Raw genomic sequence first — 72,089 nt, 5'->3', positions numbered from 1 at the left:
TTAGTGATCAAAACAAGTCTTGATTTCTACTCTACTTATAGTGATGTCTCGGATTAGGATAGATTGTGTAGTTGAGCATTAGACTTCACGGTGTTCATCAATTGAAGATGAAGAACTACAAAGGAGAGCTTGTGGAACTTCATCAACAAAAGGTATGTGGAGATTGAAACTCATCTATCACTTGGAAAGTCTATTTCTGTTTCATCTCCTATATTGAGACAAAAGTCGTATTACTATATAGTATTTGATTATACACATTTGAGATTTCGAGCCGAGTTTAACTCGCTTACATATTTCTCGAAATATGTGTTGATAAGCTTTCGCTTCAACCATGTTCATCTTATATTCTTGACGAAAGTCAAAAGATGATCATGTGAAAATTGTCGAGTAACATGTTACATGGTTTGTGTGATACAATCATTTGGTGTAGACTTGGAATGTTTCGTTATAATTATTTCAATATCTTGAAAATTTCTTTGATGTTAATAGTGTGTGAAAACGGCTATTGTCATCCTCTAAGAAAGTTTCAATGATTGAAATAGAGTTTAGAACAATTGGATTTGAACATAGTATGCACACTTTCATATATGTAATCCATGTCCGGGAACCATAATATACATACCCGTACGCGTACCTGTTGGTTTGTGAAAGTCCGGGTACCTAAGTACACATACCGGTACGCATACTAGCGTAAGATATAGGTCCAGAAATTTTTGTTGGAATTTGGAAGTGATTAAGGTATGCGTACCCGTTCGCATACTGAAGAACCCAAACTCAGTCCGGTCACTATGGTATGCGTACCCGTTTGCATATCTAAGTGGATCTTGTTCTAAAATCGGTTTGTTTATGACTAATACATTTATATAATAAGGAATAAAATCTTTGCAAACCGTGGCTATAATGTTCATGAATTGATTCAAGTGAATCAAACCAATTTTGCTTCAATTGTATTCTTTTATACTTCTATGAGAATATAGCAATTGAACAACTCTATAAATAGTTTCATTTAAGTCATTTGAACTAGTTGTGGTTAAGATGAATACGGTTGATATGAAAGTTTTCATATAGCTAACTTTGGTTAACTACTGTTGAGCCAACCTTGTGTACACGTTTAGGTACAGTTACTCAAATCTAAATGAAGGTACATTTCATCTGTGTATAACAAGCTAAGTTCGATCTAACGGTTGAAAGATATTAGTTTGGGTTGAATCATGATTTCATCTAACGGTGAATATTGAATGCTTGGTTACCAAGGTAACTTAGATTGCAAACCCTGATTTGAAAACTAGCAACTGGGAAACCTAATCCCCACACCTCCTGTGTAATACTAGTTGCGACTGAAGTCGATTCTCTTTTAACCTTAGATTTTTCACGAAACCCTGTAGGTTAACGACTTGAGGACTTCATTGGGATTGTAAAGCCAGACCCAACTTTTTTTTTTTTTGTAGTTGTGTGTTCTGATCTTGCCCTATTCTATCGTGATTGAGTACTATCTTCTCTAATATTTGCTCGAGAGTGATCTCCGATGAGCAAGATAAAAAGTAGTCGCAAACATCTTCGTCTCATCGTTTGTGATTCCACAATATCTTGTTTCATTTCCGTACGATTAAGATTATTGTGAGGTGATTGATAATACTAGGTTGTTCTTCGGAAATATAAGTTCGGGTTATCAATTGGTTCTTGTGCACCTTGATTTATCAAAATACGGAACAAAAACTCTTGGGTATTTCTTTCGGAGACGGATTTATTCATTTTATATACTTTTCTGTGTGAGACAGATTTGTTTATCAAGTCTTCGACTTTGGGGGGCAAGCTAACTCTTAGTTGCGGGTGAGATCAGCTAAGGAAATCAAGTGCGTAATATCCTGCTGGGATCAGAGACGTAAGGAGCGCAACTATACCTTGAATCAGTGTGAGATTGATTAGGATTCAACTACAGTCCAGTCCGAAGTTCATTGGTAGTAGGCTAGTGTCTGTAGCGGCTTAATACAATGTGGTGTTCAAAACTGGACTTGGTCCCGGAATTTTTTTGCATATGCGGTTTCCTCGTTAACAAAACTTCTAGTATGTGTATTATTTCTTTTCCGCATTATAATTTGTTTTATATAATTGAAATATCACAGGTCTTGCGTTGAATCGATCAATTAGTAAATCCAACCTTTGGTTGTTAATTGAAATTTATTGATCCTTGAACATTGGTCTTTGATACCGTTTAAGTGATTTCTCGTATATTCAATCTGGCTCACTATTCTTTGGAATAATAAGCAAAATTTAGGCTTTAAAATTTTAGTAGTGAGAAAAACTTGGTATTGGGCGAAGAAAATCTAGGTGGATGAAAAAAAAGCACAGGCCCAAACTTAACAGTGTGGCTAGGGTTTAAAAAACCCTATTATCCTCAAAACCCTATAAAAACACTACTCGGTATTCTCTCTTGCTAACATCATCTGAGACGGCGCTTCATATTCACCGTCTGTATCTTTTCATCTTCAGATTTAATTTTCTTTAAATCAAATTTCTTGATATTGTTGAATATGATTTTGTTTCTGAAATCGAATTAGAAAATTAGATTTGTTTAGAGGAGGCTATGATGATATATAAGTCATGCACCACTCAGAGTGATTTGATTTTCATCAAATCAGTTGCTGATAAACGACTCACCATAACTATTCTGAGCCTTGAAAATCAACTTTATATTCATTAATTTGTTGTTCTTAGTTCAGATCTATTGTTTTTGAAGATTTATTTTTATCTTTTTTAGTTTTCATTTAGGATTTTTGATTGAGGGAAATAAGAAAGATCCAAATGATGGGTCCTTTGCGGCCAACCATGATGCGGACCGTACAGTAATAACATTGCTGTTGGGGATAAAAATTTGGTCTCTGATGGTTCTTTCTTTTTTCCATTCTAACATGTATGTTGCTTCCAATCTGTTTACCTCGGGATTCATTATCCTGTTCTGGTTGTAATTAATCCATTGACTTCCAACGGGAGATAAGTGGTGCAATTGGTTGAGATTGTTAATGAACACACGGTGAAGTATGATTCTCTCAATGAAAATGTTGTTAATATTGATGATGCTCTAGGAATTGTGAATTGGAACTTAAATTTTTTATTTTTCTGATATTTTTCAAGTTCTGTTTCACAATTTCCAGTACATTAATCAAGCTGCACTGTGTTTGATTACAACAGTAAATCACCTCAAATAATCTTTTGTACAGCATCACAATCTTTTCAGTATATCATTTCTTGTTTTTTTTGTACTGATCAGCATTAGCCCTCTCTAGTTATGACCTTTGTGTTATAGATGCTAGCATTTTCCCTAGCAATACTTGGTGAAATTATATGCTTATCTTAGAAAGAGATTGAAACTTTCAATTTTTTTTATTTTGATTGTAAAGTTATATCTACGTATAAGAAAAAGGGATTGAGCATTGAGGGAGTAAAGACTCTCTATCTTGCATACTACAATGTTATTGCACTGCCAAAAAGGGCAAAATATCTCTTCTGCGGGGCTAACCTCTCGAACCCACAGCTACAAATCTTGGGTCGATGCTTGGTAAACCTTTTCACTTTAAAGAATAGCGGATTCAATTCTATTGCATTTTCGATGTGCTAATTGTAGCTCAGAAACTCCAAAGCTCAATTCTTGCCGGACCATAAAAAATTTCTTCCTTCATGACCAGAAAATCCTGATTTCAGGATCCAAAGCATCTTCATAATTATCCCATTTTTGATTAATTTCTAACCAATTTTTTGGTATATTTCATCCATGACCAGGAACAGAAATCGAACAAGACACACAGCCGGATCACCGATCTTAAATCCACCATTTATATAATATACACAAACGAGTAGTACAACCAGTTCAGCTCGTTCCTGAAAATGCTCAGCAGCAAATTCTTGCAAATGCTTTGGTCATGTAATTGGATTTATGCAACAAATTTTTTTTTGGGCATTTTGGGGATGCAGCTGCGCTGATTGACAAAATGTTCCTTGGAGTATTTACAGTTGCAAATGAAGAAGAATAATTTGGGTTTGATGCATAGGGGTGAACATGGAACGTGGTTGTGATGGTGTGTTTATGAGAGTAAAGCTCGGAAAGTCGATAGCATAAGCAAAAAGGTCAGTAGCTATCTCCATTCACTAGTTTGCATAAGTGCCAGACTTTTCTCTCCGTATCTTCATATCCCTTTGAAATTGATGATCGTAGTACTGTACATGAGAAACTGTTAATTTTTAGGGACTTTCCAATACAGTAGTGGAAAGCCAATACATATACAGTGTTTTGTAATTCATCTTTTATTGGTGATGGAAACATTTTCCTGTTCGGTAAAAGACATTTCTGCTAACATGGGTAAGATTATGCTGCATAGTCCAGGAAAGCCAAGAATCCAAGAATAGAAAGTAGCCAAAGAAACAGGTCAGTGTAGTCCTTGTTTATGTCATTTCCCCTTCTATGTCTTGTTGCATTGTTGGATTCGTCGAAGATGCCTTAGAATTAAAAAGAAACATGAAAACTGAACTACATTGTGAGTTTCGATTATTGGTGGTTTAAACTATGTGGAAGCTAAAATCTGGTCAAGTTGCAGTAAGAGAATAAGTAGATGAGTTTGGAATTAGATACGAAGTATGGTCTTATATAGTTAATATGTACCCAGAAGGTATGACAGTTAGATGATGATAATAAAAAAACTAGGGGTTCTAAAGGAGTTTTCAGGTTCCAATTGGGTTGAAAATAGATGGTAAGGTCAGAGAGTTTGTTAGTTCTGATAAATCTCATTCTTAATTTGCTTTGCTGGATGTGCAGTTGATGTTAGCCTTTTGCAAGAATGACTACCATAACTTAGAACTGCGGACTATCACAATTTACAATCTACAACCCAACAATTGAACCGCTTGATTCATTCTAGAATATAGAGTATATGTAGTTTCCATTGGAGTCAGATATATGAAATTTATCAGAATTCAAAAGTTTTCTCAAAAATGGATTGTATTAGATTGGTATAAATGACGATGAAGAGAACCTAATTATATATCCAAGTCACCCTTGCATTTTATGAGGTACAGAAACTACACCATAGACAGAAACACAGACGAAACTCAGACAGCTACACAATTTTTCTAGCTAAATGGATGTACAGAGGATATTAAAGAAAAAAGTAGGAAACCGAACACCATTTTGCCTTTGGTACATTTATTCTTACTTCCCGGGAGCGAAGTTGGTAGCGTATGACCAAGCATTGTTGTTCACTGGGTCGGCAAGGTGGTCTGCCAGGTTCTCTAGAGGACCTTTTCCTGTCACAATAGCCTGAACAAAGAACCCGAACATGGAGAACATAGCGAGGCGCCCGTTCTTTAGTTCCTTTACCTTTAGCTCGGCAAATGCCTCTGGGTCCTCTGCAAGGCCTAATGGATCGAAGCTGCCACCTGGGTAAAGTGGATCGACGACCTCTCCTAGCGGACCACCAGCAACTCTGTAGCCTTCGACGGCGCCCATAAGGATGACCTGTGTGGCCCAGATAGCTAAGATGCTCTGAGCATGAACCAAGCTGGAACTGCCCAAATAGTCTAGTCCTCCTTCACTGAAGATTTGAGATCCGGCTTTGAACCAAACTGCTTCCCCGAATTTGACTCCATTTCTGGAAAGGAGTTCCGGGAAGACACATCCCAAAGCGCCAAGCATCGCCCACCTTGAGTGGATCACCTCGAGTTCGCGGTTCTTGGCAAAGGTCTCAGGGTCAGCTGATAGTCCAGCAGTGTCCCAACCATAGTCACCAGCGAATTCACCAGTAAGGTAAGAAGGAGACTCACCAGAAAAGGGTCCGAGGTACTTGACACGGTCTGGACCGTACCATGGACTTCCAGAAGAAGCGGCAGGCTTCTTTGCCGCTGTCTTCCTCATCGAGATCTTGCTGTTCCCGCTGGATCTAACATTGGTTGGGAAATCTGATTGTGGGTTTAGAGTCACAGCTTTCCCTGCAAATGATGGAGAAGAGAGAGCCATGGTGGCCATTAATATGTATCTGTTGTAGTTAGATTGAAAATGAAAGATTATTGAAGATTGATTTGGTGAGTTAAGACTGATGCCGTTCAAGTTCTTTATATATGCTAGTATTGGATCAGATATATGTATCCATGAATATCTTCTACTAGGTTCTCATTGGCTGTAGAGTTTGCACCACAAATTCAAGATTCTGTGATTTTTTTTCTCAGCCATGCAATATATGTCTGACATGGATTGTCATAGACATAATGAACTTAATAGGGACAGTGGTTGACACAAAGCTAGACATTGTAAAACTGAAGTAAAATTTGAAGCCAGATTACTGAATGTGTAGGATTAGTCTTATTCCATTGATGTTTTGAGAAATTGGAGTTTCCATGTTTTAATTTGATCTAATAGATTGTAAATTCGAAGACTTTGCTGATCCTCATGAATCTCATTTTTTGCCTGATTTTGTGTGGAATTGTTTTGATCTTACCGGATGGGCTAGTGTATGCTAGCATTTATTTCATTTTTCATTTAAGCTTTATTAGTGTCGAACATTTTATTACGGTGTTATTTTTTCTATTTTTGATCATTTTGCATAGTTGGATACTGAATTTTTGCCCAACATATTTTGTTCCTTTCATTTCTATCTTCTCATTCTTGGCTTGCTTCCCTTGGAGTTATCTAATTTCGACATCCCACCAAAACCCTTTCTAAACCAACATAGTTTGCCTTGTACTGTTTGTCTGGTGTGTCGACCCATGAAAATCTTCTACTGTGTTGTTATTGGTTGTGGGGTTTGCACCACGAATTCAAGAATCGTTGTGGTTTTTTCTCAGCCACCCAATACATGTCATGGATTTTTCTAGAAAAAGATAGGGACAGAGACTGATACAAATCTACACACAGTAAGACGAATGATATACATTAAGTGAAAATTGAAGCAAGATTAGGGAATGTATATTCCAGTCTTAAGAGTAACTGTAGAAGAACTGCAGAACTGAAATCCATCTTGTTGGCAAACCATTTGTCCCCTGACCCAAAAATCTAACTGCAGCATGACTGAAATCTTTGAAGTACCTTCTCCTCTTTGAGGTCAAAGTTCAATTTCTTGCGCCTGCCCTGCATTCTTTTTTTTTTGTTATAAGGCAAACTGAAGGAGGAAAAAAAAAAAAAAAGCTGAGCTACGAGCTACCCTTTTAGCTTTGATGTTGATGGCGTTGTTGCTACACTTTCAAACTTAAGACTAGTCAGTACACATCCAGACTTAGTAATCTAGTTAATGAAAATACGACGGTTTCTTTCTTGACAACCCTTTCTCACTCAGTAATGCGCAAACCTGTTGACAGTGGCAGGTCAGAATTGAAGGTTGAAATTATGTCGTGGATGGAAATTAAATCGACTCTTGGCTCTTTTCTAGCTATTGACATTTGCTCTTTGGTTCTTTACCCTTTCATATGGTTGGTTGGCTGGCTGGCAGGCCATGACCGAGTACTTCTAACTAGATAAGATATTGACAAAGTAAGTAATCCATATTACTATTCCAAGCAAGCCAAATGACAAGAATAAGACAACAACATTCAGCTGCTTTCCTTGAGAATTTTCAATCTCATTGGCCGTTGCAGGCTCTAAATAACTCTCCAAGTCTAAACCAGGTATATTAATATTATCTTTAGTAGCTTGTTTACCCCTAAGAGTGCGACCTGGCCTAACCAGCTGACATATGAACAAAATAAATAAATAAGCAGATACGTGGATACTAGTATTTTTCCTTAAAAAGATGCATTGAATCTAGACATATTATTCTATCAACCCTATGCCTATAAAAAAAGACCCCAAGGCACTGCCATAATTGGTAAGGAGAATCCAAACAAACATACATACATATCTAAAAATCCAAATCTTTCTTTCATTTCTGTATCAAAACTCCAGGTTTATCAGAATCCATGGCTCAAAATATTGCAGAAGATGAGGTATTGAGGCTAAGAAATGAGGAGTTGGCAAAAGAATTGAACAAGAGTTTGATGAGGGAAGAAAAAATGAAAAGAGAACTCGAAAAAACTACACTCAGACTCTATGTAGTTGAAGAAGCAGAGGAGAGGCTGTGTTCTCAGCTTGGCGATTTAGAAGCTGAAGCTTTAGAGTATGTGCGGTCGTATCAAGCTCAGATACAGTCTTTGAATGAACAGCTTTCTAAGGCTCAATCCCTTCTTCAATCTATTAATTCTTCTTCACCCAATCGTTTTTATAATGTCAGTTATTAATTAGATAGATCCCAAAGAAAAAAAAAAAAAAAATAACCCAAAAAAATCAGAGTGAATTGTAAATATTTGTTTGGGCTTGTTTCATGTTTGAGCGTGTGAATTTTTGTAAATCTAATCTGGTTGTGGGAAATTGTTGTTGGTTCTAAAATTTTTGAGATAATTAGTGTATGATCTGATCATGTAAATTCAAATCTAGTTATCTTTTTTTAATCAATATATATTGTTTACTTTTCTTCTTTGTGAAAATGTATTCGTTTTTAATTTTTATGCACATAATTTGCCATTCTCAACTGAAATTCATACTTCTGGATGTTCATAACTTCATACAGTTTCAGACTTCAAATAATTGAATTATTGCATGATCCCCCAAGGCCCGGTAGACCGATCTATCCAAGTAAAATCCCATGAAAGAAGGGAAAGGTGGCACTTCAGTAGAATGGCCTTCCAAGCCACCTCCTCGAATGGGAATTTGCGTGGTCAGTCTGGACTCTGCTGGAATCACCCTTACATGATCACGCACTAGTGGAATTCATCGTTGTTTATATATATATATATATATATATATATATATATATATTAATTTTTTGGATCAGTCGCTGTCTTTATCTAATTCATCATTTATTTAATGATAAATCCATGTCAACTTATATTGCGTGGCTGAGAAAAAAAAAAAAAGAAAAAAAAAAAACTCTTGAATTTGTGGTTCCAGCTCCACAGCCAATAACAGCACACTAAATGATTTCCATGGATAGACACATCTAGCTAGTATTCAAATGAACGAGAATAAATGTCTGTTAAATCTGAAGTGATCATTGTTGCATAGTTCAGATGAGATCATCTCTGATTAATTTTAGAAAAAAAAATGTCTGTTAAATGTTCCTACATTTGTATCAGTCAATGTTGAACCAGTACAAAGCTTAAACCTTACAACAACAACAACATGGCCCCTACAGGGCCATCTTTGCCACTGGAATAGGTTAGGACCTTCCACCATCGATAGCCTCAGTGTTTTACTTATAGGTGCCTAGCGAACCACTTGTACATCCTAAGTTACAGATTCTTATATGGCCGATGCTTGAGTTCCTGTGTCGCGGCATATGACAATCAAGAGTTATAGCATTAATTTCCCCTCTTTGAGGTCAGATTTCAGAGGTTCAATTCATAGTTTATATAGTCTCTGACGCTCATCCCTCGTTCAGTGAGTTTGGGTTGTAACATAACTGTTGCATTGCTTGTGTCAACACACACAAAAATTCCTTGTGGAAAATCTGTCTCCAAGCGCGCAGAAGCTTCAACTGAAACTGAAAAAACCAAGCCTTCATTCATTTTTTAAGTCGACCATTGAGCCCTAAGCTTCATGTACGCTTAGGAATTAGGTTTACGTTAGAAACAAGTTATGGAAACCAAAAAATACCTTCATGTACGCGTGATAAAGCTACGGACGGAAATTAAATTGACTCTTGGCTTTTCTTTTTTTTGTAGCTATCGCCAATTTTCTGCTCTTTGGTTCTTTACCCCTTCATTCAATATTTTGGTTGGTTGGCTGGCTGGCCATGACCGAGTACTGGATCGATATCAACAAAGCAATCCCTACATTAAAAATTTTACTTGGCATCACATACATTGAGTTAGAGATACTGAGACCTTTGACGTGGATAGTACTACTATTTTCCCTCCACAGATGCATTGAATCTAGACCCTTTTTTTCATAATCTTTTTTTATTATATTTCTTTTTTGAGTGGTTGGACTGACCAAATTAAACCACTGAAAACCGTCAATACGGGTTTGGATGGGGACGACCCTTCGGAAAAACAAGGCGAAAAGACGAGGGTACCAAATCCATTGCAATCTTTAATTTATTCACCTATAAATTCTCTTATCGAAAGTGACTGTCAATGGATAAAGTCGAAACAATATTACAAATTGGTATTCGCATTTTGCGTGATTGTCTATGTATACGAGATCGAGACAATACGATTACCAAAATGTGATTACTTGGTAATAGGTTCAGACTTAACCAAACACTATAGGATCACTATCAAGTAAAGCGGGGTTAACGTTTGTATATTTTACTTTTAATTATAATAAACAATTATAATTGCGGAAATATAAAAGTAAAAGACACGGCAAGATTTTGTTAACGAGGAAACCGCAAATACAGAAAAGCCTCGAGACCTAGTTCAGAATTGAATACTCTCAGAATTAAGCCAATATACACAATCCAAACCAACCTCGTGTAGTTGAGACCAAGCAACTACCCCTAGTTCACTTAGTTTTCTTAGTATCCCTGCGCTTCCGACTTCGATGAGTGCACACACTGGAACAATTCTTTTGGATCGTACTCTAGACAGAAAGGAACAATAAATTCTTTTGGTAACAACTCTATTGATTCTTTGAGATAAAGATATCTCAAGTCATATGCAAAGACTCTTCTGTTTAATCTAATAAACTCACTTTCCTGGTTAGATCAATCTATCCAATAACTAAAAAAGTAGTCAAGTTTAGATTCACACTCAATCCAAATAAATCTCAAAGAGATATATTGTGAATGTCGATCTCACACAACTAATCAATCGAATAAATCCGATTCTAGTTGGATCCCAACCGATCAAGGTTTGTGCAACACAAAGATATGAGAAACCAGTAAGAAATATTCTTCGTCTTCTTTAATCTTCAATTAAAACCTGCACAACACCACTTGAATCTCTTGTGATCAATCACGCACAGAACAAAGTCTGTTAACAATGGATTATCACAAGATATTTTTAGATCTACAAACAGTTCTAAAGATCCCGTCGATACTTCGATTTAGTTTGAGTGGATCTTATATCAGAAGAGAAGATTCTCAAGAATAAACAAACTAGGTGCAATCAACGTTTCAACAACTGTTAGTCAATCAAGTCAATCGAAAATTAATAACACTGCAACTACCTAGTTTCCCACCAATGGTACTCGTAGAGCTTTCTTGATCCCACTCAAGTCTTTAAACGGGCGGTCGTAAGAGATTTCGTTTAATTAAGGTACTTTCCTCTCCGAATAGACGGATCCACCGGAAACAACAAAAAGATGAAGTTTGTCTGGTTCTTAGGGTAATTTGCTAGAAATGAAAACTTAGGTATTTATAGACCAATAAAGTTTGGACACCAAGGAATTTCAAAAACCAAAAATATTCTCAAGATATGCAATGAATGTCAAGATTCGGTTTTCATAATTCCAGTAAATGCTTGTCCAATATTTTCCGAAATCTCTCAATAGAAAATCTCGGATTAGTAAATACACATTACTAATTTTTATTCTCTATAAATATGCATTTAATTACTGGTAATTAAAAGCATATATAACTAAAAACCTTAATTAAAATATTCTCAATTAATTTCGGTACAAGATCTCCTTGAGTACTAAGGAATATCTTTGAACAATAAATAATAAGAGTTACAGTCCGTGTTGAAAGTATGTTGACATCTTTTATCTGTAAATCATCTTTCGTATTTACATTTTAGGAATCAGTTTTATCACACTTCAAAACAAGTTTAGAATTGATTCACCTGTATTCCAAGGCTACTGTGTGATTGATCACATCCATGGGTTCAATCGGTTCTACCAATCACAAGGATCGGTTATATCCTAATATGGAAACATTACTTCTGATCGGTCACACAAGTTACCAGGACTGGTTTCATCAATTACCAGAATCGGTTACATCAATTACCAGGATCGGTTACTATATACTCATGGTATTGCTTGTGATCGTCCACACCAGTCACTAGGATCGGTTACACTAATTACCAGGATCGGTTACACCAATTACTAGGACCGGTTACACCAATTACAAGGATCAATTACAATTCTCTGTGATCGGTCACACCAATTACAAATATTGATCATACTATCTCAGGTGATTACTTAGGATCGGGTACACTAATTAATCAAAACCAGTCATACAAATCATAAGTCAGGCATTGTGATTGGTTGTACCTAGAGCTGTCAAACGGGCAAGCTAGGGTCAACCCGGCCCTAGCTTGCCAACCCGTACTAAGGTTAGGGTCAACCCTAGCCCTAGTACTATTCACGACCAAGCTCAAAACCCTAGCCCTAGACGGGTCAACCCTGACGGGTTGGCGGGTTGGCTTGTTAATGTTATCAATTTAAAAATTAAATTTAAAATTTAGGATTGTTTAGGATTATTCATTTAGTAAAGGTCGAACCTAGGTCAATTTGGTGTTTAACTAGAAGCCCCACCACTGAGTTGTAAAGTGGACGTTTTTATTGCCACTTAATCAACGATATAGCCGGTTACGGCGCTTTAGTTTTCTTAGGCAGAGAACCCTAACATCAACTAAGCATTTTACTTTTTTTTTATCATTTTATAAGTTTAAATTAATGTGAGTAAGACTAACTCACTGTTTAAATTATGCTAGTCCTTTTATCAATTTAGGACATCCCGAATAAATATGTGATTGATGAATCTAAGTTGTAATTTAATTTATTGATTGATTATTTAAAATCTAAAAATTGTTATATTTGTTTGGGTAGATCCAAAATTAGCTTTATTTATTGATTTAAAATTAACTAATTCTAATTTATGTTTGCAAATCATGGATTTTAAAGAGTTGGTGGGATTGAGGGATATATTTATTAATTTGACGGGTTGACGGGTAACCCATGGGTTGGCCCTAGCCCGGCTTGTTTTCTAGTAGGGTTGTATATGCCAACCCTAACCCGGCCCGTTTAGACAACAAGCCAAGCCGGGCCGGGTTGAAACAAGCCGGGTTAGGATCAACCCGCAAGCCGGGTTATAAATTGACAGCTCTATTTGTACCAATATACATAACAAAGTTACGATTGGTTCTACCATCTCACACATATTTGTAATCCAAAGATTTGCAATGAATAGCCGTACCAATAAGCCTAGTGATTCCCTTTCGATTCATAAAACAAGTTCATGAATGTACTTCCTTTAAGCATATGTAAAACATTGTTTCCTAGGATAAAATCTTCACCATTACCCATTCACATAATCATAACAACATTCATAAGATTATGTCGGTGTCATATTTACGAAGTTCAAAAGATAAGTATTATACTTCGTAGTCTAATTCCCTAATACTATGATCATGTCTCACTACTATATCCAATACACTGCTTTCCAGTTATGTTTTCAATATAGCACGACTTGAAAGATACGTTAGGAATGAAACAATTCAAGTCAATATTACTAACCTCAAGAGGAAGGATGATATCGTCGTTGTAGCTCGTTACTTCTTCACGTTCTTCAGGTCTTCGAGTAATACTTGTATGTCTCAATATTCCTAGACTTTCTAGTCTAACCTAAATGAAGTCGTCTCTAGTACATAATAAAGCGACTCTTAGATGAGTTTTGACACACTAAAATATGACAACCAAACTTGACATACTAACGCTTGGTGGGTTCAACCGAGCTATGCTCTAACACAAGGGGTCCTATTTTCAGTTGATAGTGTGAGTGAACGGTTTTTAATGAGTTCAAAAACATGGTTAAAGAAAAATCATTTTTGGCATAGGCTTGATAGAACATATTATTCTATAAAGCACAGGCTTCATAGCCCTATGTCGTTCCTCAAATCTGTCTACTTGGTCAATTTCATGAAGAGGATGGAGCTTAGGAGTATATATATATCTGTATCAAGCTTAGATACAGTATCTAAATGAATAACTTTCTTCAGTTCAATTCCTTCTTTAATCCATTAATTCTTCTTCACCCAAACGTTTTTACAATGTCACTAACTAAATCCAAATTTTGAAGAAAAACAAATTCAAGAAAAATAATCAGAGTAATTTATAAATATTAATTAATTCTTGTTTGGTTATTAGATGCAAAAGGTGAGTGAGTTTGTGTAAAATCCCATTGTGAGAAATTTTTGTTGGTTCCGAGTTGAGATAACTAGTGTTTGATCATGTAAATTCGAATCCAGATATCTTTTCTTATCAATTTGTTTGCTTTTCTTCTCTTCTTTGTTAAAATTCTTTTATTTTTGACGCACTTAACTTTTCTCTTTGTATGTATTGCTTTCATTCAGGATGTGCAATTCCGACCCATTCCAGTAGTCGAGTAAGTTTCCAATACCCGGATCCAGAAATACTAAAATTTGATGACACTAAAAAAATTACTTTTTGACTCCTGAAAGCAAAAGAGTCTGAAATTAGTTTGGATATCCAATTCTAGATTGATTTCTGGAAGTAAAAATGTTAACTTTTTATGAAGCAAATACATTTTACTTCCGACTTCTATATCTGAACCTCTACCTCTAATATCCAAACGTGTTATAAGAAAATGATTCCTGAATTATTTTTTTCGGATCAGTCACTATCCCTCTGGACGCTTGTCTAATCCATTGTGGGTAGGAAAATCCATGAATATATATATATATTGCTTTTTTTCGATAGGCATTTTAAAAACGGAAAATGGGTCATTTGTCAAAATATTTTTAAAACATAGTTCAAATGGACGAATAAAAATTAGTATGGGTGAAATGGACACCAAGAAAAATAGCAAGAATAAAACTGGATTCATTCTGGCTTAAACTTAAAAAAGAGGGAGGATGAAACTAGATGCATCCTGATGTAAATTAAAAATAAGAAAAAGTATTTTCTTGTCCATTTAAACATTATCAAATTTTACATGTCCTTTTCACCTAGGAATTGTTAATTTTGGTTTTTTTAACGAATTTTGTGTTTTAAAATTTTTGATACGGAGTCAATATATTGTGTGGCTGAGAAAGAAAGTAACAAAATTCTTGAACTTGTGGTGCCAACTCCACAACCAATGACATCACAGTGGAAGATTTTCACGGTCCATCATGGATGGTTACATCTAACCCTACCCACACTAGCCCCCTTTAGATAATAATCCTTGGAGTTGGAAGCACACAAAAGGAGAGAAAGAGGCAGGGGAGTGGGAATAGAGTATTTCATTTACATTAACCAAAAAAATGAACTAAAAATCATGCGACATTGCCATGCTGTTTCCATTTCAACTCCGGCAACAACAGAACCATTTCAACTCCGGCCAGCCACTTTGGCAATAGAGCCGAGCTATTTCAACTCCCGCAACAACATATGGACTCTGGCAACGGCAACTTAACATTCGAGCAACTCCGGTAGGAACTCCGATAACCGGCAAATGACAAACTCCGGCACACATACAGACCCACCATGGAGAAAGTAAAAATCAAACAAAAGTAAAAGCGTGGGGATAAAGCTGTGGATAGAAAGTAAATCGACTGTTGGCTCTTTATCTTTTGTAGATATTGACTATTTGGTCCCTGGTTCTTTACCCCTTGGTTAATATTTAGTATATTTTTGGTTGGTTGACTGGGCATGACCGAGTACTTACTCGATTCGTATTGACAAAGTAATCCATTCCATACATTGAATTAGAAATACTATGACAGAGGCCCGTACTTGTATTTTCTTTCGACAGATACATTGAATCTAGACATACTACTATGCAATGCCTATAAAAAAGACTCCATGGCTCGTTCTTCCTTCCTTCACTAGTTCTCTTTTCTCCAGTTTTATCAGAAAGAATAATCTAGTACTAATGGCTTCTCAGATCATTGAAGATGATCAGATATTGAGGCAACGAAACGAAGAGTTGGAAACAGAACTGAACAAGAGTTTGATGAGAGAAGAGAAAATGAAACGACAACTTGAGAAAGCTACACAGAAACTCTATGTAGTTGAAGTAGCAGAGGAAAGACTGTGTTCAGAGCTTGGTGATTTAGAAGCTGAAGCTTTGGAGTATGTACGTTCGTATGAAGCTCAGATACAGTCTTTGAATGAACAACTTTCTAAAGCTCAATCTCTTCTTCAAATGCCATGATAATATTACACGACCAAGCAATAATATTGTTTTCCGGATCTGTATGGACCCTACGTTAATCCATGTCCACATGCTCTATATTTTGTGGCGGAGAAAAAACAAAAGAAAAAGAATTCTTGGAATTGTGGTACAAGGCAAATGATGTTTGTTGGTTTTGGATGTGGAATTAGAGACACGGAAAGATTTAGAGGAGAAATTAAGGGGTTTTGGTTTTGGGAGTATGTCTCTAATTTGCATTTCTTAAAAACCAAAAATCTTAAGCTAATACACTTGCTCAGTAATATAAGACTAATACAGTTCCTCAGTACGGTCCAGACCGTGTCAAGTATCTCGGCCCCTTCTCTGGTGAGTCTCCATCTTACTTAACTGGTGAAATTCGCTGGTGACTATGGCTGGGACACTGCTGGACTATCAGCTGATCCAGAGACCTTTGCAAAGAACCGCGAACTGGAGGTGATCCATTCAAGGTGGGCAATGCTTGGCGCTTTGGGATGTGTCTTCCCAGAACTCCTCTCTTGAAATGGAGTCAAATTCGGGGAAGCAGTTTGGTTCAAAGCCGGATCTCAGATCTTCAGTGAAGGAGGACTTGATTATTTGGGAAATTCCAGCTTGGTTCATGCACAGAGCATCCTAGCTATTCGGGCCCCACTCAAGTCATTCTTATGGGCGCTGTTGAGGGCTACAGAGTTGCTGGTGGTCCACTAGGTGAGGTCGTCGATCCACTTTACCCAGGTGGCAGCTTCGATCCTTTAGGCCTTGCAGAGGACCCAGAAGCATTTGCAGAGCTGAAGGTAAAGGAACTTAAGAACGGTCGCCTTGCTATGTTCTCCATGTTTGGGTTCTTCGTTCAAGCTATTGTTACTGGAAAAGGTCCTTTAGAGAACCTCGCGGACCACCTTTCAGACCCAGTGAACAACAATGCTTGGTCATATGCTACCAACTTCGCTCCTGGGAAGTGAGAATAAGCCTCACAGTTACACTCCCATGAACCAACGCAAAATGGCGTTTGATTTTGTACTGTTCTTCATAAATTTCCTCTGTATATTCATTTAGCTTGTATAATTGCATAGTGTGTCTGTATTGGAGCTAATTCACTCCTCTTCATGATCCTTTGTATCTGATTGATCCATTTTTGAGATAATTCTGTCATATTCACCTTTTGTTTTTTTCTTTTTCTATCTCAAGTAAGTACCTTCTTTAGCTTCAAATTTTAGCTCCAGTAGGTCTGCAACCACTAGCTCCCCTGTTTCCTCACACCTATCAGAAATTTGAATCTACTCGAATCGTCTTTTCTCCTGCCAGTACATAAATAAACAAACATATCAATGAAAAACAACTAATTCTATATACTGTCTAAGATATTATACTGAACAGTACATTTATCCTAACCAATAACGTTTGCAGAAAATGAAATGCAGGGGCACTGTCTAGAAAGAAAAAGGCATTTTGAGGCTATACCTCATGGCAGCCGAGAATGGTGGTAGCTTTGCCTCTATCATCTGTCAGATTAATTTGGTATGCAGTTCTACTATAGCAGATTTTGGGTTATCAAGATCTAAAACTTTAAACTTCTAATGAAACTTGAACTAGGTCCATGGTCTTTGGTTCCATAAAACTTTCATAAAAGTTGCCAAGAGTTCAACCCTAACCGGCCAGATAGTACTGGTAAACTTCACCATCTTGGACCTGTCTTTGGTAATACTTCTGTTACTGAGTTTTGCTGCTATAGAACCTTCAAACATAATTGTTACCTTGCTTCCTGTCATACGATGTACCAAGAAGGGCTCAAGATCAAATGATGAGAAGCAAACAGTTATATAATACTACAGTAAGAGTGGCACATACTGTCAAGTAAGTAGCTTCTTAAGCTTCAAATTTAAATCTTTAGTAGGCCCGCAACATCTACCTCTTTGCCCTGTTTCCTCACACCTATCAGTAATTTCAAACTATTCAAATCGTCTTTTCTCCTACAACTACATAAACAAACAAGCGTATGAATGAAAAACAACAACAACATAATCTAAATCTAAATCTCTTACCTACTATTTAAGGTATTATACTGAACAAATACAATTATTCTAACCAATAACGTTAGCAGAATATAAAATGCAGGGCCACTGCCTAGAAAGAAAAAAACATTTTGAGGCTATATCTCATGGCAGCTAAGGATGCTGGTAGCCTTTCCCCTATCATCAGTCAGATTAAAGGCTTATTTTCTTGTCATCAACCCAACAATATTTTGGTACGCAGTTCTACTTAGCAGATTTGGGACGTCTAGATCTAAAACTTTAAACTTCTAATGACACTTAGAAGTAAGTCCACGGTATTGCTTTTATGTCTACTAAGACGGGCATTATTAGTGCCAGCGACGGAGCAGGATTGAAAGTCCACGTGAGCTAAAATAACACTATAGGCTAAACGTTAAATTCCTAGGGGGGCTATTTATTCTTTTCCCAAAAAAGATACATGGAAAATTGGTTTTTGGGTGAGTTTTTGAGATTTGGGGGTGGCTGGAGTACCCCTAAGCCACCCCACAGTACCGTAGTGCTATTAATATTAGATAAAATAAGACGGAAAGATTTCCAAAAAGAGATGCCTAAAAGATTACAATATTCAGAAGTCAAAACTACCATAAAAAAGATGCAAAAAAAGATAACACTATTGCATAACAGGTTGCATGCAAAATCTACAAAAGAAAGATGCAAGAAAATGCAACATATACATATCGAGTTCTTCCTGAGACCCAACACATAAAACAGTGCACCAGCAACCTGAGTGAAAAGACTACAGGTGGCCGCATCACAAACTCATGGGATACCCCCTTTAGTCTCTGATAAAATACTTTAAACTACGCGGATGACCACCAAAAATAAAATGTAGGTGATAGGCCTATATGTGTACCTTATTAAGCTTCTCTTGCCGACATGATGCCACCTGAAAGAAATCTGCATTCTCTTCCAGCTACATTTCTAACCACTCAGCAGCTTGGAATACATTAGAGTAATTTCTGAACACATTGCAAGCATTAGTTACCGTATTGAATCAACCATACATTCAGCCAAATATTTTAATAACTGATTCAGATAATCCATGCTACCTCAACAATTGTGTGGTTTCACATGAAAAAAACACTACAAATTTTTTAGCTCATTTGTTAACAAAGAAACAACAGAATCACACGGTACAAATTCTTTTTCACGCATTTTGACAAGATAATGCAGTGCCTTGTCAGTCTCTTTTGCTATAAAAAACCCCTTAATGATGGTATCATATGTTCTAGCGTCTGGTAAGCAACCCTTCTCTTCCATTTCGATGATTAATTTGTTAGCTGCAGATAACATCTTCCTTCGAAGGAAGCCATCGATCATTGTGGTATACGTTACTACATCAGGCGCTAATCCTTTACTTGAAATTTCATTAAACAGTTTTCTTGCATCTTCCAACTTGCCGGCCTTACAATAACCGCAAATAAGAATACTATACATGCCAATATTAGCTGAGATACCTCTACCCTCCATGGATTCAAACAGTTCTATCGCTTCGCCAATTTTTCTATTCTTGCAGAGTCCATCCAACATTGTACTGTATGTAACTTCATCAGGAGATATACCAAAAGTTTTCATCTTGTTAACCAAATTATTTGCTGTTCTAACTCTTCCATCTCCGTATAGCCCCCTTAAAAGAGTATTGTAAGTAACTATTGTGGGTTCTAATCCATTTTGTTTCATCTTATTGAATAGCTGCACAGGTCCAACTTGCATCCCTTGCAATACCCATTCATTAATATATTGCAACTGATAACATCCGGTTTAAGGCCTCTATCCATCATGGAGTCGAACAGTTTCACCGCCTCTGGCAGTCGACCTGTCAAACATAGACCGTCGATCATTGAGTCGTAAGTAATCCGATCAGGTTTTATATTTAACTTGTCCATCAGTTTAAATAATCCCCAAGCATCTTCCGTCATCCCATCTTTACAATGTGAATCTATCAATATATTAAAGGTTATTGTATCTGGTGAAACCCCCCGATCCAGCATCGCATCAAAATATCTTCTTGCTTCTTCCCATTGACCATGCTGGCAATGACCATCAATTATACAATTATATGTGATTAAATCCGCAGAGATTCCTCTACTAACCATCTCGTCAAAGACTCTCTTTGCCTCGTTCAACCGGCCTGAACTGCAAAGTCCATTGACCAAAGAATTGTAAGCGATTACAGTGGGTACAACATTTGAATCTCTAAGCATTTCGGAGAAGAGAACCAAAGCTTGATCAACTAACCTCCTTTACAGAGAGTATCTTAAACAGCATCAGATCTGCAATTCCATATGGACATCTTGTTTTTCAGCTGAAGAGCGCGACCCACTTCACCAGTTCTACAGAGCCCAGATATTACATGTATATGCATCAGGTTGAATACCCGTTTGAGTCATTCTGTCGAACATTATGACTGCAAAATCAATCTTTTCTTGAAGACACAACCCCTTAATGAGTGTAGTGAAAGTGATAACATCCGGCTGATAACCTCTCTTTAACATCTCTCCAAGCAAACAAAACCCGTACTTCACTTGTTCTAATTGATACCAACAATTAATCAAAATGTTAAACGTATATAAATCAGGTTTTACTCCAACCAAATTCATCTTCTTATACAACAAAACGACATCTAAATTAGCATTTAATCTTCGACAATGATCCCAATACATGATTAAATGTACCATTAGATGGCAACGCCCTTTCGAGAATCAGTTGATCAAAGTATTTCCATCCATCCTCAAGTTTCTGAATCTTTCCAGACTTACACTCCTCCCTCACAAACCTCTCCAGTTTCGTTATGTAATAACCTGAACCATAATTTCTCACAAACATTCCATAATTTTTATGTTGCAGAAATGAGTGAGTTAAACCATAATTATAATTTGAGATAACTCGCTGCAGTAATCTTTTACCCAAATTCATTTTCTCTGAGAGAGACAGGAAGAACGAATGCAGCGACTTTGAGAGAAGATTAGTTTTGAAGCTCCTGAAGCTGAGGCCTCTATTTTCTGCACACACACCCTTACTGGGCTGTTGCGGCATTTCTAACTATGGCATGTGACCCTGACAAACTGGATTCCTCCCACTAGATTTAATTTGCGCAGGGAGCTACTGACAAGCATCAACAGCTTATTAAGGTTCTGAGTTACGCACAAAGTCTTAATAAAGAAGAGATCAAGAACTCGTCCGAAGGTAATGATTTCATTTACTAATTGCAAGTTTTATACATTTGAATGAATCCCATGTTTGTTTTCAAAAAAAGAAAGCTAATGAAATTAAAATCGCCTTTGTAACAGAGAACCCAGATTTTGTTGCGAAAGAACATTGAAAAAAACTGTTCTGCACTTGCGCTGGAGGTCTATGCTGTTGATGGGAACCGACTGTGAAAGTTTATGTTGTATTCGGCAACAAAGAAATTGATGCCACTGATGGCTCCGTCCATCGATGATGGTGTGAATGCTGTAGCCTTTCTTCTCAAACATCATTGATTTGCTAGTTCTCGGTAACCTCCATAACAAACAAGCCCCCAATTTCAGAGCCTCATTGCCATCATTCAATCATAATCCACCGCCTTACCAACTCTAAGGTCGTTAACTGGGGTTCATTCTCTACCCGCAAATATAAGGCTAGACGATAAGAGTACAGCTTGAGCAACTGGGCAGTGCACAAACAGGTGGTCAATGGTTTCCAGTTCTTGATGTCACAAGTGGTAGAGATGATTCGACATCCACGAGTCGACTAATGTTGCTAAGGATCCAAATGCCCTTGTGTAGAATTTTCCAAAGGAAAATATGCACTCTAAGAGGGAGGATCTTAATTATCCAGAACCTTTTTTTTTTTTTTGTTCTGATCAGAATTATCCAGAACTTACCCCAGGGGAATCACTGTTGTGAGAGTGTGACGATGAGGATCTTTGTTGCTGCAGAGACTTCTGGTAGGATTTGACACTAAAAAGGCCATCTGGATGCAGCAGCCACAACAATTTGTCAGTCACGTCTTCCGTGGAGATGTACATGCTGGAGATGATAGAGATCTTATTACTAAATCTTGACCTCGTGTATAGCAAACACCAAGCGCCATTCTGTCTCTTACAGTGATCACTGCCTTCCGAGTACTAGAGCATCTTGCAGGTGCAGGAGTGGTCCAGAAGAGTTACTTCTAAGATATTTGGCCTTGATAAGGTCTACCACAAAGAATTTCCTTCGTATAAGAATCTCCACACTAATTTAGCCACAAAAGCATGATTCAAGTCCTCCAAGGACGAAAAAAGATGCCGAAGTAACACAGCTGATAATAAGGTCATGATTGGGTCCAGTAATGCCATAGCTGAGAAGGATGTGCTTGAGAAAAGATCAGTCTATCTTGTCATACGCCTAGCTGATATCGATTTTGAGAGCAAACGAACCCAACACTGATGTGGAGTTGTCATAGAGTAACTGCCGAGCTCCAAACTGCATAAGCCCTGATGTAGGAGCCTTACAGTTCCAAATTTCACCAGGACAAGCAGCATAGGAAAAGAGCATAGTTTGCAGAATCCCTGAAAACAGCAACAATCAGCACTAAGAAGAGATTGATGGCCAAATGTTCATCAGAACATCCAGAGAAATTCCTAAATTGACAAAACCTATTTGAATGAATTGTTTAAACAAAAACAACGAAATGAACTTAAAAGGTAATTTTAACATGACAAAAACCAACAAAGAAAATGTCAGCAGCAAGCAGAGATTGATGGCCCAAGTGTTCATCAGAACATCCAGAGAAATTTCCAACTTAGTAATGATACCCCGAGGTGATACGAGTTACCCAAAACCTATTTGAATGAATTGCTTGAACAAAAACAATGAAATGAACTTAAAAGGTGGTTTGAAAATGACAAAAACCCAACAACAAAAAAAAAGGTTTGGATTTGAAAGATATGGAAAACATTAGAAAATATACAGCTTGCGTCGATGAGATCATGCTACAAATACAGAACACAACATGACTACCATATATCATGACAAAGAACTTGAATAAAAGTAGAAACCAGCATACCTGATACCAACTCTTTGCTGCCATATTCGAAGTCTTTATGCTACCAACAGTTCAACCAACACTGACGAGAGCTCAATGTGACATACTTTCATGATTGTTCAGGCAACTTCACGTATGTCTTGACTCTTGATGTCTGTCAACTTACAGCTTCTTGCTCGGCCTTTTGCTGAACCAATCTCCAAGCTTCTTAGGTTGATTTTCTTGCCAGCTTCCATTATCCCACACACGCGTTCTCAACTAATAGTGAATACACCTTCTTCTTAAAAATAAATAAATGAAGAACTTGTTTTCACTACTAGATCAGAACGCAACAATGGAATTGAAATAATCTTAGTTAAACCACACATTCCCATATCTTTCCAATCTGGTTTTGGATATCTTTAGATACCACAACCCAAATTGATTTCCTTTTCAAGCTTAGCTTAACGATTTATGGAACGACAAGTGTGATCAGTGGGAAAGACTCTGCACTCCGTTGATTGTTGGAGCTCAAGGGAGTAAAATATTAATCACTACTCGTAAATCTCAGTTTGCAGATTTATATAAGTCTTGTGTTTATTGTAGGCTGCTTTTGAATGAGACTGCCGAGACAAAAAGTGGAAAAAATGCATGTCCGGATGTGCTCCAAGAGCAATTATAACAGACCAAGATAAACCATGAAGAATGCAATACCAATTGTTTTTCCAAAGCTAGACAAAGATGGTGTTTGTGGCATATAATGAAAAAAATCCCGAAAAGGAGAAAATTGTGCTTGCTTTGAAACAGGAGATTGCATCCTGTCTCATTCCACAGATCATCAAGTCCTGTTTTCCTTGCAATTCCTGTCCTGCAAAGTTTGCAGCACTGATGACAAAATTTTCAACCCACATAACATCTGTGCGATATTTGGCTCTGTTGGGTTTGACTCTACATTCATCCATAGATGCCAACCCTCAACAGAGACGATTTGTAGGTTTTTTGTATTCTTTAATGGAAGGGTTTCAAAAACAAATTGAGAAACCTCATATCATCATAACTATTATGAAAAAACCACAAGTAACCATTACAAGAAGAACCATAAAGATGAACACCACAACAATCTGGAGATTTGAAATCCATTTCAACAGCACTCGTTTCTACTAAATCAGGGCTTGAAATTAGAGCAGGAAAAAAGATATCATAAACACTTACATACCTCTCGATTTATTACTGAATGCTTGCTCCAGATTCGGAAGGTGTGAGGCTGATAAACTAGGGTTTCAAAACTCTCTTCTACTCCCCTTTTATTACAGCGGCAGGGACAAGAATGTAGTGTTTTAGATGGACTTTAAAAAGCCCGGTCTTTGATTCAGCGGGTTACGGGCTGATTCAGAGTTTATTTGACACGTCAGCATAACAACTTGAAAGGATTTCTCAAATCATCAAATAGATAGATCACTGTGATTTTAGAGAACGATCCTAATAGCATCTGTCACATTTTTGCCACCACAACTTGATCTCCAATGCGACGAATTCTGTTAGCTTGGATGTTAGTGTAGCTGCACTTTAGCAATCTAAAGACAAATACACACTCAGTAATACTGCTGGGAAAAGAAGAATTCTTGAATTTGTGGTGCCAAATCCACAACCAATGAGAACACAGCTGAAGATCTTCATGGATAGACACATCTAATCCAACACTAGCCTATATAAAGAACATGAATTACATCTCACCAAATCATCAAAATACAATCTTCAATTAATCTTTCATTTTCCAAGCTAACAAGAAAACATTTTAATGGCAACCATGGCTCTCTCTTCCCCATCATTTGCAGGGAAAGCTGTGTCTGTAAGCCCACAATCAGATTTCCCAGCCAATGTTAGATCCAGCAGCAACGGTAAAATCTTGATGAGGAAGACATCAGCAAAGAAGCCAGCTGCGTCTTCAGGAAGTCCATGATACGGTCCAGACCGTGTCAAGTACCTTGGTCCCTTTTCTGGTGAGCCTCCTTCTTACCTGACTGGTGAATTCGCTGGTGACTAAGGTTGGGACACTGCTGGACTATCAGCTGACCCAGAGACCTTTGCAAAGAACCGCGAACTTGAGGTGATCCATTCAAGGTGGGCAATGCTCAGCGCTTTGGGCTGTGTCTTCCCTGAACTCCTCTCTAGAAATGGAGTCAAATTTGGTGAAGCAGTTTGGTTCAAAGCCGGATCTCAGATCTTCAGTGAAGGAGGACTAGACTATTTGGGCAATTCCAGCTTGCTTCATGCACAGAGCATCTTAGCTATTTGGGCGACACAGGTTATCCTTATGGGCGCTGTTGAAGGTTACAGAGTTGCCGGTGGTCCGCTCGGTGAGGTCGTTGATCCACATTACCCAGGTGACAGCTTCGATCCATTAGGCCTTGCAGAGGACTCAGAAGCATTTGCAGAGCTGAAGGTGAAGGAATTGAAGAATGGTCGCGTCGCTATGTTCTCCATGTTTGAGTTCTTCGTTCAGGCTATTGTGACTGGAAAAGGTCCTTTAGAGAATCTCGCAGACCACCTTTCAGACCCAGTAAACAACAATGCTTGGTCATACACCACCAACTTCGCTCCCGGGAAGTAAGAATGATTGTAACACTGGACGAAGACGTTTGCACTCCCATCAAAGCCAAGTGGCGTGTGGTTTCCTACTTCTTTCATTAATATCCTCTGTAAATTCATTTAGCTTGTAAAATTTTGTAGAGCGATTGTTTTGAAGATAATTCGCTTCTCTTCGTCATCCTTCAGTCTGATCAAATCCATTTTTGAGATAACTCTGTCATATTCACCTCACTTATTTTTATCACTCTGATTGACTCCTTTTTGATGCACCAAATTTTTGACCTTCATTAGATGCTTATTCCATTGTTCTGTTGAAGTACATCTCTGACTTCAATAAACACTACATATACTCTAGATACAGTGAAGCCGTTCAATCGTTGTTATGTAGATTGTAAACAGTGACAGTCAGATGTCCAAATTCTGGGTTCTGGTATTCACTCTTTTCTTCCTTCCGCCTCTCTTCAGCGTGAGAACTATTAATACCAATGGATAAAGCTAAGGACCATCTTCAACTTCTAGTTTATGTGTTGGCAGGGTTGTTTAGCTGACCCAAACACTGCCAGCAGCTCCAACCTTGTCTTACCTTTTTGCTCGATCTGCATTTGTGATAACATCCATAAGAGCTGCCAAGACTTTAATCCTAACTGGACATATACTACTGGTAAATTTCACCATTTCGGACAGAAATAGAGCATAGTTTGCAGCGCTCCTGAAAACAGAAATAGTCAGCAAGCAGAGATCGATCGGCAAATGTTTATCAGAACATACAGAAGTGAAGTTTCTAACTGAGTATGGTACTCCAAGGTGATACGAGTTGCAAAACCTATTTGAATGAAATTTTTGACCAAAAACAATGAAATGAATTCAAAAGATAGTTCTAAAATGACAAACACCAAAAACCATGAAATGAACCAATACTGATGAGAGCTTGTTGTGACATTCTATCATGATTTTTCTGGCAACTTGATGTCAGCTTACAGCTTCTTGCTCGACCTTTTGCTAAATCAAACTCGCTTCTTTCGAATCAAAACAATCAGCTTTGGTTTTCTTACCAACTTCTACTATCCCACATGCATTCTCAACTAATGGTTTTAACACCCTCTTCTTAAAAGAAAAAAAAATATATATTCACTGCTAGATCAGAATGCAACAACAGGATTTTCTGTCCCTGAGGCAAAGCAGACGTACAACAACGATTGCACATTGTTGAGGAACTTCTAGTACTTATGAGAATCTAAGAGATTTATGAAAAATGGTTTTATTTTCTGCGTAAGTCCTAATTTCCATTCAACATACAGCGAAAAATTCATATACATCTTGAAACATCATTATATGTCCTAATTTTGTCAACCTTAGTCTGTCTATATTCTAAACATTTATTCTGAATTTGCCATGAAACAGGAGCTCACCACAAGTAACCATTACAAGAAATGAAAAAGTTAAAAAAAAGAAAGAAAAAGAAGAAGAGAATCACCAGAAAACAGACACGTAGTCTTCTTCTTCTTATTTCCTAGATTCCTTTCTCTCTCTTACTACAAGATCCAAACATAAAACGACAACACCGCCTACTAATAAGAAGATACAGACCATGTGTAGGTATTCTAGTAATTCTTTTTTTTTTTCCTTCTAAACTTCTTTGTGTATGGTTCTTCCCATAATGGTTACTTACTTGTGGTGTGGTTTTGTTATAATAGTTTTGTGAAACTGTATTCACAAGAACACCACAATCTAGAGTGCGATCCATTTCAATAGCAGCACCAATTTCCAATTCACTCATTTCTAATAAATCAGCCTTAAAACTAGAGCAGATTATGAATTTCAGAAACACTTACATACCTCTGCCGAATGCTTAATATTGCTTCTGACTCAGACTGCTGGTAGAATGATTGAGGCGTGATTTAGGGTTTAGAAGACTTGACTGCACTCTCTTTAACTTTTTATTGCAGTGGCTGGGATAAGAAAAGTAGCGTCTCAGTGACTGTTCAAATGGACTAAAAGAAGCCAATTCGAGTTACGGGCTGAATCGGGCTTATTTGAAGTGCCAGCCATAAAAGGTGACACATCAGCATAAGAACTTGAAAGATTCACAAATGGATTCAGATGAGAAACTCAATCACACTTGATTTTAGATAATGATCCAAATTTATGAATAAACATATCATTAGATGGTACTGGCTTTTCCAAAACCAACTGGTCAAAGTATCTCAAAGCATCATCCAGTTTCTTAATCCTTCTTGAGTTTCACTCATCCCTCACATAATTCCCTAGTTGTGAGAAAGTTAAGGACCAAATTCAAATTCAACTTCTAGTTTTTGTCTTTGTAATATTATAATAATTTCTCAAAAATATTTCATTCTGCAAGAAAGTTGGCTTATGTCCAATACCAGATTTGTCACTTTAAGTCAAAATACTTCTAAAAGAAAATCTTCTCTTTCGCCCTAAATACGAATACAGTGAATGTTTGAGAAAAGTTGTGAGGTAAAGTCATAAAGCTAGTGAGGAGGATGTTCAGCAATGCTCGGTGTTTTGGGTTGTGTCTTATGGTTATGGCTGAGTGTCCTATTCTGAAAATGGGACTCTGTGGTGGTGATTAGGCATAAAGCTAGTGAGGTAATTTTAATATTACAAACACCAATAAATAATGGTTCAGATTAGAAAGATTAAGAGAAAAATTAGGAAATATATGGGTTTCATTGATGAGATCGTGCTACGAATACAGAACAAAACAAAACTATCATCTACCATGACAAAGAACTAGACTAAAAGGAGAAACCAGCATACCTGGCTGAAACCAACTCTGTGTTGCCACTTTCAAAGCCTTTATGCTACTAACAGTTCAACCAATATTGATGAGAGCTCGATCAGACATTCTTTCATGATTTTTCAGGCAACTTCGTTATGTCTTGACGCCAGCTTACAGCTTCTTGCTCGACCTTTTGCTGAACTAGACACCAAGCTTCTTCCAAATCAAAACAGAAAACTAGACTTCCAAAACAGTCAGGTTTTATTTTCTTATCAGCTTCCATTATCCCACAGATGCATTCTCAAGTAATAGTGAATACATTCTTTTTATACCTTAACAAAAAAGTTGTATTCAATACTAGATCAGAATGCAACAATGGAATTCAAATAATCTTAAATCAAACAAATTACCACATCTTTCCAATCTGGTTTTGAACATCTTTAGATACCACAGCCCAAATATACTTCCTTATCCACCTTTGTCTTTGTGATTGTGAATTTGCCATGAAATAAGAGCTGGCATCTTATCTCGTTCCATAAATCATCAAGTCCCATTACCCTTGCAAATCCTACCTAGCCAAGTTTGTAGCACTAATACTAAAATTTTCAACCAGAGCATCATCTGTGCTATATTTGGATCTGTTTGGTTTGAATCTAAAACCATCTAGACAATTTGTAGGTTTTTTGTATTCTTTGGTGGAAGGGTTTCAAAAACAAATTGAGAAACCCCATATCATCACAACAATCATAACAAAACCACAAGTAACCATTACAAGAAGAACCAAATACATTAACACTACAATCTAGAGATCTGAAATCCATTTCAACAGCAGCAGCATTTCCTAATTCACCCATCTCTAATGAATCAGGGATTGAAATTAGAGCAGACCATAGATTTCAGAAATACTTACATACCTCTCTATTATCACTGAATGCTTGAAATTGCTCTCCAGATTTGGATTGATGGTTGAATGAGTGAGGCGTGATAAATTAGGGTTTAGGAAACTTTTTGCACTCTCTTTAGCTTTCTAGGGCAACTCCTATGGAGCAGAAATAAATCCATATCTCTGATAATCCAGATTTTATGTATAAAAAATGCCACTACGGACAGAATTTAGGTCCACATCTTTCTGAAGTCCAGATGGTACTCCACAAATGTAGGGAGCATGATGTAGAATAGTTCACCCGGTTAAAGAATGACCGGATATGTCATCCGGACATTAAGTGTTCGGACATAAAAAAAAATTTCTTTTTTTTATCATCCGATTACTAAGTGACCGGATGTAGTAATTTTCTTTATCAATTCAGTCACTTGATGACCGGATGAGTATTCCAAACTTTTTTAAAGAAAATGATTGTTGAACGGTTGTAATCTATAACCCACGATCTAAACAAACTAAATTCCTATGAGGAATTTCATCAAATAGTTAACATGCATGTTAATTTCTTAACAATAGTAAAGAAACACATAGATGACCAATTAATCGTAGAATATGGCTGTAAACCCTAGTTATCAAAACACTATAAAATCATCAAATACTAGTTTTAGAACACAAAAAACCAATTGGTTTCTGAGTTAAACAACACCAATCGTTAAATTTTCAAATCTTCTCAACATGTATAGTGACTTTCAAATTTTCAATGTGACTTTCACCAATCGTTAAACTTCTACTAAACCCTATAGTTGCTTTTAGTTTTGTTGTTACCTTGTCAAAATTAAGTTTTCTGTTTTGTTTGCTTTTAGTTGGTGAACTATTTGAGAAGTTGTCTCAGTGACAAATATAATGTTGTTTGTCTAAACTTTTTTAAGTTTAATTGGGTGGTTATCATTCTATTGAATCGAATGCTAGTGTGATTGCTGGATTAAGTATAGCAAGAATCATCAATGAGCCAACTGTCGTAGTATAGTTAATGGTTTCCTTGACTGTAACGGGTGTTGAGTCTCTTGACATGGTAAAACAAAAAAAGACACACATAAAGAGAAATTAGATCGAGTTTTTTTTGTGAATATTAATATGTTTCAATCCCTTGTTCGCACTTGTACCGATGACCTCTACAATTCAAATATGTTGCAATTCCACTAATAAATTATAAAATTGTTGCTTAAATAGCTTCTTTGGTTAGTCAATTTCTCTCACGGTGGGATAAGACTCTCAATTAGTTCCATATCTGATATTTTATTTTGTTTTCCTTGGATTGGAGTACTACTGTTTAGTATACAGTATGTTTGTTCCGTAATTTGCACAGGAGCATTTCGCGTAATACCAAAAATTATCTCTACCTACGCAGGGTTGATAAGCAGCATGTTTGTTTTCTCCTCTATATTGATAGAAGGTTTCACATAGAGGTTTACCTCTATCTCTATATAAATACCACTACCTAGAGATTTTGAAATTTTTGTTTGTTTAATCACTGTATAAAAGCTCTATATTTAAATTTAAATTTATACATTTCACATTTTACCCTTATACAAATTCAAAATTTCCAAAATTCATTCCAAATCAACATTTTTCAAATTTTCAAAACTACAATCATTATCAACCTCACTCAGCAGTACCAGTAAAGGTCACCTCTAATCCATAATTTTGTACACAACCACAATAACATTTTATACCCTAACAAGTATATCTAATTCATTTGCAACCTGATCACGTAATTCATGCATAAAAGTCTGATCTTGTGGTCTAAAAACATGTTATGTAGCTGATGTTGCACTTTCACTATGCATCTCAACGTTATTGTTCACTTCCAACCCGACATCTTCACACCGCCGAAATAATTCGTCATTCAACCTAATGCGTCTAAGGAAATTATGTATAGCCATGGTTGCAACAACTAAATACTTTTGGGTGGTAAAACTAAACCTGCGCATTTTGTCCAAAATGGGAAATCTTGCCTTTAAAACACCGAAAGCTCTTTCAATCACATTCCTAAGTTGAGAGTGTGCTTGATTGAATTTTTCCTTCTTCGTTCGATGGCGACCACCACGTCGAAAATCTCGTAACCAATATCTTGTATTCCTGTAAGGAGTCATAAAACCCTTTGTATGCGTATATGCTGCATCACACAAGTAATATTTGTCTGCAAAATAACAGCAGATAACAAGATATACAACATCATCAGTTTATGGAAGTGAAACAATAAGCAACTAAAGATGCAATTTTTTAAAGTTGACAATTAAACAACAGATTGACAATTGTTTATTTTGTTATCTGCTGACAATTTTCAAATGAATATTAAAAGTAGTTAACTGCAAAACCAGACTTTTGATTCACCTAAATAACTAACTTATAAGTGTCTAGGATCTCAAATCCATATATAATCATCAACTAAACAGTCATTTATCTAGGTGAATACAAGGGAATTTGAAATTAACTGAATCATGGTCGAGGGCCTCGAGGCAACTAATTTAGCTACAAATACACACATCAAGCAACATCAGCCCTGGGAGTCTGACTCTTATGTTATTCTCAACCCTTACAAAGACTTACAAAACCTCGCATATCAATGGGTAAATGTTAAATGGTGTTTGCATTTCTTCTAACCCATGTAAATTTAATCAATATATCCCTATGAAACAATCTTAACTATTAAGACTACTACTGATGATATAGGGATCAATATATCCCTATGAAACAATCTGAACTATCAACAAATTTTGAGTGTCGCATGATAATTAATTAGCAAACCCATCTCAGTCAGTTTGATTCATAGGGATCAATATAACTATGGAGTCTAGAATCTAAATCTTTACAAACATAGAAAGGGAAGTGTTGATTGTGACTAACCTGATTGGTAGTTGCTGATAGTTGAGGAAAATGAAACTACAGTAAACTAATTTTAATGAATATACGAACAGATTGTTTCTATGCTACAAATGAATGACATAAAGTTCATAGGAATTACCTGGCGGTGGCATTGGAAAATTGAAGGCTGGATTACGGACAGATTCACTCAGTATCCTTGAATCATGTGCAACACCTTCCCATCCGCTAACTACATAAATAAATTCCATGTCGAAATCACATATTACCAACACATTTTGATAACACTCACCCCCGCCTCTTCCTCGAAAAGGAGTTTGCCTTTCTAGTGGAATTACTGCATGAATTAAGTACCATCTAATGCGCCAACAACACCTTTAAACGGACCTTTCCTAAGTTTACTGTAGTTTCGAATCTGTTCTACAGGTACAGGTGTTTCCTATGATGGCGCCACCAAAATTTCCTTGGCAAATTCAAGAACCCCTAACAATACTTCATGGAAGTACTTACTGATTGTTTCTGCTGAGTGTTGGAATCGATGACGGACAAGTCTGTTTCCCATTGATTGACTTATAATCTGTAAGAAAATCATCATTTTTTCTTCAACATCGAGATGCTTGCTGTCGTGAAGATACCCCATCTCTCGAAAATGGTCACAAAGTGCACAAAGGCATTGGTATCCATCCTTATAAGAGTGTAGAATACTGCTGGGGATCCCTCTAATAGTTCTCGTATGTATAATCTTCCTGTAAGAGATGAGATACATAACTTTTGCCAAACTCTCCTCTGTAGTCTTTGTTGCATTAGCTTTAAGAGTATCACTAGCAACAACATGTTCAATAGCATCAGCTGGAATGCTTTCATTTTCTCTGTAACCTGACAACAGAATTATTGGAGTCAAGTACAGAACAATTCCAATAAACATACCAACCACAAAATAATTTGAAAGTAAAGTTAGAGATGTAGGTACCTTTGATGAAGCTCCAGTTATTGTACTTTACTAATCACTCTATCTGGCTGACAATCACCTATAATGCTGCAGAAGAATAATAACAATACAGTAAATTCAAACATAACAATTCCAATAAGCGTATCAACCACATAACAACTGAAAGAACATTAAGGTGTAAGACCTCACACATTAAGCAATACAGTAAATTCAAACATAACAATTCCAATAAGCGTATCAACCACATAACAACTGAAAGAACATTAAGGTGTAAGACCTCACACATTAAGCAATACAGTAAATTCAAACATAACTGTTAAAGTAAGACCTCACACATAATACTAGTGTTAAAGTAAGACCTCACACATTAAGGTGTAACCACCAATCCACACACTCAAGAAATGACATTAAATTCGAGAGACAGTATCTACTATTTTTCTAGAAGAAAAGAAAGGAAAAAAATGTGAAAAAATATCATCCTAAGCGCGCCAATCCACAAATGAACTGTGCTTTCTCATCGAGTGATTCCAACATCATAAAGGTCTTTCTCATTTCAAGGCTTTGAGCAAGTTTGACCATTGCTACACTATAATCTTCCATTTTTAAATGACTTGCTCCTGATCTTTTCATGTTATTGATGTATACCAGGCACGCTCGTAGAGAATACGCATCCAGTTCAGCAATTTCTAATTGCTTCCTAGCCTCTCGCTCAGCTTTCTTTTCTTCTTTCTGTTTTTTGTAAGATTCAAACTGCTCCTTAACTAACTCCACAACATCATCAAGTTCTGCATCACCATCTTTGGTTGGTTCAGCTTTTTTCCTCTTTCCTGAGTTGTTTGACGTGTCAGCAGTGCTGTGTGTACCAGAATTGGCATTACTTGAGTCTCCATTCTGATTCGCAGCTCCGGAGATCTGTTGATTACTATAGCTTCCCTCTCCATAACCATCATATGTCTCACTTTCTCCTCCTACATCAGCATTATCTTTCTCTGTTTCTAAATGTGGATGTAGATTTCCAGTGGCCACGTGAACATATGACTCATCTCCAGAGGCCAACACTCCTTCGAACAAGTGAAATAATTCCTTTGCATGCTTTAGTGCAGTATTCTTGAATTGTGCAGCATTTGGTGTGTTCTGTCCATAGAGATAACAAAAATTAGAGTTGTAAACCTTGATTTCTAAGCAAATGACAACTAAGAAGAACCAAGAATAATAAAAAACAACGTAGTTGCATATTCCAACTAACTGAGTAAGGACTGAAACACTACTGGAAACTTCCAATCACTACAACTAAACTTGAAACATGGTAATTTTTCCCTGTCAATTTAACTACATTCGCATATTTGTTAAAATAAATCCATAAAACCCTACTTATTTAGATTTGCAGACAAGAGCATCGTGTGACACAGCATCAACACATGGATATCCACATAGGGTGAAGCCGGAAAGCATTATGAGGAAGCAAAAATACAGATCAACTAAATGCAAAGCAGAAAAAGAAAGAACATTCCTCAAATATTGCGAGAAAAGTACTCAGGCCAATATCTTAGAACAGACCAAGCAACAACATTTGGCGATCAGAATTAATATATCATATATGAACAGAAACATACAAAATGAAAACAAGAATAAACCATTTGAATGCCAAATTAAACAAGAATACAGGCAAGTGGTTTTAGTAACAACAATATTTGAAAAATGTAAGTTGCATAAACATTAAAATATCCTAAGCATCGGTGAGTGATTAGTAAAGTACAATAACTGGAGGTAAATATACTACTAAAGCTCAGCTTTAAACCTTAATTAAGTGATTTGTACCTTAATTACTTCTACCCATTTCGTTTCAGGCTAGTCCAATCTTCCGGTTGAGTCGTTGTAACCATGACCACTTAGTCCAGCAATGGTCCTCCAAACTGCATATTTCTTTTTAAGAGAGTCCCAGTGGTTTTTTAAAGCTTTTTGATCTAAATCATATGGTAAAGTTCCCTTAAACTCAGTGTTCAAAGCTTCTATAATTCGTTTCCAAGATACCTGTTTAAGGGATGCTCCAGAATACCCTTCCTTCCCAACCTCTTCGATACTCAAGTCGATAAATCTCTTAGAAAGGCCATCGATACTTGTGAATATATGTGCACCCCCTCTCCTTTTAGAACCCTCAGCTTTATCCATATCTTCATTATATAGAAATATAGTAGGTCATTCAAGATAATATGTTTGCAACTCATCAAGCAATACATTAGAGATATACATACATAGATTTCTTAGCAAGATCCAGCAGACAATAAGATAAATATGAAAATGCACTAATGACACATGAAAATTTCTGCACTAAAGCATAAGAAAGAGTGATCACAGATTAAGTAAGAGAACTTTACTGAACTGAAGAAATTCAGTTTTATAATAGCACAGACATAGCTTTACCGTAAAACAAACTGTGGGACAATATTATGCATAACAGTATGAGCTGCTCATAACCATTATTTGCAAATTATAAATCATCATCAATAACCTAATTATAATTGAATATAAATTATCATCAGTTCATGTTGGTGAATAATATTAACAAAACATCAAACCTAAGGAGATAAACAATCAGAGAATCAACACAATACAAAATAAGATCTAAATCTGCAATACAACATCATGGTCATATTCATATTAGACCAAAAACAATATTGGATCCATATATATATCATTGATTCAATTGAATCCACAAAACCAGATTGAAACCAAAGAAATCAGAACAAAACATAATGAAAATCAGCCGAAAACGAAATCGAATAATTGCTACCTCTTTTGATGATTAGGGTTAGGTCTCGTAAAGGGGAATCGAGAGAGATGGTAGATAGAATCAGAAGAGATGAAACTTACCCTAATTGTTGGAATTGGTTGATGAATCTTTTTTTTCCGATGATGTTCTTCACTGAAAAGAAAAGAGATGATGAAATACATTAACCCTAAAATCTAGCAGACAAAATATAGAAACATATATCTTCTAAGCTGAGATTCAAGATCAGTTAATCAAAGATATTAGATAAAACCCTAAAATCTGATTTAACAGAGATGGAAACCTAAAATCGAAAAACTGATAATGACTTACACAGATCGAAATCTTAAACTCGATTAACGTTAATCTTAAAATCTCTCCATGAGTGAATCCAAAAGCAACCTTACCTCAATTTCAGAGAGAAAAAACGAAGCGGAGAGAAAAAAGAAAAATGAGAACCTGGGAAACGAATTTAGGTTTTGTTTTGATAGTGGATAAAATTTGTCAAAATAAAATTTGTTGGAGGGTCATATGGACATTTCACAACGAAATAGAGGTTTGGCTGAAAGATAGCAGTAGAGAGGTGCTATCTGATTTCCTCTATCTAATAAAGGTTTAGCCTCTATATTGGTAGAGGTAGTGGAAAAAACAAACATCCTAAAATGTGGGACCCACCTATACATAGAGGTTAATAGTGGTTTGCCTCTATATAGAGGAGAAAACAAACATGATGTTAGTTGTTAGACTTTCACACGCTCCAATGCTACTATCACCTCTTTTCATGACAAAAGACAGAAGTTTAAAGTCTATGTGTTTTGATTTCGAAGTAATGAATTGCACATCACAAATTTAAAGTCTGGATATCTTTTCCAGATTTCTTTCCAAGATTGGGGTTGCAAATTGCAATTTATTTTTCTCAGTTTAATAACATTATAATGCAACAGTTGGTCTGCAGTGCATCCTTGCAAGTTGCAACTACTATTCTTCTTCTTCATCTTCAACTTATTGACTGCATTAATCTCCTGACAAGATATTTTGACTTTGTTAACACTGAATATCTTATCTTTACTGGTTTGAGTGCATCAAATTTAGGCAAAATAGGATTTCCAGAAATAAGATATCTTCTCAAGCAAATAGCCCAGTAGATCTGACTATTTTTCTTAGAATTTGCAAATTGTGATGGTAATCTGACCATTTTTCTTTTTTCTGCAGAATGAGTTGCCAAAATTTTGGCGCAATTGTATGATTTGGACTTCCAGAAAAGTAATGAGTTTTACATCCACCAACGCAACCTACAAATGGATAATACTGCATTGCGAAGTCATAATATGACACTGCGAAGTGAAAATATTGCTTTGCAAAATGATAATTCCGTATCGCGAACGGAAGTGACTCGCTACGATAACGTATTGGTCTCCCAACTCAAACAGAATGTTACTATCCCTCCGAGGCAGAAACTTCTACTCAAGATTGTGGTCCAAAAACTCAGAAAACAGAACCTTCTTCTCAACATTTCATGGCATATGCAGAATATGCATCTTTGCGTAGCTCAAATTCAACAGATCTCACTAGTGGGTGTTCCTTTCAAGCTGAACTATGGATTTAGTTAGTATCTTGGTTCTGTCTATGCTTGTTGCTTGCTTTAAGTTCCTCCAATCCTGTAATCCCCATCTTTGTTTAAGCATGTAAATGTTAATGAGAAGCCAATATTTCCTTTGACTGGATTGTGTGAAATCTTTAAATGGAAAGCATGTCTCTGATATTGTGGTAAATTTTTGCCTCCTCTGGTGTTTGTTGTTGTTTAGATTGTGGGTTATAGTTTACGACCATTCAATAATCATTTTCTTTAAAAAAAATTGGAATACTCATCCGGTCATCAAGTGACCGAATTGATAAAGAAAATTACTACATCCGGTCACTTAGTAATGGGATGACAAAAAAAAAAGAAAAAAAAGTTTATGTCAGGATGACATATCCGGTCATTCTTTAACCGGATGGACTACTCCACATCCTACTCCCTACATCTGTGGAGTACCATCTGGACTTCAGAAAGATATTGACCTAAATTCTGTCAATAGTGGCATATTTTATCCGTAAAATCTGGATTATCAGAAAGATTTGGATTTATTTCTACTCCATAGGAGTTGCCTTTAGTGCAGCTTGGGATGGAATAAAAAGAAACCCGCCCTATTTTATTCAGCAGGTTACGGGATGGATCGGGTTTACTTGACATATCTGTTATAAAAGGTGCCACATCAGCATAAGAACTTGAAAGATTTCACGGAGTCCGAATTTGTGCACACTCCTTAATGAATGTGCACGTAAAATTTCAATCTCCGTTTTATATAGCGAGGGTCGAGATTCTAAACATGAAGGATAATGGGCCATCAGTTAAATAATTAACCAATCGGAAACATATGTTAAATATGCACTCTTTAAAGGAGTGTGAACAAATTTGGACTCGATTTCACGCACTACACCATTTTAAGGTTTTAGCAACCCAGAGTAGCAACAAAACTAGTGTCGTTGCGAAATTCCATTGCTAATTCGGGTTGCTAATATTTCACAACGGCTAAATGGTGTTGCTAATTTCGCACCCTTGACATTCGGTTACTATTAGCAACCGCTCGTTGTTCATGCATGCGAAGCACGCGTGTGGTCGGGAACACTTTGACTTATGTTTACCCCCAAGTCAAAGTTTGGTCAAGTCCTCATCTTTTGTTTTCCACCCTTCATCCTTATCTACCTTATCTTTCCAACCTTTGAGTTTTCTCAGCCACATTTTTTTTTCATTCTCTTTCTTCTTCGAGTTGCAGCTCTGAAGAACCCTAGTACAACAATAACTCTAAACCCTTTTAACCAGATCGATCACAGGACCACCATCAGTTTCTTCACTTCTCAAGACACCATCTCATATTCAAAAGCAAACCCTAGTCTCTTCTTCAACCGACTTCTTCTTAATCAAGAGCATCAATTCAACAGAATCATCTTCAGATCCCCTTTCACAAAATCTATTGAACCACATAAACCCTAGTTCTATCAACAGCTAATAATCATTTTGTTCTGTATATATGTTGGTTTTAGGTTTATGTTTGCTAATAGATTTCAGTTGGAATTTTTATTGCAGTTGGAAGCATCGATCTGAAATTTTAGGTCATTTGTGAGATTTGGAAGTATCGATATGATAATCAGATAATAAGGTCATCTTTTCGTTCTAGTTTTATGATTTTGGGTTCAATTTTAGGTTTCGTTGTCTGTGAGATTTGGGTTTCTGTTTTTTTTTTTTTTCGATTCTGAGTTTAAATGTTGTACCCAAATAGCAGTTGCTTGAGGTGTTTGGTGATACAGTTACCACATACTTTATATATAATATTTGATTGTATGATTTGAAAGTAAACATCTTTTATGATTACATATGAGCTAGAGAGAAAGAAAGAAAAAAAGGGCCAAAGTGGTGTATTAGTGGTGAAGTTCATGATTAAAGTGGGGAGATAAAAACAGCAGGCCTGGTGTTTAGCTGAATGAGATATGAGTGAATGAGCCAATGAGGTACATCCTAAAAGTGAAGAGAGAGATTGAATAATGGAGTGAGTCAGTGACAGTGAGTGATAGCCTCATAGACACCAAATTGGAATTCCCAAATATATGTTGGAGTTTGGAGTGTTTTCACAAAGCTTTCCCTTTGTTTCAGAATAAATTATTTTGAAGCTACTAGCATGGTCCAATGATGCCACTGGTAGAAAGAAATACACTGGTTTAGATTTTAGAAATCATCCATCGTCTTTAGTCACCACAGATATGTGTGAGACTTTGGAAAAAATATCAGGGACCTGGTAGACTTTGGGCAAACTGTAGACGAGAAACACACTGGTTTTGCAACTGCATAGGTCATGAAGAATGTCTTTAATCAAACTGTCAGGGGCCTGTAAGTTGACTATTTAATGTTGTCTCATTTTTTTGTTTAGTACTGTTCTTCCTCTTGGAAGCCTCATATGATCACTAGGATACATGCAGGTGCGACTACTTAGTGAAGAAGTCCCTACTGGGAATTTAAATTCATAGTGATTGGAAAAAGATAAAAACAGAAAATTTGAAGATCACAACATGGCGTCTATGCAGTGATTGGCTGTCACTGACAATAACTGTATCACTAAATGGAATTTCTCGTATAATGCCTAGGAGATAATTTTTATGCCTTATTTTAATTGTAGACTACCCTTAGTTTGTACATAAAAAAAGTTGCATTCCCATGTGGTTGTATATCTTCCAGAGAGATCATTTTATCAAATATGATATATTACTTTCATTTCTTTAATGTATTTGGGAAACCATGACCTGAACTCTCTTCTTCACTGGTTTGCAGTAAGAGGGGGGAAAACAAGAATGTTCCCGAAGTTCCTGTTGTAGAACAGAAGGTAACGATTTTCTTTACATTCCTTGCTTTTTTTTTTTCTTTTATCAATTTTGTAACTATATCCTGATAGTTTTGTCATTTCCTGCACATGAAATCGACTTGGATTACTTAGTCTCAAAGGCTTTTTTTAGTTGCAAGGGGTTCATTTTTTTAGTCAGTGGTTGGGGACTATAAATAACCATCTATCACATAATATTTTACAGGTTCTTGATACGACAAGCAATGAACCATAGGTTCCTCATGGGTCAATATGTCAAATATTGCACAAGTTACCAAAAACTAGTAAGTTGGTTCATCTTTTTAGATGCTCTCCATAGTTCATATTCCATAAAAATATATGCTTATTTCATATTTTACATTTATGTAGTCATGAATATCAAACGATAATGGCTGTGCTTAGGAAGCGAACCAATGATACTGGCAAAAATTGGCGCCACGTGTACAAAGTTTGCACATCCCCTATGCTCTTTCTGATTTTTGTAGAGCTTTCTGCGTTATATGTGTGATTATGCATCTAGATCTTCTCGAATTTCATCTTTGACATCTTGTAGGATTTTAAGAAATAATTTTGTTTCGGATTGGTAATTTGTGGTTTTGTCATTTTTTACTAGATAAATAGATTGGAATCATATTTGATCTTGCATATGGTTTTTAGATTTAGTTTTTATGATATTCATTTTGCTTCGTTTCTCAACATGAGTCTCTTTCATATGTGACTAAAGACTTTCTGCATTGAGCTTCAGGCATTAAATGTTCTTGAATACCTGATGGGACATGGGTCTGAACGTGTTATTGATGAAATCAAAGAACATGCATAAATTTTTTTTATCTCTGTCTGTTAATATTTGCCATTTGGAAATGATTGTTTGCAACATCTAATTTGAGTAAGCTTTTACGATGTAATTAATTATTCTTGATTATACTCCTGTTGAGTTTATTTCGCAGCTTTCTGTTAATCGCACTCTTCCATTTTAAAATATACTAAGTGACCAGTATATTATCTGAGACATGCAGACATTATCCGATTTTTTCAATATATCGACTCTAGTGGGAGGGACCAGGGAAGTAATGTCATAAAGAAATCTCAGTTTTTGGTGGCACTAGTGATCGATAAAGAAAGAATTCAAGAAGCCAGACAGAAAGCACTTGCCAACAGGGATAAGTCAGTCTCCTTTCGAGAATACTCAAATGATTTTTAAACGTTATTGCATATGGATACAATTTTTAAAATTTATTCTCTTACCACATACCTTAGTAATCTTTTCAGATATTCCTAGATAACCATGATTAGCTCTCATGTATGCTTTGTGTTGCTCAAGAATGAGATTCTCATTATTTGAAGTTTCAGAAACTTATGGTAAATTCAGAGAATATTTCCTGAACATATTATAAATCAATTCCATAATTTACCTTCTCTTTATATTTTCTCGTATATGGTAGTTAAATTTTCATACATAACACCTTTCTGTGTACTGGCCTTTTAAATTTCATAGGATTCGTAGCACAAACTCACCCAGGGGAATGTATAAGCTCTGTTCAGGAGGTTATGAGGATGAAGATCGTTACGGAAGTAGAGACGATGACCAAAATGGTTACAGAAGAGAGAATATGGCTATAAGGATGATGACATAAACAATAGAGGTGGTGATTCATACAGTCGCGATGGAGACCGTTATGATAGAGATTCTGATGGCGGTTACAAGGAAGAGGATTATAATAGAGGAAGAAGTCGAAGTAATGAAGACATTCAGTCTGACCAGAGAAGTAGGAGTTCTGATAGATACATGGAATGTGGTTATGATGACGATGGTCGTCATTCATCAAGGTATGCTATTACTTTTCAGTCACTTATATTTTGGCTAAGGAAGATTCAACACATTTAGGGGTGTGAATTTTAGTTTTGATTTTATGATCTGTCATAGAAAAGTATGCAGACAGAATAGCCTCGTAAAGGTAAACCTAAGGATTGATTTTCAATAAATTTTTTCACTGGTCTGTATGCATTTTATAAGATTATTGAAGTTGCACAACATCACTATTTTGAAAACAAAATGCAATCCTACTTTGAGAATGTAAAGCCGTGCTCCCACTTATATTGATGATTTTTTACTTATAAACATAGAAACTATTATTAGATTATAAAAAATCTAGGGTTTAATTTTTTGTTTGTGACCTCAATACTGAAACATCAAATTGGTTATTATGTAGGTAGTTGGGCTCAAGTCGAAAAGAATTACTCTGGTGATATTGTAGCAGTAACTGAATCTAGCTATGATTTGCAGAGGAAATTAGTTAAGCAAGCGGAGTCTCGTAATACTTCTGGTGATATTTTAGTCTTTCTTTCCCTGTTTTTCAATGCCTCAGTCAGTTGACACAACAAACTAGGTCACCCATCCATTTATGAACATCAACATAGATTGAATATTGCATGTCAGACACAAAATTTTAGGTTCAGTAAGTTTACTTGTGAACATTTGTATCAATTGAAGAATTATTTCTTTTATAATATTATCTAGTGGTGATTCTCAACAATACAATTCTGTATCGCCATTGTAGTTTGTATATCTGTGTGAATGTTGAATATGGGGAATCGGGCTATTGCAGGGAGGGGAATGTGGAGGTAAATGAATTTTGACTAGGTCAATAAACGTAGACTTGACCTTTTTTTTGTGGTTGCAAAAAATTAGCAACATCCGTGCCCTGTTGCTAAACTAGAACCAAAACCAACAAATTATAACCAGAACCAACAGTATCCAGTTCCGGGTAATGGTATTCCTATAATTAGCAACAGATTAGCAACAACATCTTGTTGTTTCTAATAAAAAACTTAGCAACGGTAACGGACGTTGCGAATTCCCCTTGCTGACCGAGATTAGCAACAGAGCTTATGTCGTTGCTAAAAATTGCGACACCGTGTTTAGCAACGGAAAAAGCCTGTTGCGACCCCATTTAGCAACATCTATGGTAGGTTGTTAATACCTTAAAAATGGTGTAGTGACGGTTTTACTTGACATGTCGGCTATAAAAGGTGCCACATCAGCACAAGAACTTGTAAGATTTCACAAACAAAAATGATTTAGAGTATGGAATTCGTGCACACTCCTTAACGGGTAGGGCCGTTCATAGTCGATTTCGGCTCGGTTTTCAGCCAAACCAAAACTGAAACCAATACTATCGGTTTCTAAAAATCTAAACAAAACCAATCTATTAACCATTGGTTCGGTTCTAAATGGTTTTAGCCGGTTTCGGTTTGTTCCATTGGGTTAATGGAAAACCGACTGTATGTCAGTTTTCTGAAACCGACTGTTCAAATCTTTAAAAAAAATAACACAGTTGAATTTATTTAACCTACCTGTAAAATGTAATTAACACACAAGCGTAGTTCATAACTCAAGTTTATAAACATAGTTCAAAACATAAACATTACAGATTCAAAATACATAAACTCCAAGTTTTGCATGCTCCAAATTCCATATTCATAACTGCATGTGCCAAAATGAGTCAATGACTCTGAACCAGTCCCTGACATTGTGCTTCTTCAAGTATTTCTTGGTACGATACTTCATGTACCTAATTACTTATAGGTTTTCTGTTGGTTTTTGGTTCGGTTTTCAGGTCAAACCAAAACCGAACCAGTAATGTCGTTTTCAAATTTTTTTACCATAACCAATCCATTAGTAAATGGTTTGGTTCGGTTTCATCCTAATCAGTCTGGTTCGGTCCGGTCTGGACGGAAAATCGAAACCATGTTCAGCCCTATTAACGGGTGTATATTTCACATTTCAATCTCTACCCTTGATTTAATAGGGATTTATGTAACAAGGATCGTGATTCTAAACATGGAGGGTAATGGGGCCATCAGTTAAATAATCAACCAATCAGAAGAATATGTGAAATATACACTCGTTAGAGGAGTGTGAAAAAATTTGGACTATATGATTTACGTATCGAGGAAAATCCCGGGAGAGAGAACTTTATCCGGCCCACTTTAAACTCCCCGATAGGACCTCCGAGTCTCTTTTTCCTGGATTTTGTCTTCAGAATTTTCTACATTACAGTCAACATATAATTACTCTTTCACAAATGGATTTACACGGCAGTCTCAATCAGGATTTTAGACAATGATCCTAATGTTAGCTCATATCCGATAGATTTGGTTACTCTAGGAGCATTATGCAATGTGAAAATATTAGTCTCAAACACACATGTCACTAAGAGTAAGGGTTTGGTATTTAGGTGAAGGTCAATAACAAAAGTCCATGCCAACATAAATTGTCTTTTACTGTAAAACTATATTTTGGTATCTATTTTTAGACCTTACCTTGACCCTTTGGGGCAATTCTTGTGGGAATCACTTAACTGAAAAATTTGTTCAGTCAGGTGAATGGTCATATGAGGGCGCATGATAATCAAACGGGCGGACTCCCTAAATCTAGGGGGTTTCACTAAAACCTGACGGATCCAGAAAATCCTCCGGCGGGTTCTGATCGTCCGTTAACGGCTACTTTTTCAAATATAAAAACGGTCATATTTTTATTCCTATAAATTATCACCATCTTCAAACAACTCACTCACACCAAAATTCACTTTTCTTGAATTTTCTCTTCTAATCTATTTCAAATTTTTAGTTGAAATGTCCGAAAAGGCGATAACAATTTTTTGCAAGGAAAAACTTGAAGTTGTTGTTTCTAAAATTTTAAAAAGGAAGTGCAAGTTTTAGAAGTTAATCCAAGAAAATGTTCTGCAAAATGGTAAAGAAAAGCTTCGATTTTGAAAGTTAACAACAACAAAAATCAAAAACAAAAGGGAAACAATTCATGAGCGCGTTGAATGGAAGATACAACAGAGTTTCTAGTGAGCGATAAAATGTCTATCACTATATGGTCATACCATCACTCAATGGTCTGCATAGCACCAGCCATAGTCTTGTTATCGATCGTCAGTTTGATCATCGTTCAACAGTTCCTCATCCAACGTCCAGGAGTTCACCCCCTATAAATATCCAAGTTCAAATTCATTTCAACTTACACCATCTCAAGTTCAAATCCATTTCAACATTCCTAGTGCTCACTGCACAAAAGTGGATAGTGCTCGCTTCACATCGAAAAATGATGTTTCTTCTAATTCGATGTTGGATTAATTTCAGTTGCAAGCAATAGAGATCTCAATTTAATGACTTTTAATTTATGGGACACTGTGTTTCAAAAGTTTATGACGTAAAGTCATGTAAGTTCAAGAAAAACAAATGAGTGTCTTCAAAATCGTTATCGCTTCATCGTAACGACGTTAGAAAGTATGCGCAAAATTTATGGATGATAAAAGGGAATCATCCTGAGTTGTTGAAGAACTAAAAACTAGAGTTCATACCAAATTTATGGTTTAAACATGACGAATGCTATGAAGTCGACAAGATTCACGTGCATGGACTTAATTTTCATTAAGTATCATGTAATGCAATTACGGTTAATTTTTAATTAAATGTTAGAATTTAATGAATTGTAAAACTAGTTTCGATTTGGACACTGATTTAAAGATAGTATCCATTAATTAAAACAAAAAGATCATATTAAAAATATTTAAACTAAATTACATTCATAAACTACTCATTTCCCTGACATTTCCTCCCTGACTATTATAGATCCAATTGTCCATGCTGTCTGGATCAAATTTTTATAGGTTATGGAATTGATTCAGTTACTGCTACAAAGGTAAAATACTTGTATTATATTTTCCCTTATTATTTTTATTTTTACATCCTTTTATCATTTTCATTTTTTCCCTTAGCCCCTCTAACAAATCAAAGCCGATAATTTTTAATCTTTATCATCTTTCTTTCTAGTTTTATGAATTAACAATCATAGATCTTTTAACTTTTCTTTCGCATGGAAGATTAGATGACACAAAACAATGTATTTAAATACTAGGGTAGGAGTCTACAATTTTAATCCACAGTTGATTCTAATAACAGTATAAAGTCGCAAGATTCCCAACTCCCTAATACTGTACAAGAAACCAAAGAGGTAATAAAAAGAAAACTTTAATGTTGCGCGATTCCAACATGAAACTCACAATTCCTAACTTACAATTACTGTTTCCAGAAGGAAATAAGAACTTTAGTGGAAGAAATTAAGGGTCGGATGCAAATGAAGATTAAGATTATTACAAAACTTGATCGGCTGGGATCCAACTAGAATCGTGTTTATCTTTGATACACTTGATTGATTATTAGCGGGATATCGGCATCATCTTATATTTTTTTTTGAGATCTATTTTGATTGATTGCGAATCTAGAGTTTGATTATTTCGGTAGTCAAAGTTTGGATTGATCTAACCAGACAAAGGAGTTTATTAGATTAAACATAAGAGCCTTTGTCAACGACTCATTATATCTTATTACCAAGATTGAATAGTGTGGTTACCAAACAAATTTATCCTTTACTGTTTGGAATACAATCTAAAAGATTAGTGATTCACGTGTGTGACTCTAGAAGTCGAAGGCGCAGGGATACAGAAAAAACTAAGTAGTTAGGGGTAGTCTGCTTGGTATCAACCATACGAAGTTGGTATTAGATTTTGTATAGCGGCTTATGATAGACACATTTTTGTGACCAAATTGTCCTCAATTTTCAGTATTGTTGGTACTCGATTTTCTACTTATTATGGTGTTTTATTTGTTTGTAGGTATTTTTGGAAAATAAACATTTTTGGAAAATTCGGCTCGAAAAGTTGGTATAGACACCCGGAGGACACATGTGATTCAGACTCTCAGTTTTGGATAAGGGCACCCCATGGAGCCAACTGCTAATCGCACCCCATTACTGGTTAAGGAGGCTCCATCTTCTTCCTTGATTTGAAAAGAAAAATTGGCGGGAAATTTGGTTTCAATGGTAAAGGATTTATTATCTTTAAGATAAGAATATCTTCTTTCCTTACAAACATGAAGTTTTGAAGAAAAAGGAAGTTATCTTGTATTAAACAAGAAAGATATCCTTAGAAGATTTTATCTTAGATTTTATTCTGCGAATTAAAGAAGATATGGGTTTACTAAAGACATATATATAATAAAGAAAAGGAAAAATTCTTGCAAATATTTTTAATTAAAAAGAAGAAGAAGATTTTGGAGTTATGGAAGAATATATTTGAGTGATGTGTATTTGTGTGTATAAATAGAGAGCTAGAGAGCACATTTGGGGGGGAGTTTTGGAGAGAAAAGAAAATCACTGCTTTAATAATTTTCTCACATTTTCATCATTTGTAAACCACTTTTGAGCCATGAATAAATATTTTAAGTGTGTTTTCGACGTGATGAGCTAATCCCCAACACTGGGACGACGGAGGAAGACGAATTTCATACATGGGTAAAATTATTTAATTCTTTTAAGACTTTTGCATTAATTTTAATTGAAATATGATTTGAATTAATTGGTTGTCATTTAATTCGATGAGGTATGCTTAGCTTAAATGTTTTGATACATCATGCTTAGGATTTACAACTAATCTTTTGAGAATCTACCTTGGCAAAATCAGAGTCCATGTTAATTTTATTTATTGAGCTTTAATTGTTGAGAATAAATAAATCGAACCCTATGTTATGAATTCGACGAAATCCTAGTCCCAGTAACTCTCTTCATCTTGTGACAATATTTTGTATATATTTTTCTTTTATTTTAGTTTATTAATTCTTAGAATCAATCTCATCAAGTCCGAGTGAACGACAACTCTTTTTACCACTATATAAAATTCGATCAGCTTAACTCTGAGAGTTTTCAGAACTGGACTAGGTCCCGAGGTTTTTTTCCATTTGTGGTTTCCTCGTTAACAAAATCTTGATCTGTCATTTACTTTATTTTCGCATAATAATTATTATTATAATTAAGTAAATTACCCACGTACGTTGATCCTTGTCACTTGATATTGATCCTATAAAGTTTCGGTTTAACATCGTACGTATTATCAAGTGATCACTTTGTTATCGTATTGTCTCTGTTTCATATCCATAGACGACCACACAAAGTGAATACCATAGTTGTCGTATTGTCTCGACTTTTTCCATAGACGATCACACTTGATATCGGATTTATAGGTTCATATTTAAAAGATTGTGGTGTATTTGGGTACCCTCATCTTCTCACAGGTGATTGATGATTAAACCTGACCGAGCAATTCTCCATCTAAACTTTTTACCACTTAGTCTTTAACCATGAACCCCTTAGTCTTTAACCATGGAAAAAAAAAAGATTTCACTGACCTTAATTTCCTTTGAACAACAAAGTTTTGCTAGAATTTGGCATATATCTTTTTAAGTTGGATCACTCATGGACTAATGATCGTAGAAAACCCTAATTAATTATAAACAATGCTGAACAATAATTAGTTATTTTGGGTTATGAGTAGGATTTCACACTCACTTTTTTGGGTTATATTTAGTTACTTTTATAGAAATGTATCAAAGTTTTAATATTGATATCTCGGTTACATTTAACTTCAAACATGGCTTGTATTTAGTCACTTTATAATAAGACGGGCCATTTTATTTGATAACCAAGAAAATTATGTTTACGTGGGTGTATAGGTTCCCACCACTTTAAGAAGAGGGTCCGAGTCGGTGTTACCTAAGTGGGTCCCACTATCGCTCATTTTCCGTAGACGGACCTAAAATCATTTACACTATTGTTTATTGACAAATTTAGCGTACCTCAGAAGCCATTATACAAGGCCCTTACATTTGGATTGCTCTTACTTATGAAACCCACTTAATGTTTCCTCCGTTGAATATGAGGTTTCAATTTCTAAAAAGAACTTTCGTGTTGGACCTATTTGTGGGATCGATATGGTGGATTTTAGATGTGAATGTGTTATTGTGAGTAAAGATAGGAGGGATAATTTGATTAATGTTGGTATTTCAATGGGTTTTCTTGATTTCAAAGGATTTAATTAGTTGAGTGAATGAACCTGCAAGAATTCCATATACTACAATGTAATTCATTGTCATGTTCTCATTTAATTTTCCACAATTAGCTAGATAGAGAAGTGATACTTTCAAGCTCTTTCTATTAAACACAATATGGACAACTGCATGCGTGAAACTCCATCTCCTGGCTTCAAGCTTTCCAATGAGGCAATATTGAAGATGAAGAACAAGTTGAACAAGACATTTATTTAAGAATTTATATATGTTTTTTTGCTTTACTCATTATGAATATTAGAGGTACAACTAGTATATCTATAAAACCTACTTACGCTCTCGTCTCGCTGCACGAATTTTATTTTTGGAATTTTGCGAATCTCGATTCTGATCTCGCTCCCGAACTCGCTCTTGATGACGAAGAAACTAAATGTTTTAAAGATAGAAAGATTGTGTATTGTAAATTGAATGTCTTACAAGATGTTAGGGGTGCTTACGCCAATTGCATATTTTTTCATCTAAGATGTCTTTCACAAATACGAGACTTAGAGCAATAAATAAATAAATAAGGTTAGGACCTGCTTTTTCTGCTCTATATATAAATTTATAAGAAAAGACCTCAAAATTTCTAATATATTTATAACTATAAAAACTATATTGTGAATCAAATAAGAAACTCAATATGTAAAAACCTAGAAAAACAAAGCATTGTTCAAATACAACTACAACATATACGATAATATTTTATATGTTGCCGAAAAATATCATATGAATCGCCTATAAGTATATATACTTTTGAAAATAAAAAATATCACATGATTCACATACGAGAAAACATGAAATTTTAGGAGACTTATATTGTGTAAGGTGTTTCTAATGTTGCATACAAGATTTTTAATGTTAGCAATAGGAAAAACCTAAGACCAATACTGATAATAGTTGTACGAAAAACCTAAAAAAAGTAAAATATAAGTATTGCCACCACTGTTAGATTAGCCTCTTATACTAATTCCATCAACTACCAACAAGATCAACATATATTTTCTGAGAAAATCAAGCGACCTCTTTTATGTAATTGTTCTTAAAAGTTAAATTGTTATAATTGCGTTATAGTTTCATTTGGTTTTGTTTATTATTGATATGTATATACTATCTGTAATTTCATTTGGCTGTGTTTATTAAATTGTTGGATCGAGGCTTAGAAGGGAATGAATATGTAAATTCAAGAAACCACTGTGCAGTGTGGACAACTATCGACTTTACTATCTTTTTTCCGGAGTTAAGCGAATCATGTAATTGAGATTCAAATTCTTAGTGAGCTATTATTGTCCTCATAATATATTGTTCACAGGTAGCACTTAGCTTTAGAAGTCGGAATTTTAGAAATAGATACATCAACAATGTGTCTTGATTATGCCCTATAACTGGGGACGGACCTAGAATTTGTTCTTGAGTAGAGATGGATTGTCATCGATCAACAAGGCGATCGAAGGATGAATAACTTTTTTTCCGAACAAATTGCATAATTATTAGGCAAATATAATTTTCCTATAGAACACTAGATAGATAAACAAACAAAATTTTAAACAAAAGAAAAAGGGTTAAGTTTGGACCAAAAGTTTTCTAAAGTTTTTTAATTATCGTAAGTTCTAACTCGGCCGGATGTCGGCTAACTCAAAATTTTCATTCTGCTCGACTCTATTTTAACACATGTAAATTAGAGGGCTTATCCAGTTTCAATAGTTCTTAAGTATGAGCTAAAATACATATAAATAATGGGCTACAAACAAAAATAAGCGTAACACATATATACATAACAAAGTGGCTAAAAGGAGAGAACAGATGGAGCCTCAATTATCCCTTTCATAGGCCGTCACTGGCTGTAATTATTTATGCTTCTTGGTGTTAGTGCGTGGATTTATCAGTCATCAATATCTATAAAGTACCGATATTCTCTTTGTAAAGTCGCAGTGAAGAAAGAGGTGACCAACCGTTTCTTAATGAGAACTGAGAAGTGCTGTATCAGCAGTTTGTATTTGTTAATCCGCAACATCTTTTTTCTTCAGGATATCCACTAATGGGTTTGCATTTTGCATAGCTGACCAAACAATGAATTGTACCTTAAATTGGTCATTCTTTTTCCAAATGCATTTGTAACTTGTAACTTGTAAGGAATGAAGTATGCAAGGGAGCCATTTGTAGCAGTCTGAGGATGTGAATGTAGTCACATTGTTGCTAACTAGCTCGTCCTCTCCTTCATCCAGCGTTGCTAGGGTCCCCAAGGAAGAGTACGGCCTTGTTAATTCAGTTAATTCTTCAGATAATGATGCTTCTTCAGAGATACTCCAGCTATCATTAACGATTAAGTCTTTCACTTTGGCATTCTTGTTAAAGGAGATTTTGAAGATTAAAGGGTGCAGCAGTTTCAGTGAAGTATTTCCATTCCACTTATCCAACCAAAATTTGGCTGAAGAGTTATACTCTATAATTTTGTAGGTAAGGATGCTCAACTAAAAGATACAATCCAAATGCGAATGTGAGTTTAACTGTGGGCTATATTATAATCGAGTGATTTGGTACTTCACTGCTTTTGAGAACGCAAAATTTTCACCAAGAAGGCACAATTCTCACCGCACCTTAACTTGGAATCCCCGTTTCTAAATTAGATAAGTGTGGAGGTCCTACTTCCTAAGTTCCACCCTCAAATATTTTTACTCTTAAATTAAGTTTTCCTTACTAAAATTAATATAAGGTAGAACCCAAAAATTGGGAAAATCCAAACTAGAAAATCAATTATTAGCGTAGGGCAATTGTGAAAAATACTTTTTTAATGTTTGAGCAGAACAAAAAAATGGCAATTAAATTAGGACAGAAGGATTTTAACATGGGTGTTGGTATGATCTTATGTGATAATGCAGGAACAATAGTTCATTCTCATTCGGAATTTAGGATGGTTTTTGATGCTTGGTGCTGAGGCGACTGTCTTTTTTTTTTTGCTATCTCCTGGGAAAAGGAGACCAATCTGTCCAAAGTCTTGTTTGTCAGCGACTGTCTCAAGTGGTGGATTTTCTTAATGGAGACAGTGATAATGTTGAGTGGAGATGCAAAGATATTTTGCTGGACTGCAGGTCTTCACTTTTAAGTAGTAATAACTTGGCACGTCGGGTTAGAAAGTACTGTATTAAGAAAGTCTGGGTCTCTTTTCCTTATTTTTTTGAACAATTTTATCAGGAGAAAACTTATGTTGAATGTTTGTTTTTTCTTTTATTTTAATATATAATTAGAGTGTTTTCTCGATAAAAATAGAAGGAGTACACAAAGATAACCATTAATTAAACTAGGACTGAGGGAGTACATTCCATGTCCTGCCAAGTACCTATACAAAAGTAGTTATGTCTTTGTATGTATCTCAAGTCCGCCCAATACCCATGTAAAGGTTTTCTTCGTACGTACCTAAGATCCTAATGAATACAAATTTCTTTTACAACTGAATTGAACAAAGGGCCATCATTTGAATTTTTCCATTCTAAAAAAGAGGCGGGTACAGATGTTTGGGTTGATGAGAATCGGAGGGTCGTCCAGAAACGAGCCAACGTTATATGAGATTCCACCAATTATGTTGGCCATGTGTCTTGATAGCCGTACAATACTTACCAATCTATGGATAAGCGTGGCATATTTAGCCAACCGACCCTTTTAATCTTCTTCAGTTCTTGGACTTCATATTTTATACTCCCTCCATTTCGAAATAATAGGTTTGTTTATGTGTAAATTACAAAAAAAAAGTCCATTATTTTGAAACGGAAAGAGTAAGAGCTACCATTTCATCTCGTTTGCAGTTTTAACCGATGTGGGACTATCATGTCTCCGCCAGTTTTGGTTTTTAAGCTTCAAAATGAATCCTGACCGTTCCACATGGACATGTCACCGACTCCCTGACCAGTACCCACATTTATGGTACAATATCAAGTGTTAAACAAAAAAGCTAGGGACAGACAAAAATGTGTGTACCAGTTGTGGACTATCAGAATATGATCATTAGATGATTTTCTTTGGTCCTACTTAGATTTTAAAAACCACACCCTTATCAAATCATGTGGTGGAGGAAATGTGGACCAATTATAAGTGCTAGCATTTCATCACGTTTGCAGTCTTAACCGATGTGCGACTATTTTGTCTCCACCAGTTTTGGTTTTTAAGCTTCAAAATGAATCCTGACAGTCTCACATGGACATGTCACTGACTCCCTCACCAGTGCCCATATCCCTGGTACACTATCAAGTTCTAAATAGGAAAAGCTAAGGGTGGACCAAAATGGGTGCACCAGTTGTGGACCATCAGAATCTAACTACTGGATGATGTTTTGGGGTCCTATTTAGGTTTTAAAAAACCCACCGCTATCAAATCCTGTGGTGGAGGAAAGTGAATCAAATTGTGGATCGCATATGCACCTTCAACCAACTATCCCAACCAACTATCCCTCCTTATATATGATTACTTGACATTTCTACAACTTTGGAAGGGAGAGAGGATGGATATTCACCAAGTCTTATTTTTGAGGTGCTTGCTTCACTATTCATAGATGTTGCCATGTATTCCTGAATAACCGGCAATGATTGTTGAGTTTCTGTTCTGTAATGCACAATAATTGCGCATCACTCGTTCTGGCTATTGCATAATGATTGCACAACATTTACTCCGGCGTATTGCATAATGGTTGTGCAATATTCACTTGGCCTATCCTCTCTGGCATGATGCACTATTGTTGTGCGATATTCGTTCTGGGATAATAGCCTTCATAATGCGCAAAGGATGCGCTACAAGGCTCTAGGCCATCTACCCGGCCGAATGCATCATTGGATGCGAGATTTGGCCCTTGGCCAAATGCCAAACATAATGCGCCATTTTGGCGCGATATTGGCCTTAAGCTAATCTATCTCTTACCAACAAACGGAAGCATGTGTCATGCTAAAAATAAGAGGTGTTACATCATTCACCCCTTTAAAGAATTTCGTCCCCGAAATTCAAAACAAAAACTATTGTGGACAAACTCTTCAGTTTGAATTCCTGGGCAAAAGTCTCATGCAGATTCTCAGAAATCACAAGGTTTCTTCAGTTTTTCATGGAACATCAATTAGGATTTTCTGGGAAAACGTTTCATACCGCATACTCAGGAATCCAAAAAGAGTCAACAACATTACCAAGAATCTCAATTGGCCGGTTTCCAAAAGATATCTCAACCAGGTATCCTAAGGGGCGTCTCATACCACCACTCAGGAATCCCTAAAGTTCACAAGTTGAAAGATGTCACTAAAATGACAAGCCAAATCGAAATGCAACACTGTGAGGACCAAACTCTAATGCCAGTGCAGTAGGATGCAAGCCACCTTCCCTGACGGATTTCCATTTACCTATCGTAATGGGTTGTTTTCCAACCTAACAACACACACCTTCCCGGAAGGGTGAGGGGTGATAAATCCCTTTGCCAGTGGTAGTAGGATACCAGCCAACTGTCCCAGAAAGCACCGTCCCAGACGGATTCTCTGGCAAACTCACAGTGCTTAAACAAGCCCAACTCGATTCGCAAAGTAACTGGCCTAGCAGTTACTAACTCTTTCCGTGCAAAAGTTGGCCTACTCTCCAACTTTATTTCCTTTTTGAAGGAAAAATACTCGTTGACGAGTCCAGTCCGCACAGTCTCTAGAGTTATCTCGGGACTTGCTCAGATACCAACTGTGACGTACTGGAAAATTGCGCCTAGGCGCACCAGGCGTCATTTTCCAGTCTGTCACAAAAAGTTTGTTTAATCTTTCTCTACAAACTACTTCAGTTGATAAATCCCAATATCAAGCCCTAATTCTTTGATTTCAACAAGCATACATTTAATTTTAATATTTTACTAAGATTTCAACAAGAGAAGTTCGTATTGCGGATGAATAAGACGATAAATTCCTTAATCATAATGATGGATAATGAAGAATGTCATCTCAACCTTTTTATTAAGTTTGATAAAATTTCTATTGGTTTCATTAAGAAGTTAAATTGAAAAGGCTTCAAGTAATGTTTTGTGCAGCTTGAATTTTGGATTGAAAATGATACCAAAATCTTTTACTTTTATTTTTATGACGATATGGTAAAAAAAGAAAACCACATTGGATAACCACGTAGTATGCCACATCCGCTTTGCTGTTAATCAATTATTACTAAGCTGGTCAAATAGTAATTTGGATTATCACAGTATTTTAATGTGCAGATATTATCCACGGTTTTTTTAGTGGAAAAATATTACCCACATTGTTTAGTGTGTGCAAATATTATCCACAATGTTTCTCTTAGAGTGCATCAATTATCCACCGTTTTAATCAAGCTCCAATGATTATTTATGGTATTGGTGGTACCATAGTTAGTAATTCACTTAATAACTCGCGAATCATTCACGAATTATTACGTACCATTTGGGAACGCATTATATAGCCTTTTAACTGAAAGTTCAAACTAAGTACCTGAACTTTCTGAGCTTCTCGCACAATTCACGCATTTCTTGCACCATACTGGAACTTATCAGTTAAAGTCGGCCCATCCTTTTTATTAGTGGGACATTGAACCCAACACTCATTAACCTTTTATCCTATAATTTTCATACTGATTAACTTCCTTCTTTGACCATGCACAATTTGTAAAATGCCCACGTCTAAATGACTTGATAGGGAGTATGATCATCCAACGAATAGACTGTAGCTTACCTCATCAAGTATGGAAGCAATAGTCTCTTTCCGAACCATATGGTATGAGTTACCAAGATGTTGCAATCATCTCACAAGTAGATGATATGAGCGGAAAAATACTAGGCTACTAATGATGCAACTCATTGTGGCTGCTTACGTACACTTCTCCGTTCCATAAAGGGATCAAGCACGGACCATAGTTCATTGTTGTCGAGACTAGAAACTAAAACCAACTCGTTGCAAGGCCATAACTAAGCAAAGCATAGTCCATATAGGCCAAATGATTTTTCAAAAATAACGTACAAGAGTGTGCATCATTGGGACACTTAGTCTGCAAGTATGCATTTTCTAGCTTGGGAATGTGAAATATCACATCGTTCGTTTTGCACGATTTGGGTACATTATTGGTTTAACAACACAAAAATAATGATGCCTACGTATCATGAAGCTCTCTCGAGTAAACAACGCGATATAATGATGTATTTGTGATAGACACATTTTTGTGTCCGATTTGTCTCGATTCTATATATTGTTAGGCCTCATTTTTGTACTTATTATGGTGTTTTATTTATTTGTAGGTATTTTTGGATAATAAACATTTTTGGAAAAAATTGGCTCGAATAGTTGTCGGAAAGCACCCGGAGGACATTTGCTATTCGGACTCTCACTTTGGATAAGGGATAACCTAATTACTAAGGGGAATCCCATTTCCAGGCAGTTGATAATCGCACCCCTACTCTGGATAAGTGGAAACCATCTTCATCATTCAAAAATAAGGATTTTGGCGGGGGAAAAAATGCAGTTAAAGAGCAGTTTTGGAAATCGTGATTTGAAGGAGTTTGAGGTCGATTAAACCTCTGATTTTCATAGGATAGACTCCTTATGGGTCTAGGAATCTGATGTGGGTGTTTAAATCGATTAGAATGGGCTCAAACGACGGATTTTTCTCACAACAAGAAAATATGGAAAGTCACGTGTGTGACCTGTTTTAGGGAATTTTAGAGTGATTAAAGCGCTGTAAACCTTCCCAAAGATTTGTATCTATCTAAGGAAGAGTTTAGAATAAAAAGGAAAGCTCAGAAACGCGTAGAAATCCTAAAACAAGAAATTGTCGCAACTTGGCCGTGAAGAGAAGGAAAGAGATTTTGGAAGATTTGGGAGAGATTTAATCGGTATTTTTGATATAAATAGATGTCTTGGGTCATATAGAAGAGGTGTCGAGAGTTTGGGAACCTAAGGAGAGACATAGAAGAAGAAATCAGAGCTTTACCAAACTCTGTTTCTGCTGCTGCTGCTTTTGAAGAAGAAGAACGCGAAGAACATTGACCCCCGATAGACAGTCGCAGAAAAGTATCGATGTTTAACAGCTGAAGAACATTAAGCTGTTCAGGGCAATCTTATTTTAGGGTCTTAAAATCAGCGACAAAGCAACCGTTTTTCTGTAACAGTTCCATTGTAACAGCTGTTTTGCAACACCAATACACTGTTGCAAACATTCTGTGTTATTACTTTTCACTCTTTTAATCATCTTTTGAGCAATAAACACATATTTTGAGATCATCATTAATATGAGGAGCTAAACCCCAACACTGGGATGACAGAGGAAGCCATACTTCATACGTGTGGGAATTATATTTAATTATTTTTATGACTTTTTGCATTAATTTAATCGTTTTATGATTTTTCTTAATTAGTTGTGAAGTCGTATGATGATGTATGCTTGGTATAAGTGCTTTTGATGCATCATGCTAGTGATTTACAGTTAATCTTTTTAAAATCTACCCTGGCAAAGAATTAGAGTCAATAAACAAGAGCTATAATTGTCTAAGAATTGATTTTTGAACCACATGGTATGAGGTTTGGTGGAATCCTGAGTCTCAGTAATCTCTCGACATTGTGACAAACCTTGTGTGTATATTTTCTTTATTTTTATTGTTTTCTATTATTAAGTCTGAAATTGAGTCTACACAAGTCCGAGTTGAACGAACTTTATTTACCACTTTAAAAACTACATCAATTTTTGGCGCCGCCGATGCAGACTTGTTTTTAGGGTTTTAGATTTATTTTTTTTATTTTTGTCCTTTTAATGTTTTTGGGTATTTATCTTGTGTCTACAGGTTCTGGATCATAAAGAAAATTGAGCCAAGGAGTTTGGTGATTTCATACAGAATTGGAGCTAAAGATTAAAGCAAAAAGAACAGAAAAGAAGACAATTTTATTTTAGACAATTTTAGTTTAGGGTTTGTTTATTTTATTTTTAAAAAAAAAACTGTATTAGGGTTTATTATTTTTGTAATTTTTCTTTATTATTTTTGGACTTTTGGACTTTTGGTTTTTGGGACATTATTTTTTTTATTACCCTACGGAAGGGTACTTTAAATATAAACTGTTTGCAGAGAAGGAGGACAATTACGATATTGTCTCTGCACCTTGGGTTCGTACACTAGACATCGGAGTCAGTGGCCCGAGTCGACTACAACCGATTCATCCCCCGTCTGGAACGGGAGGTAAGATTCTAAACACTCGCGAATCCCCTGTCAGCGAGTTACTGGACTCGTTCGTATGCATATATGTTGAGGACTGAATACATACATTTATTTTTCTAGTAAAGGGCAAGGCCTCGCCATACAAGATAAGGGTTCGGATTTCATCACCGTTCTCTTCTTGCCCGCTTTAGGAACACGTAACCTACGCGAACCTAAGCCTAAAATTTTGACTAGAACGAGACCGATAGGGTAACGAGCTTAACAGGAAAGTCATTCGAAAAATATTGGTTACTCTTTTAAGCATAGTTCGAAGTTCTTGACGGTTTCTGTAAATTGAATGCGTGACTGCGCCGCCTTGTAATACTGGTGAGGCCTTGGGTATCAAAGCTCCACCGAGCTTCCCTCGCCTCTATTCAACTTACGTTAACTCGGATTGATTCCAGAGGGGTTTGCTTAAATTGTAACGAATTCCCGTTCGAAGGATTAGAAGCTGGTCTAGAAACAATCTAAGTGGAGCCATCATGCTTTTTGTTGGCTAGAAATCAATAGGTTTGATTTGGTTGAGTCGGCCTTGATCTGTGTTTGCTTACCCTTCCAATTTAGAAAATTCTATTGTATGCCTGAACGTAAAAGAGACGCACTAGGTAGATTTGTTAAAGAGAAACCTGGTAGTTCTAAGCGTCTCAAATACCTTAATCTAGAAAGTTCGGCTTTTGAAGAGTCTGTTTTTGAACGTTCTTTGACTGAGGAGAGAATCCATGTTGCTCCAATAGCGCCAGAAATGGCAACTTTGAAAGCTTTGTTGAATCCAACTAGGACTACCCGTCCTTCGTGTATTAAGTTAGCCGAAACGGAGGCACCCTATAAACTGAAACCTGTGACCTTACAGATGCTCCCAATCTTTTTAGGGAAAGAAAATGAAAACCCTTATTACCATATTAGGGATTTTGAGGAAATTTGTAGTACTCTAAGAATTAGAGGCTTAGATGATGATGCTTTGAAACTTAGGTTATTCCCATTTTCCCTGAAAGATAAGGCCAAGTCGTGGCTGTATAGTTTGGACTCCGAGTCAATTGAGACATATGAACAACTTACATCTGCCTTTTTTAATAAGTTTTTCCCTAGGCACAAAACATCGTCTATTAGGACGCAAATATGCAAATTTCCACAACAAGAGGGAGAATCTCTATATAGGTATTTGGAAAGGTTCAATGATTTATTATCCCAGTGTCCTCATCATGGTTTAGAAAAGGTTAGGCTAGTTCAGATCCTTTATGAGGGTTTAGATTATTCCACAACGACCATGGTTGAGTCTCTATGCACTGGTGGATTTGAAAAACAAACTATTGATACGGCGATGAAATTTTTTAATGAAATCGCCGAAAAAACCCAGCAACGGGAAAATAGTAGGGCACCCCAGAAAACAATTCTTTTAAGTAGAGGAAACTTTAATAGGGTAGAAGGAGGCTATGAATCAGATGCCAAAATTGCTGCTATAGCAAAAAGGTTAGAAGCCTTAGAAGTGGGCCAGACTAGTGGTAGAGTAGAGCCTTTTTGGGAAGGCCAGAATATTGAAGAGCAGGCCAATGCTCTTTATAATAACACTAGATTTGATAACCGTCAAAAGATTGACCCATATTCAGAAACCTATAATCCTGGTTGGAGAAACCATCCGAACCTTTCGTGGTCTAAGGGCCAAAGTCAAGGTCAGTTTAGTAATTCTAATGCTCCCCCAGGTTTTGGTTATACTAAGAATCCTTTAGGACTAGCTCAGTTTCAGAATCAATCAGATAAGAAAATCCTAAGTTTAGAGGAATCTCTCGCCTTGTTAACTCAGCAAACTGCAAAATTCCAGTTATTCGTAGAACAGAGTCTACAAGCTAGTAATAGGATAGGACAAGAAAATAGTCAGGCTATTTCCGAGTTAAAAACCCAGGTTGGTCTGATAAGTGATTCTTTGAGAGAAAAAGGTAAGTTTCCTAGTCAAACACAACCCAACCCTAGAGGATTTCATGAATTAGGTGCAAAACCATAGAATCAATTGAATGTTGTTAGAACCCTTAGAAGTGGTAGAGTTGTAGACAATAAGGTAACCATGCCCGATAGTGAACATATTGTAGTTCACCCCTCAGGATCTCACCTCTCAGGACCAGTAGCTGAAGAGACTGATAAAGTTTCTAATGATGTGAATTTGGTTCCTGAAAGGTCTGATTTTAGGCCTAGAGCCCCATTTCCTCAGCTGTTAGTACCAACAAAGAAGGAATCAAACTTTAATGACATAGTGGAGGTCTTTAAGAAAGTTACCATAAACCTTCCCTTATTAGATGCAATTAGGCAAATTCCTGCTTATGCCAAGTTCCTTAAGGATATGTGTACGCGAAAGCGAAAACTTAGCGTCCATAAGAAAGCCTCTTTAGCTAGTCACGTAAGTTCAATCATTCAGAACACCACAACTCCAAAGTACAAAGACCCAGGTTCTCCTACCATTGCTTGCACAATAGGTAACTTCCGGGTAGAAAAAGCTTTACTTGACTTAGGAGCCAGTGTGAACTTACTTCCATTCCATGTATACTTACAGCTAGGACTGAAACCTACTCAGATGACACTGCAGTTAGCTGATAGGTCTGTTAAAATCCCTCGAGGTGTTATCGAGGATGTTCTTATTGAGGTCGACAAGTTTATTTATCCAGTGGATTTCTTGGTCCTATATACCCAACCTGTCCCTGACCCAGAGAACCAGATACCTGTGATTTTAGGTCGCCCATTTTTAGCTACGTCTAATGCGATCATTAACTGTCGAAATGGTGTGATGAGTTTATCTTTTGGCAATATGACTATGGAGATGAACATTTTTAATGTCAGTAAGCAACCTCATGAGCTAGATGACACATGTGTTTAGGAGGTGAACGTGATAGAAGCCTTAGTTCAGGAGTCATTACCAAACATTTTGTCTGAAGACCCATTAGAAAGTTGTCTATCCCATTTTGGTTTAGATTTTGACGACGATAGCACTATTGAACATGTGAATGCTCTATTAGATTCTACCCCTGTGTTAGACACTGATAGATGGAAAGCTAGGTTCGAACCGTTACCAGTTTCTGAGACCACCCTAATTCCTTCTTTAGAAGAGCCCCCAAAGTTGGACCTTAAACCACTACCCGATACTCTAAAGTATGTGTTTTTAGGCCCATCTGAGACTTTACCTGTAATTGTAGCTTCCAATTTGGATAGTGATCAGGAAAGTAGGATAGTAAATGTACTTCAAGACAATAAGGAAGCTTTAGGGTGGACTATAGCAGACATTAAGGGTATAAGTCCTACTGTGTGTATGCATCAGATTCATTTAGAGGAAGACTCCAAACCTTCTAGGGAGATGCAACGTCGACTGAACCCTAACATGAAAGAGGTAGTTCGAAAAGAGGTGCTTAAGTTGTTAGATGCAGGTTTTATTTACCAAATTTCAGACAGTAAGTGGGTCAGCCCTGTTCAGGTTGTCCCCAAGAAATCAGGTATCACTGTAGTCCAGAATGATAATAATGAATTAATGCCAACCTGAGTGACCACGGGATGGCGTGTGTGTATTGACTATAGGAAATTGAACAAGGTCACAAGGAAGGATCACTTTCCCATTCTTTTTATCGACCAAATGCTAGAGCGATTAGCTGGACATAGTCACTATTGCTTCTTAGATGGATACTCCGGTTATAATCAGATCGTTATTGCCCCAGAAGACCAAGAGAAAACCACTTTTACCTGTCCCTTTGGTACCTTTGCGTATAGACGCATGCTTTTCGGGCTATGTAATGCCCTGCAACTTTTCAGCGTTGTATGATGAGCATATTTTCTGATATGGTAGAACGGTTCTTAGAGGTCTTTATGGATGATTTTTCAGTGTTTGGTTCATCTTTCGATGAGTTCTTGCATCATTTGACATTAGTGTTGACTAGGTGTAAGGAAAAAAATTTAGTGCTTAATTGGGAAAAATGTCATTTCATGGTTAAATCAGGAATTGTATTAGGGCACATCGTCTCTTCAAAGGGTATAGAGGTAGACAAAGCCAAAATTGACCTTATTAAGACTTTACAGATCCCAAAAACCGTAAAAGATATTAGGTCATTCCTAGGGCATGCAGGTTTTTACCGTCGATTCATTAAGGATTTTAGCTTGATTTCTAGACCTCTTTGCAATTTGCTTGCAAAAGATGTTAAGTTTGTCTTTGATGATGTTTGTTTAGAGGATTTTGAGAAGATAAAACTTTACTCACTACTTTCCCGATAGTCCAGGCACCTAACTGGAACCTACCCTTTGAGATTATGTGTGATTCTTCAGATTACGCTATAGGCGTCGTTTTAGGACAACGAGAAAACAAATTACTTCATGTGATTTATTATGCTAGCAAAACTCTGAATGATGCCCAAATGAACTACACAACTACCGAGAAGGAACTTTTAGCCATCGTGTTTGCCTTGGATAAGTTTAGGTCTACCTATTAGGTTCTAAGATCATAATCTATACAGATCATGCTGCTTTGAAATACCTTTTATCTAAGAAGGATACCAAACCTAGATTGATTAGATGGATCCTATTGTTACAGGAATTTTCCCCAGACATTAGAGACAAAAAGGGTGCAGAAAATGTAGTAGCAGACACTTGTCTAGGCTAGTTGTTAGTTCCCCTAGTGATTCCCTTCCTATAAGGGATAGCTTTCCTGATGAACAATTGTTCTCTGTTTCCCAATCACCTTGGTATGCAAATATAGTGAATTATCTTGTTACTGGTCGAACCCCTCAACATTGGGGTAAGCAAGATCGTTCTAGGTTTTTAGCCGAGGTTAAGCATTTCTTTTGGGACGATCCTTATCTGTTTAAGTATTGTCCGGACCAGATTATTAGGAGATGTGTATCTGAGAGTGACCAGTCTAGTATTATCTCCTTTTGTCATGAACATGCATGTGGGGGTCATTTTAGTGCTAAGAAGACTGCTGCTAAGATTTTGCAGTGTGGATTTTACTGGCCTTCGTTGTTTAAAGATTCCCATAGTCATTGTGTTTCTTGTGAGCGTTGCCAGAAGTTAGGAACCATTTCCCGTAGAAATATGATGCCTTTGAACCCTATTTTAGTGATTGAGGTCTTTGATGTGTGGGGCATTGATTTTATGGGTCCATTTCCTATTTCGTTTGGTTATCTTTACATACTTGTCGCTGTAGACTATGTGTCTAAGTGGGTTGAGGCGGTTCCGTGTAGAACGAATGACCACAGGGTCGTAGTCCAGTTTTTGAAAGAGAATATACTTACACGTTTTGGTACGCCGCGAGCTATAATTAGTGATGGAGGTTCACACTTTTGTAATAGACCGTTCTTTTAATGAAACAATACGGTATTACCCATAAAGTAGCAACCCCATATCACCCTCAGACTAGTGGTCAGGTAGAGGTTTCCAATAGGGAAATTAAACGTATTCTAGAGAAAACAGTTAATCCAAATAGGAAAGACTGGTCGTCGAGGCTTACTGATGCCTTATGGGCTTACCGTACTGCGTTTAAGACACCCATTGGAATGTCACCTTATCGTTTAGTGTTTGGCAAGGCATGTCACCTGCCTGTTGAGTTAGAGCATCGAGCCTATTGGGCTATTAAGAACTTAAACTTTTCACTTGACAAGGCAGGAGCTCAAAGAAAGCTCCAGCTCAATGAGTTGGACGAGATTCGTAGAGATGCATACGATAGTGCTAAGGAGTATAAGAAAAAATGAAACTTGTGCATGATAGGAATATTTTACGAAAGTCATTTTCTCCAGGTCAAAAAGTTCTTCTGTATGACACTCGTTTGCATCTATTCCCCGGGAAGTTGCGCTCTCGGTGGACCGGTCCTTTTGTGGTCCGTACTGTTTTTCCTCATGGCGCTGTTGAGATTGAGACACCAGATGGTAGTAGTTCTTCGAAGGTTAACGGTCAGCGATTGAAGCCCTTTTTAGAGCCTTTTCCTACAGGTGATGTTGAGGAGGTCCCTCTGGAGGACCCTGTTTACCTTGATTGACCATCGAGGCGATTTTGTATGTTGTATAATATTTTGTAGGTTTTTGGTTACACTTCACCCAGGTACTATCTTTCGACTTCTCTCTTTACTATTTCCTCATGTTACTTATATTTTTGGTACTGTTCTTTGATTAGAAACATTGAGGACAATGTTAGATTTAAGTTTGGGGGTGGGGTAGAACTTTTTGTTACCTTTTCGTTGCAATAAATAAACTCCAGAGCCTAGAAATTTATCCCTATTAAGGATGGCACTAACCAATCTAAGTGGATGGAAGCATTTTGGTTGTAGGAGTTGAGGAACCAATCTGACTAGATGGCAACATCTAAAGAGTCTATTCATAAAAGCACAGAGCTCAGGTGTTAGAAATAACATGATAGTTTCACCATATCTCGTTGAGTCCTTTTCACTTTTTTTTTATTGTTTTGTTTTTAAACTATGTTTCTCTAAGTGATTAGGTGGGGCTCACGATTCAAGTTGTTACCAATGCTAGGGTGAATTAGAGTGATTGAGATACAAAAAAAAAAAAAAAAAAAAAAAAGAGACCAGACCATCAGACCAACTGGAATAAATTCAATAAAGTCGACCACTGGAACCCTTGTATATGCCAGTTGTGTTGACCTAGAGTTAGGATTATCAATCACTGGTTCCCTTGTATATGCCAGTGTGTTGATATTAGTCAGACTAGTATCTCAGTCCATTAGGATAGGTTCATTTTGGCGGAGGCCTTCAGACAGATATGAGAAACACCGTTCACCTAGTAAACATCAAAACCATCTATGTTTTTCTATATCCATCTTCTTGATCTATCCATGTGATTAGTTTTGACTCCGGATATTGATGTCCATAGTGCGACTATCTGAGTAGAGCTCTGTCACTTCATATGAATTTTAGTATGCTTGAGTGCAAACTCGTGTACAACAATTGGAATTTCGCATCAGGGTACTTCCTCCTGTAGTCAATAAGTATGCCAACCAAGGAGATTCTTTAGTGCCTTCCAAGGTTCTGTGTAGATAGCTAGGGTCTGGAGTAAAAGGTTTTGTGGGTATACCTCTGGTAAGCCCTCCGGAGACAACACTCCGCCACTAGGGACACCTAGGGGTTTAAAGGCTTATTGCATACGCTAAATGCAATCGACGATGCCTGCGACAGTGAGTTAGGATTTTATTTCTATTTTATTTTTGCTCGAGGACTAGCAAATAATAGGTTTGGGGGTATTTGATAGACACATTTTTGTGTCCGATTTGTCTCGATTCTATATATTGTTAGGGCTCATTTTTGTACTTATTATGGTGTTTTATTTATTTGTAGGTATTTTTGGCTAATAAACATTTTTGGAAAAAATTGGCTCGAAAAGTTGTCGGAAAGCACCCGGAGGACATTTGCTATTCGGACTCTCACTTTGGATAAGGGGTAACCTAATTACTAAGGGGCATCCCATTTCCAGGCAGTTGCTAATCGCACCCCTACTCTGGATAAGGGGCAACCATCTTCAACATTCAAAAAAGGTTTTGGCGGGAAAAAATGCAGTTTTGGCAATCGTGATTTGGAGGAGTTTGAGGTCGATTAAACCTCTGATTTTCATAGGATAGACTCCTTATGGGTCTAGGAATCTGATATGGGTGTTTAAATCGATTAGATGGGCTCAATCGACGGATTTTTCTCACAACAAAAAATGGAAAGTCACGTGTGTGACCTGTTTTAGGGAATTTTAGAGAGATTAAAACGCTGTAAACCTTCCCAAAGATTTGTATCTATCTAAGGAAGAGTTTAGAATAAAAAGGAAAGCTCAGAAACGCGTAGAAATCCTAAAACAAGAAATTGTCGCAACTTGGCCGTGAAGAGAAGGAAAGAGATTTTGGAAGATTTGGGAGAGATTTAATCGGTATTTTTGATATAAATAGATGTCTTGGGTCATATAGAAGAGGTGTCGAGAGTTTGGGAACCTAAGGAGAGCCAGAGAAGAAGAAATCAGAGCTTTACCAAACTCTGTTTCTGCTGCTGCTGCTGTGTGAAGAAGAAGAACGCGAAGAACATTGACCGGTAACACGCAGAAAGTGTCGTTGTTTAACAGCTGAAGAACATTAAGTTGTTCAGGGCAGTCTTATTTTAGGGTCTTAAAATCAGCGACAAAGCAACCGTTTTTCTGTAACAGTTCCATTGTAACAGCTGTTTTGCAACACCAGTACACTGTTGCAAACAGTCTGTGTTATTACTTTTCACTCTTTTAATCATCTTTTGAGCAACAAACACATATTTTGAGATCATCATTAATATGAGGAGCTAAACCCTTACACTGGGATGACGGAGGAAGCCATATTTCATACGTGTGGTAATTATATTTAATTCTTTTTATGACTTTTTGCATTAATTTAATCATTTTATGATTTTCTTAATTAGTTGTGAAGTCGTATGATGATGTATGCTTGGTCTAAGTGCTTTTGATGCATCATTCTAGTGATTTATAGTTAATCTTTTTAAAATCTACCCTGGCAAAGAATTAGAGTCAATAAACAAGAGCTATCATTGTCTAAGAATTGATTTTTGAACCACATGGTATGAGGTTTGGTGGAATCCTGAGTCTCGGTAATCTCTCGACATTGTGACAAACCTTGTGTATATATTTTCTTTATATTTATTGTTTTCTATTATTAAGTCTGAAATTGAGTCTACATAAGTCCGAGTTGAACACACTTTATTTACCACTTTAAAAACTACATCACTTTGCGTCATGTATGATCTATCGGCTAATTTTTATAGCTTAAGGGTGCATCTCCACTTAATGCACCTTCGACCAACATCCATTTAGTATATATGTCTTCGTGACATTTCTATAACTAGAAAAGGGGGAGAGGATGGACATGTACCAAGTTCATTTGCTTTCGCGGCGACGAGTTTCGAAAATTACCCCAGAGTGGTGTATAACCATTTCCGACCCGATACCCAACTTGAGTATTGCACCATAGTGGTGCAATATCACTCTTAGTCAACTTAAAAATATAAGTCGAACCCACTAAATTGATGAACAGTTCGGCTAGCTGAATTTGTTAACGTTATACGCCGAACCTTCATTTTCCAACTTCCAACCAATTTGCAAGATCCTAATTCGGCTTATATTAAAGTCTAATAACAAGCCGAACTTATTCCTGAGAGTTAGGTTCGGTTCTCACTCTAAATATCGTATCAGCCGAACTATATATTTTTCCAAGTTCGAATCATATTCAAAAAATCACATCAGCCAAACATGATATTGATTTTCCATGAAACACTTAAATTCATACACATTTAGGGGTTATGATTTTTATTACATATGTTTTTTTATTGTGCAGCCTTTTCATAGGATGAACCAAACAAAAAAAGTGGAAATTACTAGAAGTGTAAAGAAAGTGAAGTCTAATGATGGAGAATACCAAGGTACATATTAAACTCATTAAAATCAACTGGATATTATCTTCAACTTCAAGATAATGAAAAGACAAACACAACGCAAAAAGAATGAGGTCATTCCGATATCGGGCGAAAAGGTTATGGCCAAAACAAGATCGAAAAACTTGAGTGTGCAAAGAGAATGTTCGGCTGATAACTCAAAAACACGAGCTAGCCGAACCTAGAGCCTGCAAATCAATATTTTCGAAGTGTTTACAGAGAGAGGCTCGGCTTGAAAGTGATCTAATCGAGTCAGCCGAACCTGACAACCACCTGGGAAATAAATTTCACTTCTCAGGTTCGGCCGGGAAGGTTTGCGAGGTATTAGCCGAACCTGACACTGTTCTGGGACGTATTCAATACACATTTTGGGGTTCGGCTAAAAAATGACATTTACGGTTTAGCCGAACTGTTCATAGACACTTTCAGGGTGAAATTTCAAGAACAGTTCGGCTCAAAACTCAACTCAATTATCTACCGAACCCGCTACTGTAACCGTCTAAAACCCTAAGTTTTTAGCAATTTAACCCATTCAATCCATGAAAAACAACAAATAAAAGATTGAGTTTGTAGGGAATACCTTCTTATCCTCATTTCAGTATTTGGAGCTTCAAATGGTTGAATTTCCGATTCAATTTCCGGTTCAATTATAGTTTTTACACCTTCATCTTCAATTGGTTCTTCTTCTTTAATTCATGGATTGGAAGAAGATTTAGAACACCTGACGTTTGCTTTTTTCTTTGTACGATCCATTATATAGTTCAATTTAACCGATGATCGAATTTTCACGAATCGATAATTAATTACAGTGATGAAAAAAAATCTAAGAGAAAAGGAAGGTGGTTTAGCTGGAGAAAGAAGAAGAGATGTTTAGGATAGTTTATTTTTTGATTTTAGGTTCAAGGGTATCTAGGTAATTGAACTACCTAATAGACACCCCTTATAAAGTCACCTAGGATGGGAAAAGTATTTTGTATGTCTTGAAAGTTTTTGGTATGCCTAAATTCATAGTTCCTCATTTGAGGAGGCGTCTTTTATATGGTTTTATTCAACAGTTCGTGTAGAACCGTAGCCCACGGTGAATCCCACATTTACGCTTCTCTAGTACCCAGTAGTCACATGTGAAAACCACTACTAGCCCATTTTTTTCAACGTCAAATCCATAGGAGGAAAAGTTCACGTGCGCACCCATTTCTTTCGTTATGTATCTGTTTTTCTGTAGGATTTAGGAATATACAACATTTTAGCGGTTGTGTAACTAAATTAGTGGATGCATAAACCAAAATATGGGTACATAAGGTGTTATGCATATTTTGTGGTTCTGCATATTGTGTTGTGCTTCTTTTGTGGTGGCTGCATTACGAATATGTAATCAATTTCCGAGATTTTTTCCTAAAAGAACTATCACCTCTGTTTTTTTTCATAAAAACCTTAAATCTGATATTGTTGTTCTTACTCATTGTGTAGATTTCGTTAAAAGCTTTCCAACGAGATAGAATTTGTAAAATTTAGAGACACATTTTTGTTAGATGTTTTATATTTACGTTTCATACCCTAAAAAAATAAGATGGTTATGTAGAATTTTGGATGTTACAAAAACTGAAAAATATTTTGAGCCCGCCAATAAGAATAATATTTTTACTGGGCCTTAGATTAATTTTCCCTAGTCACATCCCTACCTACAGTTAGGGACAACAATTACAGGAACAGAAACCCCAAGTGACACCGTCATCCCAGCAAGCGAAGGATGTCCACAGTAATTCGATTAGGTAATATTAATCATGACTACATCGTGACCCAAAAATCTTCCATACCATGTATGGATGTTTTACCGGAAAAGGGGAACACACCGGATTATATTATTAAAGGAAAACCGCAACTAGATGTTGATGTGTTGAAAGAATAATAATGTTGCAGCAAACTAACTTATCTTCTTCCAGATGTGCATCTTCATATCGGACATGTAACTTTATAGAGGTCGTATTCACGCCCGTGCAAACTAATCAGCTATTGTGGTTTTTTTACACAAAAGTTGGAACCAGGACAAAGAAGTATACAGCATTGAATTTCCAGAATAAGGGTTTTGGACTGCATAGAGTAAACAAGAAAACAATTTTCATTCAAAATTATGATTTTTTTTTTCTTAAAATTTATTATTGGACTGCACCAAGAAACAAACTACAGAAAAAGGAAAACAAGAAAGAACTTAGAAGCGATCCACCAATTGTGGACGCTGTTCTCCAGAGCGACAGTTCATAAATAGACGTTGGACTGTTTCAGCAGCATCACTACAGAAAGGGCAAATGCTCTCAATATTCTGAACATGCCTTGCAATCTTATACTACCTAACAGGCAGGCATTCTGAACATGCCTTGCAATCTTATACCCAACAGGCAGGCAATCCCGCACACATTCCCAACAGAGATGTTTAATCTTGGGAGGCAGGTTAATGGACCAGAATTGCTTATAACATGCTGAGAACTAACTACCCTAATTGTCACTAAAAATGCCATTGTGGGTTGGAGACCACCTGATTCTATCCTGTTCCTGCGCAGGAATCCTAATACCACAAATATCTCTAACAGTCAAACAAGGATCACGATCTAGGTAGAGGAATAAGGGCTTCGGCTGAAAAGAAATTTGGGATTTGACTAGTTCCAAGTGTTGGGGTGCTGTTTTTTTCTGTCAGGCTTTCTTGAATTTAATTTTTTTCTCTTGTTGTTGCACTAGTTTAGTTCACTCTTTCTTGTTCTTAGCTTTTCCTTTGCAGTAAAAGTATAACTTCTTAAGCCAAAAAGAAAGAATCTGGTTATAAATGCACCGGCAACAACCAATTTTCGAGTAACGGTGTAGCTCCACCAGCAAGAAAACTGAAGTGTTGAACCACAGCTTTTCCTTCTGCCCTATGTACAATGACCTTGGCGTGCTGAGAACAAATGTCCATTTAAACCTTCAACAGTATCAAAACACATCCATTCTGTCTATAAACAAGCTTCCCGGTTACCACAACTACTTCATCAGCTTCCCTCTCCATCTGCAGAGAGGGGTAAACAAAAGAACTATGAATCACACGGCCTCAATCTTTAATTTTTCGTTCCCATGTTATTATGAAGAAGAAAAATTATGAATTTTTAAATAGACTTACCGGTCCAAGGTATTTGATGCAATTACGTTGCAAGGTATTTGATGCAATTACCTGGTTTACTTCTTTGCCATCTCCAGCATCCAACCTTAAAAATTTGTGTAAATAAATTATGAGGAGAAACGCTATTATGGGACAGATCTTTAAAAGAAGTATCTACCAGTAGAAGAATGGTTGACTGCTCTCGCTTTCGAGCCACACATCATTGTAGAAATGTAGGTCGTCACCATACTGATGTTGTGGGTCAATTTTTGAAAAATAGAATATGTACAAATACGTTAATTTCGTATCAACTCTGACTTGAAAATTCTCGGTGCAATACTACTAAAAGGAAAATAAGATTGTTCTCTTAGTAGACAGAGTGACAATGAAAGTCGACGACTACAGTTTGTATAGTTTGATAAAGGTCCCTGAACTTACAGCTTCAAGCCAATGTTGCAAAGCTAGTTTTTGTGCCTTCTCATCCCTGGTTAAACCTTTGCCAACCTGCATAATAACAGTACAGTGATGTTAATGAGATTCTTTGACCAACTCTGGTTTTTTGAAACTTTGGGTTATATCGAAAGGAACAAAAGCATGATTTGGAAAAGGGGAGGAATGCAAGACGCATAAGTCCACAACTGAGCCCGCCACAAAGAAAAAGAAATACAACCAAAAGAGTTCAATGGGGAACTCTTTGATCATAATTGGTCCAAAAATATCAGTAAAGAAACTAAGCAACTCCAAGCAAAACTCTTTGCAACTATGTATTGTAGTTAGTCAAGTGAGGAGTACCTTGGCAGGTCGTCCATTCCCGTACCCACGGTGAAACAGCTGTTTCTGGTTTTACAATGTTGCAGAAGGATACCGAAATTTGCTTGAGAGCGCCAAAGTCCAAATTTCCACCTACAACATTTGAGAGAAAACCAAATAAGAGCAGCACCAAAAATCCTACAACATAAAAATAGCATCTGAAAAAAGTATATCCAGGAACTAGAATGGTCTAATATGACCTACACCA

General features: G+C 36.5%; 5 protein-coding genes, 2 long non-coding RNA genes, 1 other non-coding gene and 2 pseudogenes across 14 annotated transcripts; 6 read left to right on the top strand and 4 right to left on the bottom strand.

The window, feature by feature from the left end:
* Window positions 1-2,434: 2,434 nt before the first annotated feature.
* Window positions 2,435-4,335, top strand: LOC113284088. The gene is made up of 2 exons (XR_003327913.1): window positions 2,435-3,556; window positions 3,778-4,335. It is a non-coding gene; the product is annotated as an uncharacterized LOC113284088 (long non-coding RNA).
* On the top strand, window positions 2,580-2,676 carry LOC113284941. The gene has a single exon (XR_003328464.1). It is a non-coding gene; the product is annotated as a small nucleolar RNA Z221/R21b (small nucleolar RNA).
* A 642-nt stretch (window positions 4,336-4,977) lies between the features above and the next one.
* Window positions 4,978-6,093, bottom strand: LOC113284080 (chlorophyll a-b binding protein of LHCII type 1-like). The gene has a single exon (XM_026533483.1). It carries the CDS (start codon window positions 6,011-6,013, stop codon window positions 5,201-5,203), a length of 813 nt encoding a protein of 270 aa, XP_026389268.1. The 5' UTR covers window positions 6,014-6,093; the 3' UTR covers window positions 4,978-5,200.
* Window positions 6,094-15,792: 9,699 nt separating this feature from the next.
* Window positions 15,793-16,397, top strand: LOC113284083 (protein RESPONSE TO LOW SULFUR 3-like). The gene has a single exon (XM_026533485.1). It carries the CDS (start codon window positions 15,834-15,836, stop codon window positions 16,113-16,115), a length of 282 nt encoding a protein of 93 aa, XP_026389270.1. The 5' UTR covers window positions 15,793-15,833; the 3' UTR covers window positions 16,116-16,397.
* Window positions 16,397-17,219, top strand: LOC113284084 (annotated as a pseudogene).
* Window positions 17,220-17,609: 390 nt separating this feature from the next.
* Window positions 17,610-21,199, bottom strand: LOC113280403 (pentatricopeptide repeat-containing protein At1g63130, mitochondrial-like). The gene is made up of 6 exons (XM_026529030.1): window positions 20,839-21,199; window positions 20,501-20,693; window positions 20,257-20,404; window positions 19,963-20,193; window positions 19,017-19,909; window positions 17,610-18,044 (listed from the first exon to the last, which is right to left on the bottom strand). The coding sequence occupies exons 1-5, from the start codon at window positions 21,197-21,199 to the stop codon at window positions 19,247-19,249; spliced, it is 1,596 nt and encodes a 531-aa protein (XP_026384815.1). The 3' UTR covers window positions 17,610-18,044; window positions 19,017-19,246.
* Window positions 21,200-23,196: 1,997 nt separating this feature from the next.
* Window positions 23,197-25,995, top strand: LOC113284082 (chlorophyll a-b binding protein 8, chloroplastic-like). Its single transcript, XM_026533484.1, has one exon. The coding sequence runs from the start codon at window positions 25,278-25,280 to the stop codon at window positions 25,758-25,760; it is 483 nt and encodes a 160-aa protein (XP_026389269.1). The 5' UTR covers window positions 23,197-25,277; the 3' UTR covers window positions 25,761-25,995.
* Window positions 25,996-33,385: 7,390 nt separating this feature from the next.
* Window positions 33,386-36,428, bottom strand: LOC113284075. 5 transcript variants are annotated; one of them, XR_003327901.1, is made up of 5 exons: window positions 36,294-36,416; window positions 36,065-36,116; window positions 35,225-35,364; window positions 35,012-35,116; window positions 33,386-34,327 (listed from the first exon to the last, which is right to left on the bottom strand). XR_003327901.1 is itself a non-coding variant. In XM_026533478.1 (4 exons), the coding sequence occupies exons 3-4, from the start codon at window positions 35,360-35,362 to the stop codon at window positions 33,668-33,670; spliced, it is 798 nt and encodes a 265-aa protein (XP_026389263.1). In that variant the 5' UTR covers window positions 35,363-35,364; window positions 36,065-36,116; window positions 36,368-36,428; the 3' UTR covers window positions 33,386-33,667. The 5 variants fall into 5 exon arrangements, 2 of the variants coding, with proteins under 2 accessions (XP_026389263.1, XP_026389262.1); XR_003327900.1 differs by having other exon boundaries at window positions 35,012-35,364; XM_026533478.1 differs by lacking the exon at window positions 35,012-35,116 and having other exon boundaries at window positions 36,368-36,428.
* A 2,335-nt stretch (window positions 36,429-38,763) lies between these two features.
* LOC113278376 lies at window positions 38,764-42,900 on the top strand. Of its 3 annotated transcripts, none has more exons than XR_003325465.1 (8): window positions 38,764-39,160; window positions 40,324-40,375; window positions 40,578-40,656; window positions 40,742-40,813; window positions 41,389-41,536; window positions 41,642-41,731; window positions 41,868-42,199; window positions 42,583-42,900. It is a non-coding gene; the product is annotated as an uncharacterized LOC113278376 (long non-coding RNA). The 3 variants fall into 3 exon arrangements; XR_003325463.1 differs by having other exon boundaries at window positions 40,742-40,820; XR_003325464.1 differs by lacking the exon at window positions 41,642-41,731 and having other exon boundaries at window positions 40,742-40,820.
* A 16,735-nt stretch (window positions 42,901-59,635) lies between these two features.
* LOC113284876 lies at window positions 59,636-59,735 on the bottom strand (annotated as a pseudogene).
* Between the last annotated feature and the right edge of the window lie 12,354 nt (window positions 59,736-72,089).

Source organism: Papaver somniferum, chromosome 5, assembly GCF_003573695.1.
Source record: "Papaver somniferum cultivar HN1 chromosome 5, ASM357369v1, whole genome shotgun sequence".
Classification (NCBI taxonomy): Eukaryota; Viridiplantae; Streptophyta; class Magnoliopsida; order Ranunculales; family Papaveraceae; genus Papaver; species Papaver somniferum.
This window is presented reverse-complemented; position numbering and strand designations above follow the sequence as displayed.

Bases quoted from the DNA above. Each gene is read 5' to 3' on its own strand.
- LOC113284080 (XM_026533483.1), bottom strand. From the start codon at position 6,013: ATGGCCACCATGGCTCTCTCTTCTCCATCATTTGCAGGGAAAGCTGTG.
- LOC113284083 (XM_026533485.1), top strand. From the start codon at position 15,834: ATGGCTTCTCAGATCATTGAAGATGATCAGATATTGAGGCAACGAAAC.
- LOC113280403 (XM_026529030.1), bottom strand. From the start codon at position 21,199: ATGCCGCAACAGCCCAGTAAGGGTGTGTGTGCAGAAAATAGAGGCCTC. The intron at 20,194-20,256 runs GTTAGTAGAGGA...GGTCATTGCCAG, and splicing joins AGAGAGTCTTTGACGAGATG to CATGGTCAATGGGAAGAAGC. The intron at 19,910-19,962 runs GTGAAACTGTTC...GGATGTTATCAG, and splicing joins CAGGTCGACTGCCAGAGGCG to TTGCAATATATTAATGAATG.
- LOC113284082 (XM_026533484.1), top strand. From the start codon at position 25,278: ATGCTCAGCGCTTTGGGCTGTGTCTTCCCTGAACTCCTCTCTAGAAAT.
- LOC113284075 (XM_026533478.1), bottom strand. From the start codon at position 35,362: ATGGATAAAGCTGAGGGTTCTAAAAGGAGAGGGGGTGCACATATATTC. The intron at 34,328-35,224 runs GTATCTTGGAAA...CTCTATGGACAG, and splicing joins CTGGAGCATCCCTTAAACAG to AACACACCAAATGCTGCACA.